General features: G+C 34.4%; 2 protein-coding genes, 2 non-coding genes and 2 pseudogenes across 4 annotated transcripts in view; 2 read left to right on the top strand and 4 right to left on the bottom strand.

The window, feature by feature from the left end:
* LOC113743131 (small nucleolar RNA R71) overlaps nt 1-26 on the top strand; it is a 107-nt gene extending 81 nt beyond the window's left edge. Inside the window, exon 1 of the small nucleolar RNA XR_003461016.1 lies at nt 1-26. This exon is cut by the window's left edge and continues 81 nt beyond it. This is a non-coding gene — a small nucleolar RNA (small nucleolar RNA R71).
* Nucleotides 27-6,918: 6,892 nt separating this feature from the next.
* On the bottom strand, nt 6,919-12,821 carry LOC113742815 (triose phosphate/phosphate translocator, non-green plastid, chloroplastic-like). The gene is made up of 9 exons (XM_027270805.2): nt 12,162-12,821; nt 11,260-11,382; nt 11,019-11,171; nt 10,617-10,702; nt 10,415-10,499; nt 10,008-10,127; nt 9,810-9,878; nt 7,495-7,624; nt 6,919-7,266 (listed from the first exon to the last, which is right to left on the bottom strand). Exons 1-9 carry the CDS (start codon nt 12,552-12,554, stop codon nt 7,190-7,192), a joined length of 1,236 nt encoding a protein of 411 aa, XP_027126606.1. The 5' UTR covers nt 12,555-12,821; the 3' UTR covers nt 6,919-7,189.
* Nucleotides 12,822-21,374: 8,553 nt separating this feature from the next.
* LOC113740786 (putative disease resistance protein At1g50180) lies at nt 21,375-23,257 on the bottom strand (annotated as a pseudogene).
* Nucleotides 23,258-44,529: 21,272 nt separating this feature from the next.
* On the top strand, nt 44,530-44,637 carry LOC113743110 (small nucleolar RNA R71). Its single transcript, XR_003460996.1, has one exon. It is a non-coding gene; the product is annotated as a small nucleolar RNA R71 (small nucleolar RNA).
* A 14,389-nt stretch (nt 44,638-59,026) lies between these two features.
* LOC113740784 (tRNA (guanine-N(7)-)-methyltransferase-like) lies at nt 59,027-61,449 on the bottom strand (annotated as a pseudogene).
* A 2,045-nt stretch (nt 61,450-63,494) lies between these two features.
* Nucleotides 63,495-66,770, bottom strand: LOC113741802 (putative disease resistance RPP13-like protein 3). Its single transcript, XM_027269438.2, has one exon. It carries the CDS (start codon nt 66,251-66,253, stop codon nt 63,596-63,598), a length of 2,658 nt encoding a protein of 885 aa, XP_027125239.2. The 5' UTR covers nt 66,254-66,770; the 3' UTR covers nt 63,495-63,595.
* Nucleotides 66,771-72,089: the final 5,319 nt, after the last annotated feature.

Genomic DNA, 72,089 nt, shown 5'->3' with positions numbered 1-72,089 from the left:
ATACCGCAGATCTCCTTCCTTAGACTTGCAGCTCGAGACGCAGGAAAATATTTGTCTAAAAATTTCTTTTTCAATTGGTCCCACGTAACAATACTACCTGGTGATAGGTAGTACAGCTAGTCTTTCGTAGAGTCCTTCAAAGAGGAGGGGAAGACCCTCATTTTTATCTGCTCTTCTGTGATTCTCGGGGGTTTCATGCTATTGCAAACTATATCAAACTCTTACAAGTGTTTATACGGCTCCTCACCTGGTAAACCATAGAAAGATGGTAAGAGATGAATTAGGTCAAATTTTAACTCAAAAGATGTGTTATCATTTAAACTTGGAAAAGTAATGCATAAAGGTTACTGATTTAAATTAGGCGCAGCCAACTCCCTTAGTGTTTGTGCATTTGCCATGGTGACTTCCTCTTGATCCGAGTCACTCGAAGTGTCACCAAACGAATCTGCTGGTTCAACTTCTGGCTCAGGTCTCTGAGATGCAGCACTGGAGTGCTCCTTTCTGAGCTGTCTGGTCTCTTTTCTTGTTCTACGTGCAATCTTCTCTACTTCAGGGTCGAAAATTAATTCGCCTGTACGAGAAGAACAAGGCATGCACTAGAAAAGTACCAAAAAATTAGAACACAAATGAACTTAAAAAGAAGCAAATAATTAACGCCAGCCCCCGGCAACAGCGCCAAAAATTGACAAGTGTCGACCCTGTATAATAATAAAAATAGAACCTAACTACCACTAAAAGCAGTCAATAATTAACCCTAGGTACTGGAACAGGGACTCTAGGTGTACAATGGGTTACTTGATTCATCTTGTTCCCGAAGAGTTTGCTTAATCCGATATACCAGAATTAATTAATTGACAAAAATTACTAAAAATTAGACAGTGACAAGCAGGATTGTCTCCCCAGGGACTGAAAATATTTGTCTCTTTGAAATTTCAATTGGTAAAAGGGGATTTTATCGGACTGAAACTAAAAACAATTAAGCAATTCAACTAAAAATAAGTAATTAACTAGCACGAATATAGCAGAAATTAAATCAAAAATAGATAAATTCTAACCAAGGATACAACTATTCAGACACAGTCCATTTATCCGATCATTGATACAAGAAAGGTTCACTTAATTTATTAATAGACTAGTTATAGTCGCCGACGAACTCTAACGACCAATTTTTCCTTAATTTATTAATAACCAAAGTACGACCATTGATTACCCCTAACCAGAAAATACTCCTAGGTACGACCGTAGGAATTAATTTTCCAATTGCATTAATAACTAAAAAAACCTAACCCCAATCAATAACACGCTACGAGGGTTATTTAAATTAGATTGCACGTTCCCCTAGTGTGTAAACACGCCAGTTGCCACTAATACTAATCAATCAAACAATTACGGATTTAATTGACTAATTTGGCAAGAGATTAATAAATCACATTGAACATCGGGCCCTTGACATCCAATTAATAAAATAATCCCATGAAAATTCAAGTAGACAACGTGCAAATATTAACAAATTGAGAAACGCATGAAAACTAATTAGATCTCACAGATTTTCGAGATTGCGCCGTCGAGTTGGTCCTTGACTAGATAGCAGGCTTAGCCACGCCGTATAAATAAATCTTCACACAAATTAATTGATTGCAAAGACATCACGTTTTTCACTAGAAAGCTAGAAGTAAAAGATATTCTTCCTGTTGGGAAATATTGTCGAACAGTAAGCGTGCCTGACAAAGAAAAAGAAAGAAAACTAAAAACTATGCTAAAGACTAAGCTCAAGAGCCGTCCTAGCCTTCTGTACGATTATACCTTTTCAAGGCCAAAAGAAAGATGACTAATGCTATCTCCAGTGGTCCCCATGAATTAGGAACAAGCATAACCAAAAGAAGAAAATTTCCTGCACCAACCCAGGCCTTCCGTCTTATTTTGTTTCCTATCACTAGTAGGACTCCTAGTCAGCCGCTATTAAGTATTAATCAGCCAGAAGCAAAAAGGAAATCCGTCTCCTTCTCAGCACCATGTGGGCCCGGTTTGTGAAGCCCTTAGAAGTCTCTATTTTCTCCAGAAAGTCCCTCTTATTTTGTGTTTTTTTGTTCCATTCCCTGAAATTGAGTTCAAATATCAAATATAAGTAGATATTAATAATTAAAACTATATTTGGCAAAGACAAAGGGGGAAATTAACAATAAAATTATTAACAATTAACACCCTATCAAACATCTCGTCTTATTCGTTAAAAAAAAAAAGCCTAGGTGGGATCAAAAAATATCTAAATCAATAAAGGAGCAATTGACCATTAAAAAAGATGGATATTCCAAAATATTTGATAGTTTTTATTTTATTATCTAGGTTTGGTAAAACAAGTTTCTATTTCTTTATGCAATTATTTATGCATTACTTTTGATTTCGTCCTCATGGTTATGCATAAGTAGGCTACTAATCCATCTGGTAAAGAAGTTTGGGGTGGGAAAATTGTCTCAAATTGTTAAGATGCTGAAATTTCAAATTCTTTTATATGATTTTTTTCTTGAAATTCATATAAAATTAAGAATATGCTAATAATACTTTTAATACTCCAGTCTACAAATTTTTCCCTTTTTGCTCTATCATTTCCTATAGTAGAAATCAAAGGCCAAAAGATGAAACAACTTTGATAATTAGGTTATTTAATACACTTGCTTAATTCCTTTACTTATTCATTGTCCTGTATGGAAGGATGCACACACTGAGGAGGAAGGCATGATCTTAATCAAGGCCCATGCTACAGGGAAAAACATTAGCATAAATTGCAAAAACATTGAAATGTTGAGAAAATGACACTTGCTAGTACCAAAAATTTTAGTTGCTTTCACTTTTTGTTTCTTGGTGCTTTGATTGTGCAGGTTTTGTGCATAATTATGTTGAAACATAGATAAGTTTAATTAGTCAGTCAAGACACTTGAAATAAGCCGTTAACTACAATTAAACAAAACCTTGTATTCAAGATTTTCTCAAAATCTTGAAGAAAATGGATTCATATTCACATACATGAGAATTATATAACAAGAAGAATAGTTTTTTATTTCTTTTTGGTGAAAATCAAAGCTGGGTTTCTTTCTATCAATAAGAGTATTCCAATTCCAATATTCCTGGAAAAGGTATCGTAATAAATGCAAGGAAGAGGTGTTTCTGTTAGGCATCAGCTCAAATAGACTCAAAATGCAATAAATAACATATGTACCACCTGGTTTTTACCTATTTAGGCAAGGCGGTTGGGAATGAAGTAAACACTACAGAATTTGGTTATCTTTGGTTATCTTCTTTTCTTTGTCGTGGAGTTGAACAGAAAATGTAGCAATCAACCAGCTAGCAATCAACAAGTTACCTTGCCAACCAATTCCTTGGAACCTCAAATTGAAAAAGGATTTTGCATCTCCGAGATTTTGAGCACCTTGATGACTTACTATTACCGGGATCATCTTTCAACCCTAATGTATGAATCCAATCTACTAAATATGCCTCTTGATTCCTTCTTTAATGGATCTTCCATGATCGATTATGGATTTTTTAGAGTTCAAGCCATTCGAAGAAAATGATAACAGGCAGCTTGTTGAGCTATACTAGTAATGAAACTCCAGTAGTGGTTGCAAATTCATCTGACTGTAACCTTATCCCCTTGAATCTCCTAAATTTCTTTGTCCAAAATGACAACTTTTCGTAATTTCCAATAATACCTTCTCTTCTTTGATGGAAAAACCAAGGGGAGGTCAAAACGTATCTAAATCAGCGAAGGAGCAGTGGACCCTTGAGGAGATAGGTAAACCATCCAAAAATTTGATGAGATTTTGATAGTTATTATATTATCAATTAGGTTTGCTAAAAATGTTTCTCTTGACTTTCTGAAATATATATGCATTAATTTTAAAGTCATTCTATATATGCATAAGCAGGAGACTATTCTATTTTGTAGAGAAATTTGGGGTGGAAAAATTGTTTCAGATTGCTAATTAAGATGCTGAAAGGGAGAGTTTAAGAGCAGTGTAGTGAAAGATGCAACGATCATTTGAGGCCAGATGTCAAGGTGTGTTGCTTAATTTATTTCTTAGTTAATTAATCTCCACTAAAAATATGTAAACATATGCAATCTGTCTTTCTTCCTTAATTTTGATGAATTAGAATTGAAAGATGTATATGTTCTCTTGTTACTAGATTTCCACCCTCATAAATTTATCTAGACTTTGAAATGAGTTTCTCTTTTTAACCTATATTTGTTTGGTATCAACTAGAAAACGAGGAAAAAATTACACTTAAAATCAAGCTGCAAAGGAGAATAATTTCATGTAATACATTATACGTTTAAGATCTCAGAAATAACCACTTCAAAACTATTACACTTGTAGACTTGTAGTTTATGTATTTCATATTTTCATTCCACTTACATGAAATTTAAATTTTTTAGGTATTTTAAGTTTTTAAAAGGATTATTTGGTCATATGACTGGTTACATGAAAAAAAAAAAAAAGCTATTGGTAATATATTGCTTAGATCAATGATACTTGGTTTAAACTATAAAAGTTTCAATTACTTTAAGGTTACGTTTGGATCGAGAGATTTGATGAAAGATTTGAAATTCTTTGAAACTCCTTTAGTTGTTTAGATTATTTAGGAGGCATTTAGATTTGTGAATCATCAATTATTCTAGTATTTAAATTGTATTTAGATAATTAGTAAATTATAAATTCAAATAACTTTTAAGCAAATCAAATTCCTAAAGCGATTTGATTGAATTTCAAAATCAAATCTTTCGCCAAATTTCTCAATCCAAATAAAGCCTTAAATTCTTTGCAAAGGCAAATCCAGAATGATCAACATGGGACTCGAAATTTCTTGTAACCTTTTCATGCCATAATTTGCTTGTGCATAAGCTCATATCTTCTAATATCATTCGAGTCCCACCCAGGACTATCAATGGAGCCGAGGTTGGCCCGATCACCCTGAGAAGTTTAGGTCCAAACCTTTTATATTAGTGAGTCGGCATCTATTTAGGCCTAACTAAATTTTGAAGTGAGTTGTGTTTTATTAGGTTTGACCTGATTAAATCTCGGACCAAACAGTTTTATATGCATTAAATATTATATGTATTATAATGTATATAATTTATAATTTATATATAAGCATCATATATAACTTATAAGTAGAGGTGCCAAAATGGGTGATTTGGACGGGTTTGGATTGATTAAAATAGGTAATGAGTATAAGTAAGTCAACTTATTTATACCCATTTAACTAAATGGGAATAAATGGATAAATCAAAAAATGAATTGAGTAATCCAATTACCCATTTATAACCCATTTATTTTAATTTTTTGTAAACTCATTTAAATTCATTTTTGCAAACTAAGTTATGAATTTATACCACCCTTTGCACACATTGTTAGTTTTAAATATTTACTTATAATGTTCAATAAGCCTAATTATCAATTTTTTTGCCATTCGTACTCTATGTCGCAAAATTACATACTATTTAATAATTAAACAATAAGAATATAAAAATTTGAACTAAGTACTATAAAAGTTAACATAAAAACTTAATTCAAAAATTTTGAACCTCTAGCATTTTTTTAGTGTGTAAATTTAAAATTTCATTTAGAAAAGGTAGGAAAAGAGGCTAAAACTTGTTATAAATTGGTAAAGCTAAAAAGTGAGCAAGTTAACAAACTAAGAAAAATTAAAATGATAAGATAAAACCAACAAATAATAATAATAATAATGAAACAAAAGTAGTTAACATCATGACAAAATGAAAAATTTTAAAAAAAAATGGGTGGGGCAAAGAGAGGATGTTTGGGGGAAGACAATTCTAAATGAGTTAATTGGATTTAATAGATTAATCAATAATAGCTATTTATTAAATGGGTATTATTGTGTAACCCATTTATACTCGTATACAAAAACTTAAAATATCCATATCTATCTATTCATGGGCAAGTATCTTTATTAGACAAATGTGGGCCACACATTATGAGCTTGAAGCTCCCTCCCCCCCCCCCCCCCCCCCCAATTTTTTTTTCTTTTTTTTTTCTGACCAAGCATAAATGAGAGATTTTGAAATCGAAACTTTTCACTTATACTTCCTTTCCTGAGCCACTCAACTCATCCCTCCTATCAAATCCAAATTTTTTTTTTTTTTTGGTAAGTGAGAGCTCTTGACCCAAAACCTCTTATGAAACTTGAGGTTGCCAAACTTGAAATTCTAGCCCACAATGCCCGTTTGACAACTCTAGTCCAACCATCCCACCCATTTGCCATGACTACTTTTTTAAAACCTTGCGACATCAATATAAATTCAATAAATGTGATGCCATTATATTCAACAATTGATGGGTCTTAAACTTTTATCTTATTTTTTCGTTGACGAAGATAAAAAAGTACAATAGTGAGGATATTAACTAATTGGAATTTAAGAGACGTTCATACTTTAATTCAAAATTATTCGAAGCATCTAAGAGTCTATGATAAAATGAAAAACAGTTTTGGTCTTAGCTGTCTATACTTTTCTTATTTAGTGTATTAAAAATGACAATCCAACAATATCTTTTTTTTTTTTGGCCTGCATTCTTGACTCTCTACTTTTTTTTTTCTCTTTTTTTTTTAAGTTTTCATCTTTCACCCAAACTGACAATATATACCCATGCATAACAACTAATCTGAATTTGAAATAAAAAATTTATATATATATCATGCATCTAATTCTAATAGTGCATACATGATCAATATAAATAAGATTAACTCAAAGAGTGAATGGAATCTTCTTTTGTTCTTTAACCTCAGTTTCCCTCTTCTTTTCTCTTCTTTTAACTCAAAAAGTAAATGGAATCATAGCAGCCATATTTTCTCATTCATGAGGAAAAGCCCAAAATGGTTTCGGAGTCATATTCACCAGAATGTTGAGAAGAACACTTCCTACATTTATAATATTACCAACTACATTTAGCGCAAAACACAACAAACTATGGTGAAATCAGAATAGTGCATTTGCAGCCGGGATGTATTTAGTTTTCCAGCAAAAGAATACACGAGTACCAGGAAGAAAATTAACGTAATGAAAAAGCTGCAAAATCGGATAAAGTTCCTGCCTAGACATCTGACCAATTTGTGCTATTGCTTTCTCATCTAAAGATAACGTTTACCGACAAAACTCTTTAAAGTGCACAGCTTAAGCTGTTTTTGGCTTGGGCTTAATGCGCTTCGCTCTTGAATACAGGAATACTCCAGCAAGAGCAATCCCAGTGCCTGCAAAATCAAGATGAAAGACTTGGTAAAATAAAATAATGGCCAGTCAAACCAAAGATTGAAATTATTATCTGTTTTGACTACGCGCTAGCACACAAAGGGACGTCACAGAGAGAGAGAGAGAGAGATATTGTGTGTGTGTGTGTGTGACTGTTTCTGTGCAAGGAGATACTCAGAGAAGTGAAAGATGTTCACTGCTACTGGACTTAAAAGAGTAGGTAACCATACCCAAAGAATTAATAGGTGAAACAGGTGTTCTAAAGAATAGAACAGATGAGACAATCACCACAACCCGCTTCACACAGTTGCCCACAGAATGAGTTACAGGAGATACGCGCTGCAATATCATGTAAGAAACCTGCAGAATAAACTCTTCTAAGCATCAATAAAATGAACTTTTGCGCCAGTTGATAAAATCAATGTAACCATAATACGAATGGAGAAAATATTTCATGTCCTCAGAAAAAGAATATCACCAGAAATCTCAGATGTCCAACTTTTAAGATTTTTTTAAGATTTCAGTCTGAGCTATATATACCACAGCTTTTTCAGATAAATGATGAGCATCTTATTCTACACCTGGCAACACTCAGGCTGCACATGCTCTTTCTTCCCCTCTCTCAGCATGTACATGTTCTAGGCCCAGTGAAACTTGGATTAGATTTCAATTCCTCTCAAATTGCTTCTGGATGTCTCTTCCCTTGCTATTTGGTTCCCTCTTTGCTATGTTTCTTTAATTGCAGCATAGTCCCAATGCTTAATTAGAGTTCATAAATGATACAGAATAACTAATATGCAGTCACAGGATTTTAATACACATTCATGCTTCCCAGCAACCAGCTTTTGTCTAGTTCAGCTTACCACTTATAGCCACAGAAAAGCATGTTAGTCCATTGGAGCTTGAGTATTTCGGTCACTAATCAGAAGGCACTAGCAATACAAACTTTGCAAAAAAGTCCATTCAATTTCACAAGCATGAACATTGGCAGCACATCGGTGCATTCTCACAAAAAACAAATATAATTTAGTCAATCCAAAAGGCCAGGTAAGAAAACAAGGGGACCAGCAGAAGTTAACCATTTTGTCATATACCATTCCTGATAGTCACTTCATCTCACAATTTAACTATTTCACTGGTTAGTGTTGCGATATATTCTTACAAAACTACATCAAACATCATAGGAACACTACAAACTTAGACACAGGTAAACCAAGCAAAGTGTGAAGGGTGGATTGACAAACTTCATTCCTACACTCTCTTGTGGTTGCATGGCAGACAAAATTTTGAAGAACTTTATAAAATTCTCTAGACATGCTTTTCAATCAAGTATTTATCTTTAGTGTAACCTTTTTAACTGTTTGTCCATCTAAAACAAATGCAATTCAACAAATAAAATACAAATGGAGAAGGTTATTGTTATTGTATGATACTAATGAAAAGTTTCAAGCAATTATGGAGATTTTGCAATATTTTCTTCCACAAGTTGTTAGCATGAGGCAAAGTTAACACCAGTAGAGTATGATTCCAAACACACAATAATTAGAAACATCTGCAGTACATAAAGTGAATCTCAAAATCTCAAGGTAAAAAGATCAACATCAGAGTAACCAAGGTTCCCCAACTCCAACTACTAGCGAAAATGTTCAATCATGGTTCAACATTTCCAAATATTGTGGCTAGAAATCCTACACAGTATTAGAAATAAATGCTTCTGTTTCAATAAAGGCCTTTCTGGTCAAAAGCCTTCTCCCATGTTTCAGTGGACTTACAGTCCAGGAAAAGACAGAAGCTTATGTTACACATGAAATATGGCACATCTGACCACATGTAGGAAAACAAGGGGCAGGTAAACACCAATTTCTGCTTTTGCTCGGTACCCAGAGATAACATTATTAACTGACTTATAGAACATCATCCAGAGCACTCATGACTAAAACAAATTATAAATGTTCCAAGACTGCTATTTGACCCAAAATTAGGAAGTACAACCAAAAACTAAGAAATGATGAGATGATGCCTTGGACACAAAGGATTCTCCTAGTATGTCTATTACGATCTTGTCTTCGCTTGGGTATGGGAACAATAAGAGACGTCTAGTTTGCAGTTCAATTAATTTTCTTTGAAGTTAATCTGCCAGTTTCAATAAATCAATGGCACCCGCAAACAGAACAAATGAGAATAAACAGATTGATCTTGATCCCAGAGTCAATCCAAAGAATATTTATCTTTCTCATGAATGATGAACAATACATACCAATCAGCGCAGATGCAAAATCACTTGGGGAAAGCAAATTGAGTGCTGCTAAAGATTCCCCCAAAAAAATAATAAAATAAATAAAAAGCGGGGAGATGGACCAAGCAGCGAGACATAAGATTAGCCATTTTTGAACTCATTACTCCCTTCAATGTATATAAAAATTCTGCATTTGGTTCTTTAGGTCCAATAGACTAAAACTCAGTAGTATCATTGCAATTCATGTTGCAGAAAGCTTATTAACATGAGACCTACTGGTTTAAAATGTACATAGAAGACAATTTATACCTGTTGATACGCATGGAAGCACAGAGCAGCTATGAGAGACCTAGTGTAAACCTGCCTGACATTCAATTCCTGCCAAGCAAACAAATCTTCTTGTCAGCATGGAGGAAATGCAATTGATTGTAACAGAGGAAAATATCTGTAAAGTGAAGAAAAAGCAATCACCAAGCATTTCCAGGAAGGGGGGGGGGGATTACTCACCGCAGATTGCAGGAAAGCAGGAGTGAATTTGATTCCTTCCGCGAAAATAGCAAACGGAGCCAACAAGAAAAAAGACATGATAGTAATTATAGAAAAGAGGGTGATATTATCCAATGATTCCTGCACAAGAAGATGCTGTTGGTTATTCTCTAATTTAACAAAAATTTGCACACAAACAACAGGAAATTCAAGCTCTGTTAACCACCTTTTGTTAGGAAACTTAAGGCAGGAAAAGAAAATGAAAGCACAAGTCACCACATCATGATATAAGTAGTAGTACAAAGGAAATTCTGTAATAAACACTAAAAGAATGCAGGGAAACAAAGAGAAAGCACCAGATTTCCAATTAATACAGACTTGACAATACGTCCAGTTATGAACATAAAGGACCTAGAGTAAAATCATACCTCCTTCTTAAGCATAAATTTCTTGCTAAGGACATTTCGAGATTGATTAGTCAAATTTGACGCCATTGCACTCCAAAAACCAGCCCTTTTAGCAAGTGAAACAAGAATTATGGATTAGATAACTTAAAAGAGCAGCACTTATAACAACGAAGGATGTAGAACAAAATGACATAAATAGAGCATATGCACCAACAGTTCTTACCAATTGAAGGATGCCTCAGTCATAGATGCCAGTGCTACTCCACCCATAATTGGCACAAGAGATGAGACTACCCATATGGTAGGCATCTGCATGAACAGGAAAAGTAAGTTAGCAAAAGTAACTAAAGTGGAACGAGTCCCAAATTCATGGTTCAATAGAAACAGTTATTCCGTAGTTCAGAAAACATCTATTCAAACTCCAGAAAAGATTGATTCAAAGTCTCCAACAGTATTTAAAACATAAAGACCACCGGAATGAGGGTGTTCAAAGAATTTATCATTCTAAGGCTGGCCAAAAGAAATTTCGTTAAAGAGTCATCCTAAAACAATTTCAGAAATCAACCAAATCAATACCACAGAAGAAACTGGGAAATTGACAAAAGGCCGTAAGAAAAAAGCAAACCTCTCCTAAGAACATGGCAGAGAGGGCAACTGAGAAGAACGGTTCCATAGCTTTGATAGTGTGAGTGAAAGAAACCGCGACTTTTCCAAGGCTCATGTTCGTGAAAAGGTTGCCCAACACGTGAACCACTGCCAATGGTAGGATAGCAGCAAGCTGCCAACATCAAAATCAGAACCCACATCAACATATTGACAACATAGAATAGTAAAAGGAATCAAATCCCACACCAGTATCATACTACCTGTCCAGCAGTGATCTTGGGCCGCTTGTATAGATTGAACAGCCACATAAAAATAACAAAGACCGTCCCAACTGCAAATTGAACCACAGTAACAGTTACTGGGTACGGATAAACTTTCAGGACCTACAAAAACAACAGCAACCTCAGAATCTGCAATCTATATATTCTCTTTTCCAGCAATTTAATAACAAGAGAGAGAGCGCAATCATCACGTATATAGAACACAATGCCATCGTACACTCGCTACAAAACAATCATTCGTACAAGCTACTTATAACTTATCATACACTCTTTGAGGTTGAGGCCCCAAAAATTAGAAATCCCCGCTTCTTAAATCCCATCCATCCCCTGCTAGGGGGAAAAATTATCAACTAGTATAAACGAAAAAGGTAATATAAATGCTACTAACTGAAGTAAAAATCCTAATAAATTCATTTAATATGAGAACTACAAACTTAATTTCACATCGGGATTAACATATTCTTATTGTCAGATGGGTAGATCATTCAAAATTAATTATATTCCAGTATCATTGCCCAATTTCATTAAAAAAAACAACATACATTATCTTTCCTTCAAGAATCAAATCAGATGTAGCCCAGTAGTTTAAAAAGTCATTGTTAGTAGTCTTAGAATCAGTATTTGATTTCAGCTACAGATTCTAAAATTTAAGAATTTAAAAGATAAGTGTTTTCCCAAATTAACTTCAATAAATCAGACCCTCATACAGAACTGCCCAGAAAATAAAATCTTGTGCAACTATGCATTTCAAAGTAACTTCAATGCATTCCAAAAGTATAGATCAAAGTAAACTAACAAAAATGGAATCATTTTCCATAAACGTAAATTTGCTTCAAAAAAAAAAATTAAAATGTCATAAACGAAAAAATAAACAAACCCACCTGTTTATTATAGATATTGAAGTAGATATTAAACAGATACCAAAGTCCAAAAAGAAGTCCCAGCACTAAAGTATCAACCAAAGCTTTTCCTTCGGGCTTTCCGGGGGCGCTCTCGGGCACAGAAGTGGCCCGAACCTTAACATTGTCATCAGATTCGGGCTCCGGAGGCGGGCCAGAAATCCATCCGGAACTTATCGGATTCACCGAGGAAGAGCATTTAATCGGCGTAATTAGCTTGCGGGACGAAACCGCCGGCGTTTTCAGCAGAGGGTTGAAATGGAGAGGAAGTTCAGTGCGAGGAGATAGAAGGAATCTGTGGTGGTGTGTGGAAATTGAATTCGGTTTATTGGGGAGGGAAATTGAAGGGGAGAATGAAATCGCTGTGCCCTGCATTTTTTGGAGGTTTCTTGGATGGAATCGAAGTAGAAGAAGTGAAGGGAGGAAAATAGGCAGGCAGATATGGGTTGGTGGGGGAAATGAGGTGAACGTTGGGGTATCCGCCGAGGAAGGAGGGGAGAGGAGGCGGCTTTGTTGTTGGTGGCAGTTTGGTGAGTGGGGACTAAGTGGAATGGGTGGGAGTTGGACTGCCTGAAAGAAAGGAGTATATACTGAAACGCTATAAAAGCCAGGATCGGCTTCTCGTGCCAGAATACTCGAGCCAATTGCAAATTGATATAACCAGTGCTTTTGGCGCACAACACACACTAAGGTGTGTTCTTATTGCAAGAAAATATATTATTATTATTTTTGTCATATCAAGTTACATGCCATATTAGATTTAGACATGTCTGTTTGTATATAAAATTTCTATAGTCACTACTTTAGGGAAAGTTATTGTATTTAAAAACATGATAGAAAAAAAAGTAGAGCCGTGAAAGGATTAGTGTGCGGAAGTTGTAATTAGATCTCAACGAGATAACTATATGTTGATTGTGAGAAGTTGTGTTCATAGAATGGATTGAAACCAATTTGTTCTTATAATTGAGGATTGATTAAGAATTTCAAAAAGTGTGGGTTTACACTTTACATCATACAAATGTTACTCTCTCTTTAAGTATCGTATAGATGTAGAGACTCTGATCGTAAACGTGAGCATATATACTCAAGTTTGAAAAACATTTTTTCTTTGCTAATTAAGCTCAAACTTGAATTCGAGTGAGCAAGAAACATGAATTTTGAGATCAACTGACGGCCATGGCAAGCGAACTTGAGAGCTTGTGTTCATGTTCTCAAGCTTAGCTTTATAGTTAATCAAAATTTATTTTTGATCAAACTACTCGTGAGTTCGAGTCAAATAACTTATTTTGATTATATCCATAATAAGATAATAATATGTAAAATCAAAGCAAATTGTGTTACTTATTTAAAGTTGTGTTCTAGTATTGATCTTATTTATCCAATCGAAAGTTAAATTCATATCGATCAACAATTGCAAGGTGCAATTGCTGCGATAACGGTGGGAGCCCTGGTTTGGCGTTGTGGAACGTACGTTAGGTATTGGAAACAGTAGTGTTCCCGTGTCTTAAATTTTTGGAAGAGGCAGTATCTTAAATTCATACTTTATACAAATTTTAGTACTTATGAATCAAATATCTGTATTTAGAAAGATGAGTCTGGATTTGTTTCAATCCTAAATGATTTTGTAAAATAAGAAAATTTTAGAACACTGTTTTGTAGATCTCACTCGACAATAAAACATTTCACATCTTGTTATTAACTTATTATGGTGATGTACTTTCTTTAAATTTTAAAAAATTGAGCCAATTTCGAACATTAATATTTAAAATTTTGGCACGGTTGAGGAAGGTTGTAAAAAAGAATGCGGATCTACGAGGGATATATTTTAGGAAGGAACAAACGTTTAAAGAATATTCATCTACAGTTCTAGTCAACCTAGGTAGTCTTCATAAATGTATACAAGAATTTAATCCACAATAATTGGCCACAATAATTGGGAGAATAACATTTGAGATAATGTAGACCATAGTTGTAACATTTAACTCGAACCTCAACTCAAAGAGGTGATCATTTCAACAGGTTGTTCGTCCAATTCTGGATTGATTAGCCCGACTAGTAACTATATTATATTATTTTGATTTTTTAAATTAGTGGTTCAACCAATGATTTTTAATTTTATTGATTGATTCATCGAGTCATTGACAGGTTAATGAATATATTCTCTATTCAATCTAACTGTTAACCCAACTTGATTAAGTGACCAATTCATCAAATTAACCGGTTGAATGATTGAATGGAGCCGATTTTATAACTATGACGTAGACATACAAATCTAGAATGTAATATTGAAGACAAAATGAGAATATCCAATGTAGATGCTAACATAACCCAAAAACACTAAACTTTTAATTTTTACAACGAATGCAGAAATCTGACTGCATATGGGCGCTCCATCTTTGAAGGATATGTCCAATAAATGATTTGCGATAAACGAATTTCAAATGTAGAGTTTTTATACCTAAACTTCGAACCGCAATTACTACTATGTCACTTCAGAAATTTTGCTGATAAACCTTTTATTTTTTTAAATAAATACTAAAATTATCACTTTCAATTTTGTTTCTTCTTAATACTCGTGCTTAGTCAAAGATGTTCAATTTGGCTCGAATGGGGTCCAGTTGAGTGACAGAGTTCTTGTTTTGCTTTGTTTTGTTTTCATTGGAGAACCATTGTACCTGGGCGGTTTTGCGTCTTTTGACGATTTGACTTAACCAGGCCAATGGCTCAGTGGTCACCATTAAGTCCCTCCTCACGCTGTAGGTGAGGGTTCAAATCTCATTTGCAACGAAAAAAATTTAAGGTTGTGTCATAACATTTTCTTGATCTAGTTGGATCTGTATATCTACTAGCTCCTACTACAGCCTCCTTAGGCTCCCCTTCCTCCCTAGATTAGTATAGAGTAAGTTATACAAATATATCGTTTCTGATAAAAAAAAAACTTACTTTTATATTGCCTTATTGTAACAAATTTCTTTTTGTTTTGCCCCCTTAACTCTTTTAAATAATAACATGCCTTCATTTTCAGAAAATTGAACTCACTCCTTTTTTTGCCCTTTCCTAGTTAACTCTTTACCTTTATTTATCTGTCTAAATTAAAAGTTTTAGCTTCTTTTTTTTTTTTCGATTTTTCTGAAAGAAGTTTTAGCTTTACTTGAACTAGTTTTTAGAAAATTCAAAAACTTGTCAAGAAAAAGGAAAGATTTAAGTATCCAATAAAATATCAATAATTCAAGATGGTAAGTTTGAAGTACACAACTTACTTTAAAAGTTCCATTTTCACGGGTTTAAAAACAGGTATTAAAACTGCTTCTTAATTTAAAAGTTTTGTAGAAGAAACGCAGCTCAAAAATAGGGAGGCTCCATTTGAGATTTATTTCTTTTATATAATTCTGTATGAGCAATTAATTTTGTATGTTATGGCCACTGCATAAAATGCTCAATCACTTTTACACAAATATTATGACAGTGATTTACACAAAGATGCTATCACTAGTTTTTCTTTTTGGAGTAAAACTAAGAGGAAAAGATTTCTTATTGGATGTATCCCTAAACTTTAGCTGTGGGTTAATCTTCCTTGAACGGAGAAGGTATGATGTAATTTTAGACAGACAAATCTGTCAACTGTGAGTGCTGTGTTAGTAGCTAGAAAGTAAAGTACCATCTTTAAAAAACACAAAATTTTTCCTCTTCAATCTTTATTTCCAAGCAATGTAGATGGACAGTTTGTCATTTCCTTTTCGCACATTTGAGTTTGTTGTCTTTTGTTTTACATCTTTATGTTTTCAGTAGTGTATAGGAAATAATGAACCCTCAGTTCCAGATAATCCAACAGTTTAGAAGGGATGAATTCCTTGATTTGTTTGCTACGGTTAATCCTTTATTCTCTTCTACATGGATTCCTTTTCTTCTTTTTTTCAGTTTTTAGACAGGATGGATGGTGGCCTTTGTTTCGTTCTATTTTTTTGTTAAATTAAACATTTCCATATGCTGACAATTTAGTGTCAGGACTTATAGGCCTTGAAGACACAAGTGTTCATGGATTATTAAGACTAGTATCAGCGTATCACCATGATATATTGAATGTAAATTGATATAGGTATAGACACCGTTAATTTTCCCAAAAAAAAAAAAAAATTAGCCATACAACTGCCATTCTTTGTTTAATAGGAGGAAGATTGAAAAAGCAGGTCTTGAAGTGTGACATTTCACCCAAAAAGAGGACTTAAGTAGGGTCCGAATTATATAAAATGGACAAAATAAAGAGTAAAATAGTGGCAAAGTAAGTACATTGAATGGAGAATATTTTAGTTATATATTTATTTTGATAAAAGAGGGAAATGATTTCATTGATTTATTGCATTGAAAATCAGCCTGCAGCACATACACCATAAGGAGCCTCCTCACCGGAGATGAAAAAGCAAGAAATATAAAACCAGAAATACACAATGAAGATGAAAAAGCAAGAAATATAAAACCAGAAATACACAATGAAGTTATTATAGTCCACGGGACCGGCGACCTCAAGATGGCAACCAGAAGGAATAAATAGAGAGAAATCGGTACAAGCAATGAAGATGGCAAACTTCACCTTGCTTTCTAATGTTACCATCATGATGGTTAACCAGCCGCTTGGAAAAGAACAGCTGCCCTTATGACTCGTGCGTGAGTTTCAATTCGTTCCGGCAAATTTTTTCTGCTCGATCTATGCCACGCTCTTCGACCCCTAAATATTCTGAGGTAAGGGGCAGCGGAGCCCTTGTGCTGGTCTCGCACATGCATCAAGCCTACTAACAAAACTTTCAGGCATGCATGTTCACAAGCTCAATCTTATCAAGAGTGGACATGTGCTTCAGCTCCTCCGGCGACTTGCTTAATGAGCTGCATTCCCTGATTCGCAGGTACTGGAGTTGTGGCAATGCAGCTTTTTCCACATTTATTTTATCCAAATAATCTAGGTCTCTGAGGTCAAGGAATTTCAAGTGGTGAAAGCCATATCCTAGAAATGGTTAGTTATTGTCCTCGGTAGGCATCTTTCATTTTGAGGTACGACAGCTGTCCCAACTTCTATAGTATTGGCATTGGGTCATCCCTGAGGAATGTCCATTTCAAAGACAAGCAACAGATATTTGAAGGGAAATCAGGAGGCTGCATTCTCAACAACCTAGATGGCTTAAGCTCTGTTACATGATGGAGCTTAGAAAGTCCAGCTAGAGATGGCAACTGCCCTGGTATTCCTCTGGCTCCATCAAAATGAAGATGTAACGTCGTTAGGCTCCAACCTCAGATAAACGCATGCAGAGTTGGGCTTCATTTGGATTGAGAGAAAAGGACAGGAAAGAAAGTATCCCGAGAGAAAGTCTTACCATTTGATTCCTTTGGGAGTTTTAATAAGGAAGGAAGAGAAATGAAATGAATGGATGGGACTTCTGTTAGAGTATCAGGCCAATTATTTGAAAAGGAAAAGACCAACAATTTAATAGAAAACAATATCTACCATGAACGATGAATAACACACAAGAATTAACGTGGTTCGGCTTAATCACCAAGCCTACATCCACGGAGAGAAAAACTTATTCTTACTATGAGAAAAACACCACAAGATTACAACTTGATTCCCAAGCCCCAACTCTTGTATAACCCTCTCACCCACTAAGAACTCTCTCACTCCTTTCTTGTATTTTTGTAGTATGCCAATCTACCTATTTATAGAGAACATTACTTGACCAAAAAACCAAATAACAATTAGAAACCAATACTAATTCTTAAACTCATATAGAGTAGGAAACAACATCTAATTCTAAACCAAATAGGACTTTACTTGACTACTACTTCAAGTAACTAAAATCTAAGTAGGAAACTAGTTACTTTCCACACCAAATAAGAATTCTACCCAAAAGAAATTAAGCCAATTTCCTAACAAATCTCCACCTTGGCGAAAATTTCTTTTAGCAAACACAGCAAACCATCCAAAAAAAACTCCATTTGCTTTTTCCCACCAAGTCCCTTGGTGCCTAGCTACACACCTGAATCAATACGGTCTTGTTTTCAATTGATTCAATCGGCAAATGAACGTGTGTAGCTAACCGAGTCCAACATCTAGTTGACTCGCGAGAGGGGCCTCAATTCACCCTCTCCTATAGCAGGTTTTTTCCTCTCACCACCATTTGTAATTTGAGAGCATTCTTGGATCCCCTTCCGCTCCCAATCCATTGAGGTATTCAAATGGTACAAATTACCATACTTCTTCCCCATTAACAAGACCGTCTCGTCATGTGTGATTTTTAAGACTCCACCTGCCGCGGAAAAAATGGTAACCCTCGGAGTCTAACTGGCTCAAAGAAATTAGATTCCTTCGTAGCTTTGGAATATAAGCCACACCACCCAAAGAACGAATCTCGCCATTCAACATTTTGATTTTCACCACTCCAATACCTTTGACTTGACAAGTAGATCCATCACCCAAGGACATAAAACCTGCCTTCTTTCTTTAGAGAGTATCAAAATAATCTAACCTGGAGCAAATATGTGAAACATATCCAGAATCTAAAATCCAACCATCACGAGAAGAAGTATTATTACCTTTGGAGATTGTGAGAATATCTCCACCTGATGCATATCCAGCAACATTATCATAGTCATTTTCATCATTTTTCTTTCGATGAGGGCAATATCTTTTGATATGGCCAAACTCATGACAACCAAAACACTAGATTCCACCCTTTCTCTTGGCCTTTGAACCACCTGCCTTAGATTCACCGCCAAATTATTTTCCTCTTTTATTCTCACCTCGAGCAATTAAAGCAGCTTCTAGTGTCACATCTTGGTTTGCCTTTCTTTGTTTTTCATGATCCAACAAAGAAGACTGCACATTCTCGAACTCTAAAGTGTCATTTCCATACAACAGAGTTGTCACGACACTTTCGTAAGAATCAGAGACTGAGATAAGAAGTAAAAGGGCCTTATCTTCTTCCTCAATATCCACGCCAACCTTTTGGAGTTGATCCAAAATTCCGTTGAACGTATTCATGTGATCCATGAGACTGCCACCCTCCTCCATCTTTAGTGCATAAAGTTGCCGCTTTAGATGCAACTTATTGGATAAGCTTTTAGCCAGATAAAGCTTTTCCAATTTTTTCCAGAGGTCTGCTGCAGAATCTTCCTCATCTATCACATTATTTATGATGTTGTCCGCCACATAAAGCCGAATCGTGCTCGCACACCTTGCGTCCAACTCTTCAAACTCATCATCATTCATGCTCTCTGGTTTCTTGTTCTTTCCATTCAACGCTTTTGCCAAACCTTGTTGAACTAGAATATCCTTCACTCTTCTTTGCCAAAGAGTGAAACTTGTAGTTCCATTAAACGGTTGAATTGGAAACTGTATAGTTCCAAATCCCATGGTATACTACCACCCACTCAATTTCAAATAATTAACCAAAACCCCAACGGAGCTCTGATACCACTTGTTAGGGTATCAGGCCAATTATTTGAAAAGGAAAAGACCAACAATTTAATAGAAAACAATATCTAGCATGAACGATGAACAACACACAAGAATTAACGTGGTTCGGCTTAATCACCAAGCCTACATCCACGAAGAGAAAAACTTGTTCTTACTATGAGAAAAACACCACAAGATTACAACTTGATTCCCAAGCCCCAACTCTTGTATAACCCTCTCACCCACTAAGAACTCTCTCACTCCTTTCTTGTATTTTTGTAATATGCCAATCTACCTATTTATAGAGAACTTTACTTGGCCAAAAAACCAAATAACAATTAGAAACCAATACTAATTTCTAAACTCATATAGAGTAGGAAACAACATCTAATTCTAAACCAAATAGGACTTTACTTGACTACTACTTCAAGTAACTAAAATCTAAGTAGGAAACTAGTTACTTTCCACACCAAATAAGAATTCTACCCAAAAGAAATTAAGCCAATTTCCTAACAACTTCCTCTAATTGGTGAAAATTTTTCCGCCTAAAATTGGGAAGAAAAGGACGGAAACTTGTTGAGCGTTAAAAGATATTTTTAATTTGATATTTTGTCCTTTAAAAGCTGATACAAAACTTCATTATTCCCGATCTATCCTAAAGTTGATTTGTAAAAGCACCGACACAAAGCTCTTTCAGTTCTATACTTTCAACTAGTTGAGTTCATTTGGCTTTCTTCTTTTCTTCACCCACAATTCAATAACAAAAGATATTTCTTTGACTCAATCTCTTCTTTCTTTCTTTGCTCAATCTTCTCTAGAGAATTGTGGAAAAAGCTTTTTTTTGTGTAGATTGTTATTGTTTATATTCTAAATTTTTTGTTCATTTTCTATCATAAAATTCTTGTCAATGAACTCTTGATTTTTATATTATTGATTTGTGATTATATTTTGTATGGTTATGGTACACGTAAGCTCCAGTAGTGATATATGAATATGAAATTTGAATGCATACAATCTTTTTGTTTTTTTTGCCTATGTAAGCTTCAAATTGTAAAATGATCCAGCAAGAACTTCCATTTCTCATGGATTCCAATTTCCATGTTGTAGATCAACAATCCAAACAGCTTCACAAAAACTGATGCCTCTAGGAGTTTTATCATCCATGGGATCAGCTCTTGAATCTGATCACCTGATCACAGACAACGAGCCTTTTGTAGATAGGGCTAATAATCATGAAACGTATAAAAAATGTGTCTTACACCATTTGGTAACTCAACTTATTATTATTCATCTTGTGGGAATGCATATGCAATTGTTTTAGAAATTTGTCTTGCCCAAATATTCAATTTATTGGAACAAAAAGGCTAATCTTTGGACTTTGATTTAAAAATTGAAAGGGCAAATACATAAAGTTATATTCTCATAAAATCCTTGCTTTTCATATCTCTCCAACTCTCAAATAAGAGAAAGATGTTTCTTTTCTTTTCTTTCATTGAACTCCCAAACGAAATGTGCATCTTTTCCCTTCTTTTCCTTTCTTTCCTAAGTTATCTTTTCTTTTCTTTTCTCTTCCTTGGTAAACTCCCAAACTAAGCCTTGGTCTATCTCTGAGCTAACATCTACTACAGTCCCTAGTTTCGGAAGACTTGTCAAAGTTACCATTTTATTGTGCGTAATGTGATCAAAGTGTGTGCGTGACTAGGTTTGGAGATTACTCAATCATTCTATCTTTAAGTGACATGTTACATCTTATATCAAAGTGAAAATCGATGCCGTAAACTTTCAAGCTTCCAAACGAAATCTGAAACTTCCACTTCCGAATCCAAGTTGACTATGTCAAGAGTATGCAAGTTTTGCAGGCAACATAAGGAATGAGGGAGCTTTTCAATCAATGTCTCTCTTAAACCAAGGTACCTCAGAATCAGAAGCCTGACTTCACCAATTTCTTTTGGCAAGCGATTAATGTTAACATTCTCAAGGTCTGCTACCTTAAGCTTTCTGGAACTTTTGAAGCTAAGATTAACCTTTCCTTGTAAGTGTGAAAGCTGCAAAAAAGTAAAGACGGGAGAGGAGGGGTTGAAGACCCAAAATATTTTTTATCCTAAGGGAGAGGATGAACAGCAAATGCGAAATATTCTTCATCCTGAGGGAGAGGATGAACAACAAGGTGCCTGGATTTGGCTGATATTTTATCATCTTTGATATCATGGATCTGAAAAAATTTTCATCATTTGCCTTTCTGATAGCAAGTTCTCGGAATAAATCATGGAGTCTACAGCTTCTAATCCAGTCATCAAAAGTCATTTCCGCCACTTGAACCATATTTCTGCTAGTAAGTTGTTCCACATCGTATGCTGCAGTTTTCTCCAAATTTTCTGCATTATTCCCTCTGCAATCCACATATGGATAACTTGCGAATGGAAATCATAGCCTTCTGGAAAACAAACCCAAATACAAAAGGCCAAATATCAGATTGGGAGGAAGGTCTGCATAAAATTCTAAAATTGCCCATGCTTCACTCTTTCTCCTTGATAGATATGTGCTAAAGTTGTTGAGAACATACTCCCATTCACTCTTCAATTTTTTCTTGCCCGGTAGCAGGCCACCAGTAACTGCGATGGCCAGTGGTAGACCAGCAGATATCCTTACAATATCTCTGCCTACTTCTTCCAAATACAGAGGACACCCACCATCAGCCCCAGGGCCTAAGGCCTTTCTGAGAAACAACTGCCATCTGTCTTCCTGCCCGAAAGTTTTCAACTCATATGGGATGCTAAGAGCTTCTGCGTGTAGAGCAACATCCCGATTGCTACTTGTAAGTAGCAATCTACTTGATGTACTAACATCAGGAAAGGCCCTAGATAGACAATCCCACGCTTCTTCCTTCCATACATCATCAAGTACCACAAGATAACACGTATCTTGTAGATCTTCATAGAGCCTTTGCTTTAAGTCCTGCTCTTGCATCCTTTCCAACTTTCAAGTAGCTCATTAGTTATCGGATTCGGTTGCTTTATGATTGTTCTCAGCGTCTCTTTGGGATTGTATCTTGAAGAGACGCATACCCAAGCACGGCAGTTGAATTTTGCACTGACGTCAGCATGGTTATAAACTTACCAATGCTTCCCATGCCAATGATTGACGTCACCAAGGATTTTGTTATCTTCTCGAAGCCTACAATGTCCTTGCCGTCACCAATTGGAGAGGATCGTTGGAGCCGTTGAAGCTCTTCTCTATGGGGACTCATCCCCTCTTCAGGATTTTTGATGTGGCTATCAGCAATCTCCTTGAGCCTCATCCGTAAGGTTACAATCTCTTTACCTATCTTGTAAAGGCTTCCAATGCACAAGGCCAATTTGGTGACAAATCCCTTGTCTTTTATGCTCTCCATTTTGCTGGCAAAGATCTCAATGACATCCTCCGCGTCGTAGGCAGTAGCTCTGATTTCAGAAACCCAGTTGCGTATCCTCTCATCTTCATCTTGCCTCTGATCAGCATCTTTCAGGAAACACCGCATCCGGACCAGATCATCTTTGAGTCTCTCAACTTGTCGTCGAACACCTTTCAGGAAAACAATTTTTTGAATCAGCAGATCACCAATTCTCTCAATGAAAAGAGAGATAACTGGATCAGCCATCTTGGTTAAGTGAGCTTTGCTTTCAACAAGTAGTAAAGAAGGAGAAGCTCTTGCCTGTTAGTTGCAGCGGCAAGCAAAACTCTAATCTCTGTTGTTTTAACTGATCTCAGAAGAGAGATTCTATTCACATGGTTCACTTTTCCCTTCCAGTTTCGATGCTTTTCTATAGAAATTGTCCATTTTGTAAAACAATCAATTGTTTGCAAAGGCGTTGGGGTCATATTGGTGTATGCAGGCATGCATATGGCTAGTTTTCTTTCGTAAGTTTCTTCTAAGTATCAACCAAGAAAGCTGAAGTAGCAAATTGGGTGAAGTCGCTAGATTTTGATGTTGAAACACTCCCTAATGCTGGTCTTCTTTTTCCAGGAAATTATTGCAGCCATACGGTCAAAACTCAAAAGCTAAACTCTTATCTCTTCACTTTATTTCAAAGCCACTGATATTTGCATCGTGCATGCCAAAGTGCAAGATAGAAGCTCCTCACGTGGTCGATTAGAAATGCATCACTTTCTATGATTTAATTCTTCGTTTTCCTTTTCTCAAAAATTTACCATGTATTTGTGATGGTTTGTCCTAGTTTCCTTGAATGATCGTCCTTAAAAACATTTCACTTATCACCTCTTACAAAATTATAGTGATGTTTTTATCTCCTTGGACCTTGGTGCATAGCATCAGATTTCAGTACAAGAATCTGAGGTCTTTATCATTTCTATATACCTAATCGAAGAAGATAAAAGTATTGATGAAAAAACATGAAGCAAGGGCGCAAGGAGTCTTAGCTTTTTTTATTTTTCTCTTTTCGTTTTTGGTTTCAATTTTTTTCTTTCTCAAACTTGATTGCCCGCTGTCCATTGAGATTATGGGCCACTAATATATCGCAAATTATCAGCCAACTGCATAGAAATGAATAATAAAAAAAATTTAAAAAGTCAAATCAAATTTAAAAAAAAAAGGCGCTAAGACATTATAGTATCACTGGTACCATACTTACATACTTGTAACATTTTCTAAACAATTGATCAAGTCATGTAATTGGAGGCCGATTGAGGAGTCGTTTAGGCATTTAAACGAACAGAAAAGGAGCAATAGGTGGAAAGAAGTAGCTGAACAAGTAAACTGCAATCTGTAGCTTGTGGCCAAACTAAAGGTCCATGCAAGGGACTCGAATAAAGTAGCGAATGACTTAGCCTTTTTTGGCTAAACAAGGAACTTCAATCGATTCTCTTTGAAACTCTCCTCAGATTTTGTAAAACAACTAGTACGACAATTTCCAATGAGAGTCGTCATAATATTTCTCTTCTTATTTATAAGAAAAGGTCCATGTGCCACACAAAAAAAGTAGCATTAGCATGGCAACGTTGGAGTGGAAATGGAGCCTCAACACCTAAAAAAGGGAGTGTTATGCAACTTAGAAGCACTTCATGGTCTAATTTGGGTCATTTTGAAATTCAAATATTGTGATTGGATCGTTACGCAGAAATTTATGGGAAAGTAAAAAAAAAAAAAACAGGATTAAATGCAAAAAACGCCCCACCAACTATTACACTAGTTGTACTTTGCACCTCAAATTATCTTAATAGGCACTTTACACCCTTAGTCAGCTAAAAAATAATAAGAAAATTAAATATATCCAAATAATTGATGAAATGATCAATTTATCCTTCTTTAAAAGTTTATAAGTGACAAAAATACATGTCGGTAGAAAATTTTTTTCACTTTAAATGGATTAATTTTCACTTTATAATAAAATTCTAATTGAAAATATATAACAATAAAATATATGATCACTTTGAATGAAAATTAAAACAAAAGAAGTACGAAAAAAAGAAGAAAGGGAATAAATTCAATTCAAGAATAGCAACCCTATTTTACAACATATTTCAAGTTAGTCTAGGTAAGAAGCTGCCATCAGGAAAAAGTAAATATTTTAGGTGCTTTATCAAAACTTCCATTTTTTTATACTAATACGTGGGTTTTAACTTTGGTTCAATATTGAATTTTTGTTGCAATTATTATGCTAAATTCATGATGGGTTTTAGATATAAGTTCAAGTTAATTTCAAAATATACATGTTTGACTGCAAGTATATAGGTCAAATAGTAATTTAGACCATATATCAGGTCGATCCCACGAAAAACAACTTTTACAAATACTAAGACCTTACTCACTTTATTATTTAGATTAACTATCAATAAAAGCAAGAGAAATTGCAATTACTTACAACTTAAGTTACCTAGCTAGTGAGTTTGCAAGATAACAATAGAGAAATTTCACTAAATACTTAACTCTGGGGATGTAGAGTCCACTTATGGCACAAAAGATACAAGTGAATAAATTTATCTCTTGTTACTACTCTTGTTCAACTAGAGATTCATTTCCAATGTTACCAAAACTCACTCTCATGATGAAATGGCCTAAACTAGACTAGTTTTTCCTATTCTTATGGTGAATAACTAATTCTACTCTTGTGTTCTTTATGAAATGCAAAGTTAATCCACTTAAGTGCACATCTATTCTCATGAGTCTACTAATTAAGCTCCATTTATGTTGTTCCATCATTATTACCAACTTTCATTGACTAATAACAACTAATGACTTACTATTGGTGATCAAGCAATAACAAGTGATTAAGTATGCATAAATGAATAAGTTAATCTAAGAGGTAGCAAATGTAAATCATATTCAACTCATATCAAGTAGTCACAAGTTTCATCTACTCCCTAAATTTAGAAATTTAGCTACTCATATGATATTGATAAGGTGTGAAATTGTCATTCAATTTATGATTATTTTTCCTTTTATTCTAGCTAAATATTATTTTAATTGATAGATTCTACTTATATTTGATTAATGGTGCTAATTGTAGGAAAAAGAGTAAAATGTGATTAAAAGTGGCAATTTTTTCAGTTAATTTGACAGTGGCACGTTCGGGATCGGTTTCTAAGTCTGAGTTGAATTCAAGGCAATTTTTGGAGGAAGATTTTGAAGACTTTAATTTTCATTATTAGTCTTAGTATTAGATTAGGAAACTTGGAATATTATCTTTAGTAGTTTCCTTTTATATTTTGGAGAACATATCTTATTATTAGTAGTTGAGGTTAAGTAGGAAACAAAGAATAAGGGAAGCCAGATTCCCGTTTGATTAATACCTCGGCCAGGGAACAATTTGGGGGGAGGACCGTGACTCTTTGTGAGGGAACAGCAGCCGCCTGGCTGTCTTTTCTTCTTAGTTAGTTTTCTTTGTCCAACACTTATGTGAAGGTTCTCAATGAACTCGCGCGGTCTCTTGTCAATGATGAACGGCTGGTTTTTTTTTTTTTCTAGTCAAGGAACAACGGAGAATTTAGTTCATCTAAAATTGTGATATCGAATTGATTATTTTTATTTCTTTTATTTATTGGTATTCGTATGTTCTCTGATTTAATTTCTTATGGTTATTATTTTGTTTAAATATCAAGGGTGCCCGATATTTAATTAATCTAATAACCTAAAACTAGTTAGGGCAGCTAAACCCATAATTATTTAATTGTTTTAAATTAGTAGTGACTGGCATGATTGGGTTTGTGTCAGGAGAACGTATGGGCCAACTTAAAATAACCCTCGTAGCATGTTATTTGGTTAGAACAAGACTTCTCTAATTCTTAAGGTAATTGAAAAATTGAACTCTGTGGTCGTATATATACCTAGAGTTATTTCTTGATTAGGGAAGTGATTAACGGTCGCACCTTGATTACCGATATAGTAAGGAGAAGTTAATTGTCATCACTTGTTTGGCAGTTATAACTTGTTTATCAGTGAATGAATGAAATTATTATTACATCCATGATTAATTGAGTGAACTATTTTCGAAGTTATTTATTTTTGCTAGAGTTTATTTATTATTGTTTCATTTTTAGTAAATTATTAGTTAGGCCTTTTTATTTGATTTGTTTAGTTATTCATACTTTTATAAAAATCCCCCCATATTTTGAATTTGAGGAGAAACGAATTTTCCCAGTATCTGTGGATTCGACCCTACTTACCACTATATACAAAAATTTATACTTTATTTAAGTAAGTATTTCTTATTGTACAGACTCGACACCTGTCAGATATATAACAAGAAAAAACATAGATTCATTGCATAAACATATATTGAATCACAAGTAAAAAGATAGATAAAGAAAGTTTAGCCAAAATGATGAACAAACTCCAAATGATCTTCTATTTCTTCAACAAAATGAATTGTACAATAAAGTCTCCAATTCATCTCACAAATTTCTCATTAGAAAGAACAAGAAAAGACTAACACTAAGCTCTAGAGTTAAAATCTGATAAAAACTCTTTCTAATGACTCTCCCTTTTTTCTTGTCTAATGATTCTTATATATATATAATATTAAAAGAGTCAAAAAGTGTCCAATAACAATATATAAAGCTTCCATTCCACTTCCCTAGGATTTCTTGAACATGTGCAGCCGAAATTCTGTGCTGGAATTGAATTGGAAAGTAATATCAAAATAGAGCAAGTTGTAGAACAGGCTGCAGAAAATTTGTGCACAATACGCGACCTACAATACGCAACCTTCACCCATGTATTCAAGGTCGCGTATTGTCTTTAGGTACATTTTCTTGCTTCTTTTCTGCTCCAATTCAATTGTAAGGCTCAAAACAAAATGTCTTCAGTTGGGTTCATGCATTGCTCCGAGAATGATTGCTTTGAATAACCAACTTCCTTTCCAAGCTATCGTTGAATTGAGCTCTAGTGGATTTGAAGTGTGTCCTACTTGATCCAACATTTGATAACTCTTCTCAATTCCTGCAAATATAACCAATATTTGCACATTGAGTTGCGCAAATGAAATTCACAAAATTTAGAAGTTTAGGGAGCAAGTTACATCGTAAATCATCCTAATTTGTACAAAAAATAAGCACAAAATACTACAAATAATAAACACTTATCAAATTTTTCCACACTTAAATCATTGCTTGTCCTCAAGTAATAAGAAAAATAACCCGACAATGATTTAGAGGTGAGATGAATCAAGTGGATTTGAAATTCAATCCTTCTCTCAACTCGACAAGCTTCCATTATGTAACCATTTATATTACCCTCAATATTCATCATATCGTATAAAAAAGAGATAATTATACCCAAAATTTAGTCTAACAAAGTCAATTTCTCTCTCTATTTCCCATCTACTCTCACAAATAACTAACGTATATAGTCACCTTAGAATTTCTTCCTTTGAAATGACATGCTAACTCATGAGATTCAAGAGGAAACTATTCACTTTATTTTTCTTTTATTCATTCTTAAAAGGGTGAAAGTGTCTTTTGACGTGAAAATCGACATTTGTAGATGAAGATCCCCGGTTACTGGACACTTCATTTATTTCTCCTTAATTCAAATACCTTTTTTTATACGGAAGCCGACATTTTTAAATAAAAACTCCTGGTTACTCAACACTAGAATGTTATTGGAGCTCTCCTTTTTTTTTTAACAATCCCCTCAAGAATGTAGATACAAGGAAGAAAATAGCTTAGCAATTGTATAAATCAATTACATGTAAAAGTAGATAGGATGAGAGATTTCATTTATCATGCAAAATTTTAGGCATAATTTTTCCTATTTTACAAGATATACTTTCTCACATGTAATAATAGTGATCATATAATAATTACTTCCAAGTCGAAGGAGCATTGAATTGTCAAGTTACTTAAATCATCTCTCTTAAATAGGAGGAAATTAAGCAAAAAGGGACTTAATTGTCATGCATTGGTGAACTTAATTGAAGTAGATTGCAAAATTTTGGGGTTAAAAGTTGAAATTTAGATAAAATTTTGACAGAATTTCCCTTTAAAACTGAATGAAACTCCCTACCAGCAATACCCAAGAAGCAACATTTTAAGCACAAGATGATTTTCCAATAACATGTCCAATCATTTAAACACAAAAGTAACTTCTAGAGACAATTCTCCCCCAGTACTTAACATACACATTGTCCTCAATGTGTAGGGAAAGAAAGTAAAAAAAAAAATAAGAACAATTACTCCTCAGTTTAAATGGTTGAGATCCAGTTCAGCCATGAGTCATGAGCCATCTACAATCGACAACCAAGTATCTATTAAAGCTGCCATAAGTTCTCAAGTGCAAAACGATAAGTGCAAGTTAAACATTCTACAAAGAAAAGATAAAAAGAAAACTACTAAAAATGAGAAAAATGGAAACAAAAACAAAGAGCATGAGGAGTCTGACTTGGTTTCAATCATCTTCATCTTTGTCACCATTGTGAGGTGGAAGTATGTCCAATTGATATTCAATCCACTCCAAGCAAGTGTCCATTCTTTCTAACCGATAGTCAATGTTGTCCAAGCGACTAAAGAGCCTTTACCAGTTAGATTGATGCGGCGCAGGAGGTGGAGTAACAGTGGAGGGTCTAGCTTCATCTTGGCCATGTCGGGCTTTCTGTCTTCATTCTCGAGTAGGCTAAGGAATGTGCTCAATAGCAATGCATATGGTACGAAATGAAGAAACTGATAACTTAGTTTTAGGGTGAACAAATACCTGACCACTCCATGTAAATTAACTCCCGCCCCCTCGAACACCAAAGATAGGAGACGGGGAAATGCAAGCTTGAAAGAAGTAGTTCGCCTTTTCGCCGTCGACCTCTTTAACTGATAATGATGTTTGGTAATGGGATGCGAGCGAAGGAAGATTCTCGATTGTGAAATATATAATCCAAGAAATAAATGTCACTCTTTTGAAACTCCGTATGGCCAGCTTTCTTTGGGATCACATTGTGTGCCATTATATAGATAATGAGGTGATAGCGAGTATTGAAGACGCTAGCGACCGTCAACTCTTTTCATGAAGACCAGAATGGTTGGTACTCGAGACCAAACCGAGACATGACATGTGATGGATCCCATTTCTTATTGAGAGTAACAAACCCCTTCTTCAGATCAACAACTGGGCTAGCATTGTTACACCTCAAAATGTGTGTAAGGAGACCACGAGTCAAGTAAATCCGACTACCGCGCACCCATGAGTCTATCAATTCTCCACTATAGATTGCCTTGTTAATAATATTGGTATAAAACTCGCGCACCAAGTCTGAATAGTAATGAGTCAGCAATGTGAGAATCGGCGCTCAACTAAGTTGGTTAAACGCCTCAGAGATCTGATAAACTGTCTTAATTTCCGGACCAACATGTTTCTCAAGGATAAATTTCAAATTAGCATGTGCTTCATGCCACTCTTGATTTTTTAGACTTGTAAATCTGGCACTATAAAAAACTGTACCCTCGGTATTACGAGAAGTGTTCCTTCATTGTCGCCTCCTCACAGGTTGGAGAGAAGGAAATATTTTCTTCATTTTCTTCGAATTCTTCACTCATTTCCATCTCTTCACTACTCGAAGAGGAGGATATGACTGTTTGTTTTCCTCTCGCCATAGTACTTAAGAAAGAAAGTTCAATAATCCTCTTATACAGGGCTAAAATAGCACATTGCACCCATTTTGACAAGAAATAACTCATATAACACACCTAAACTAAGAGCTTCCTTTATAATAACATTAGGCATGTTATGTGACGACCCCACCTCCCCCTAGGGCGTACCCCAGGGTTTAGCGAACCGTCTGCCCAACTCTCGTTAGCACTCACTCACTCACTTTAAATATAATAGGTTATAACCTCAAGGGAAAAAGAAATACCAGTTTCCAAACTTGAAACATATATGTACATTCATTTCTGTTTCAAACATTCATACAATCCCACATATATCAAAAGATGTGAGTTTCAGATACATTCAGTTCTAATTGAGCATTAGCGCGAGTACAATCGCAGAATTCAAAAACTATTAGACTACACTAGCCTGTATCAGTCTCACGCCTCGCTCATACCCCCTGTGAGAACCTCGAAAAAAAATATATATATATATATATATATATGTACATATTGCATTTGCATTCTTGACTTTTAATAAATTTTATTTTTATTTGTTTCTAAATAAGTATGTAAAAATAATTTTTATGTTACAAATAATTTAATTGTGTAAAATATTAAATTATTTGATTTTTTTTGCCAAGTTAAATTAATATTTCTTGATGTAGATTATTTTGTTGCCTTAATATTAATTCTTTGAACTCCGATAGCCAATTTTAAGTGTTAATAATGTTAAGTGTCAACGGGAGCCCTAGAATTAAGACGAAATCGATTTTAGGTCAAAACCCTTTATAATTACACTTAGGACGTTAAAATCTCGATAATTGAATTTTTGCGAGATTAGTATACTAGTAGGTTATCAAATTTCATTTGGGGTAAATTTTGGAATTAGATTACGAATGAGGACTTAAGTGGAAATTCGGACAAGATGCCAAAAGACCAAATTAGCCTTTCCTCCATCTCAAATTAACCATGCAGTCACGGAACTTCATTGGGCAAACTTCAAATCCAAGTACTTCCATTTTTGCCGGTTTCATTCTCCACTCCAACACTCTATCTTCTATACTGCCGGCTCATCCCCACTACACACACTCTACTACACCAACTCCAACTTACCACAACACTTTCATTTCCACTTCCTTCTTGTGCCGTGAATCGAGAGTGAAGAGAGAGTCGAGCTCTTCATCTTCTTCTGTCCGTAAGCTAGAGAGAAAAGAGAGAGACTTACCATTCTTCCTCCATTTCATCTATGAGCTGGTAAAGAGGACCGAGAGTCAACACTTCCTCCATTCTGTTTGTAAGCTTGAGCAAGGGAGAGAGAGAGTCGGTGAGCTGCATTTCTGTACTGTCCGAGAGAGAGAGAGAGAGAGAGAGAGAGGTAGTTTGTGCGAGTTATTTATCATCATCTCCTTCATCACTGCCGAGAGCTGTCCATTTCCTTCTTCGTCTTCAAACAGTTGTGATCAATTCCAACAAACCACACCACAGCCTGCAATAACCGAGCTCAGACTAGCCATACCCAAGTTCATTAACAAGCCGAGAAGAGAGAAAAATTTCAGCTTCTTATCGCGTGAGTTGAGCTTCAAGTTGAGGTAAATTCTGGACTTAGACCAGTTAATTATAGGTAGATGAAATTGTTTATGAGCATGCATGTGATGGTTGTGCATTTGGATGATGAATTAAGACACAGAAAAATCTGATTATGAAGGAAGTTGGAATTGCCGAGAGATTGAGCTGGGAAATGCAGGTTTAATTTGTTAATTTGAAGTGATCTGAGCCTAGATGTGTGTTTAGCTAACTAAAAACTAGATGATTATGCTTTGCATGAGGTTAATCAGCCTTGATTTAAGCAAGAAAATAGAAGTGGTACAGAATCTGCTTGCATGCAAGTCATCCGAGAAGAATTGGATAAAATTTTGGTTGGTTGATGACTTTTTGATGATGTCCGAACCTGATTTTGGATTAAAACTGATAGTTAATTAGTCATGCATGTTGCGGATTGAGCCGTGGATAAAAAAAAAATCTGAATTTCTAGAGTTGCTTGTGAGTTAAGCTGACCGTGACTTTCCTTTATGTTTTGGGTTGAATTTCTGGTTGATTTGTTGTAAGAAGTGATTGTTTGATGCCAAGAGCTAATGATTGATGAAACTCTTGGCCATTTGAGTAATCTTTACAAAAGTTAAATTTTTGGTGGAATTGTTTAAGTGATTTGGCCGAAATGCACTCGGAAAGTCCATGACTTGTGGTTTGGAATTGTTTTGATGTCTTGGACTTCCTTTGTTTAATTTTTGATTAGCATTGAACTTGTTGAGACCTAGGACTAATGATTGATGAAACCCTAGTGAAATTGATATTTGAATTGTGATTTTGCTATATTGGCAAATTGGAATATAATGTGCAAGTGAATTGGAATCGTGAAGTCCGTTTTGATCCTTTGAACTCGAGTACTTTTAAACCAAGCTTTGTTGAAACATTTTGTCCTAGTATCAAGCTATAGAAATTGAGTATAGTACGATAATGCTAAAATTCGAGTGTCGGGACTTTTAAAACCTTGCCCACTAGTTAATTCTTTCCTTTGCTTAAACTAGCCTTATTACTTTTAGAAAATAATTGCACTAACTTCTAAACTCTAGATTTTTCGTAAAATTGTCCCTGGCTAGTTGTTTTAAGGGAAAATTGTCAAAAACACGAGATTTTAGTAATTTTAAATGAAAGGCGTAGAAAACTTGCTCGGCAAGAAACCTTATTTGAAGTAAGTTGGTTCTGCTAGAAAGAAAGTACCTTTAAAGAAACCATATGAAATATTTTATCACTTTTACTAGTTTTAACTCTAAGAGAATTGTTGATTTTTTTTTGAGAAGATAAACTAGTTATATACCAGATAATCTTTCATAAATAAACCAAAAACTTGTATAGTAAAACTTATAGTTTTAAAACTTGGTCTTTTAGGGTTTAGCGAGGACGTGGACTTCGATTTCCAGCTTGACCTTTGAGCTTCACTTTTGGTGAGTGTCCTTGCTTGTTCTATGTTTATCTTGTTAAAGTGTTTTCTTGACTTGTTATGTGATAATTGAAAAGTGATTTTTCTGATCCATCGAAGTGGGCAGTGTGTACTTTATCGCACTAGTCCTTTCGAGTGGTGATTTGCTTGAAATGTTTCCTCGAATATCTTATTTGCACTAGTTAAGTACTGAGTGGGGGAATGTACCACACCTTAGGGTGGGAGGGTCTCTTATCCTAACTCAAGTACCAAAAACCCTGAAACCCCACCTAAGTACTGAGTGGGGGAATGTACCACACTTGAGGGTGGAAGGGCCTCTTATCCTAACTCAAGTACCAAAACCTTGCAACTGTTGACTGGAGCGTGGACTCGTCAACTAAACCACCAGGCAGGGGAATGTACCACACCTTAGGGTGGGAGGGCCTCTTATCCTGACTTGGTGACTACTTGTTGTGATGTCGTTGGGTGAATCCCTCGATTAGGCTATAAAAAGGTATACTCGAGTAATACCAAACCCTCTCGTGAGAAGAACGGGCTCGGTGGAAGTAAGTTGGTCGGAGTGTGTTGAAAAAAAAAAAAGGATCTACTTGGACTTTAGATAGTGAAAGTTGACGGAGGGTCAACTGCAGTTAATTTTGATCAAGTTCGTAGAGAATGGCTCCTGAGAGCCCCTGTATCCTACCCTGTGCTGTTATACGCTTTCCTACTTGTTGAATTTGGTTTGGAGTTATTCTTTGCTACTTGTTTTATGTGATTGCATGTTTGGGGCACCACTGAATTTTAGTTCACCCCACGTTACTTGTTTTCCTGGACAGGTTCTGGCATTCGAGAAACCTGAAGTCTGCCTTTATTTTTTTTTTTTATGAATGTTGTTTTGAATCAGACAATGTATCTTTTGTCTTGGGTTGCCACTTGAAGTTGGAAAAGTGCAAACCCTGAATTGTTATTTGAATTGTATGAATGTATTTGAATTTTATGAGTCTACTTTGTGGTTTGTAATGTATAAATGTACTTATGATTTTAGTAATTTGGTCGTTCTAAGGATTGGCTTGTTTCGGTGACGAAATTTGTAATAGTTTAAGTTATACTTCGGAAGTGTTTAGCCAGTTTCCTTGCGTGAGTCCTAGCGAGAGTTAGGCAGGCGACCCGCCAACCCTCTGGTTCGCTTTAGGGGAAAGTGGGGCCGTCACACCCCCTGTAAGGAAAATAAATGGCGTGGAATGAGCGAAAAGCCCAGTGAGATTTCAAATAGCAAGTTGACCATTATTGAAAAGAACAAATATCACGTAGCAAAATAGCGAGCATAACAAGTTCATGAAAGTGAGTAATAACACTTCAAATAGCAAATGTCAAAATAAGCGAGTGAAAACTCTTTTTGTATTTCAAAAGAACAATAACACTTCGAATAACAATCAATGTATAGGGATACAGATGACTCTCAGGAGCCAAATTCTCATTTTCTCACCAGAGCTTGATCAAGTATTAGTTAACACTCCGTCAACTTTCAAGTAAAGTAACTAGTCCAGTAGTACACCACTTAACTCCAATTTCCGTCCACCAACCAAACCCCTTACCGGATCCGAACTCCACAATAAACACTAGTGGTAATACTCGAGTATACCGATTAGTCGAGAAGATAACACTCCACTCGACAACACTAGATAGCCATGGTTCGTTATCTAATCGACCAAACCCTTGCCGGCTCGACTCGATTAACTAGCCAGTAGGGTTTGGATTCCCAAGAATTCGATGAGATAACATCTCCAATCGACTGAATCAAGATAAAAGTACGGAGACGAGAATGAGAGGTACCTCCCACTCGGATTGAGTGTGGTACATACTGCTGCTCCAACACTTACAAATCAAGCATAAGTATATCAAGTCAATTGCACCAATAAACACATATATATCACATTAGGGCAAGTGCGATAAAGTACACCATTGCCCGACCATACCAATCAAATATCATTCGATCACATTACTCAAGTATTGAAAACAAGTGTTCAGTTCCATCAGGTATTTGGAAGCACTCACCAAAGGTCTAGTGGCTCTCAAAAGTCACGTTCAGGTCTAACTCCTTGGTTGGAGTCCAAATCTGCGATAAAATATCATTTACGAATGTAAAACTCTCTAGAGTTAGAAACATAGGAGTTTTGTTTCAAGAAAATCAAGTAAATGCAACTCGTTTAAGTAGTATTCAAGATACTTATCAAATTTCAAAAAATTCATGCTCACTCGTTTAGTTATGATCAAGAAGTGGTTTCGACTTTAGAAGTTACACTTGGTATCAAAAATCGGGAAAATCGTATTTTGAAAGGGTCGCTACTTTCACTTTTCAAGAGCACGAGTTCCGGCAAAATTTTAACTTATATATCCTGACTAAAGAAAACTCGAATACCATAGGCGATCCAAATCCAACTTGACCTCAAATCGTCGCTCAAGTCACAGGTACATATGCCTAACTCTCGAGTGAAAATTTGGACAGCACGCCCTTTGTGTTTATCTATTTTCCAGCCATTTATGACTTCATTATTTTTCTCAATTCAGCCCCACAATCACACACAAGTAATGTTACCAACATAGGCCTCCAATAGGCTCCAACATCATTCAATTACAACACAAGTCGAATAAGATAATTGGAAATCAGTTTTGAAGACAAAATCTAAACAGCAGATTTGACATCTTATAGCATTTTGGTCACAACTGGAGCTAAATTTATCGGATTGGGGTACACTTTATACCATTTCGAAGCTAAGACAAAGGGTTACAACTTTTATGAAGACAACTCAACCCAGTTCATAGTTTATATAGGTCAAATTTGCAGATTCCAGAACCAAAAGTTCATGGTTAGTTTGGTTGTCAGCACTGGATTCAAACGGCAATAACTCAAGCTACACAATTCCGATTGAGACATTTTTAGATGCGTTGGAAAGATGAAACATAGGGCTAAAACTTTTGTGTTTTGGACAAATTCTGATTTGATACAGATCAAAGTGAAAAATGAAGCCAGAATTGTGTAATCTCAAAACTGTCCGAAAAACTATACATTTGGCAGTCAAGGGTATTTTTGTCATTTTATATGTTACAGTTCTCGGATTTAGTTGAAATTTTATAGATAACTATATAACATCATTTCCTACAACTTTCATGTTTTGAGCTAAGTCCAATTAGGCCTCCATCATGGCCGAATGAAGCTGGTCAGAACAGGGCAGATTCATCACTATCAATGCTGGGAATTTGAAGCTAAAGTTGGAAATTTCTTTAGATAAGTCAAACTAGCATATAATTCCTCAATATTACACATAGCTAAGTTATCAAATCATGACCAATCACTAAGTATCATATAAGAGCAGAGAATTTATCATAAAACTGAAATTTACCATAATACTATTTCAACCCATGAAATTTCCTCACAAAGCTACCAAAACTACAGCTTTAAACTACTAGTTTACAAATATATGAAGTGGAGGGAAGTTTCTTACCAAAGTACCTTGTAACCTCAATAAAGATGGTAGCTTAGAGCTTTCCTCTCCAAAATCACTCTACCAAAGCCTTTAAATCTCCTTAGTGAGCAAGTTTTATGGAGTAGTTTGCACAAACTTTGATTGGAACTCAAGATTCAAGCACAAGTTAAAGTTGGAATTGAAGGTTTCTCTCTTGTTTTTTCCTCCCCTAAAATTTCGGCCAAGCTCAAGAAAAATGGAAGAAAATGGAGCCAAGGAGAAGATAAAAGGAAAGACAAATGCTTGGTCAAAATTTCCTATGCATCCGACAAGTGTCACCACAAGAATAATTCTCATTTTTGCTTTCTTTTCTCTCTTTTTCTTGGTCCAATATTTCGGCTGCCTTGAAGATATTGTGGGGCTGATTTTAATCAATTAATAGCAAGGAGATTAAGGTAATAAATTAGTGTTCAAGTGGTGCACTCATTCGGTAGCAAACAGTGCACGTCGGTTCAAGCCGTTTTTCCTTAACTCGCGCGTTCTTGTGTTTTTACTTATGGTTCACTCACTTATTATTAACATTTCTAATCACACACTTTTCTTACCTAATGCTCATTCTTATCCACCAAATTTCGTACATACATCTCACCAAGTGATCACACTATCAAAATGCACCAAAGAAACACCAAAAACCCTAGTATGCACAAAAACCCTAACTTATGCCATTCCTTTAGAAAAATCATAACTTGAGCTATAAATATAAAAAATTCATAAACTTGGCCTATTAAAAACTAGATTTCAAATACTAATAATGTTTAGAAGATACCTCAAAAAGATTCAATTCATAAGTTGGTCCAAATTGAGCCATAAGCTACTACAACATTTCTATTGTAACTTGTGCAGGACGAAATTTTCAGCCAACTTTACCAATTTTCTGGAATTTTTAGGGATTGAATCAAACTCTAAATTTAATACAGTAGGAAGCCCTATGAGTCTAGTTTTAAATACAACAAACGGAACTCAATTCCGACTTTCCTGTACAAAGTTATAGCCAATTTCCCAAAGCTGTGCAGAGCCTCCTGCGAAAATTTCAAGATTTTCTAACAACTTGAGAATATGAAACTTTTCTTAATAAAATTCACTCTCTTGGCTCAAATTTGACCATTAAAGGAATCCAAAATCAAAGGTAAGTGAGTTCACATAAGGGTTATAAAGACACGTAAAATTGCGGGGTCTCACATGTTATAGAGTTATCATTCATGTATAAGGACTAACATTGGCTCAAATAACCCCAAGTACATATTCTAATGTCACAAGAAATTAATTAAATGGTCCAAAAATATCCAAAATTATGACATTAAGGACATGACATAAAAAATTGTTAAAAAGTACCTAAAATTGCTAACAATTACTAAAATTACCAATTTATTAAAATTATCAACAAACATGTTCCAATTGATGAAATTGGCAATAATCAAGTTTATAACGCATTAATTATCAATAATAATCCACATCTATACATAAATATGATTAAGCAAAAATTATCTTAATAATTCACAAATTTATCAAAATTACTCTCTATATACAATGTATCATCAACCAACTATTTATAACTATAATCAACAATCAAAAGGGTCCAAATAACACTACAAGCCATTTTTTTTTATTTTTTTTTCAAATATAGCAACTTTACAATTTAAACAACCACTAGAACAATAAATTGCTACATTTGAACATTTAAACATGCTTAAACAATCTCAATAAGCATATTGGAGGCCATAAACATCAATAAACATCATCAAGAATTCGAAATTAGAAGATGTCAAAAAACTCAGAAAATTAAAAAATACCAACTTCTAAAATATAAAGATTTGATGAAGAAACTTATCTCAATCACATAGAATGATTTTGTAGAAGAAGATTATGCAAAAAGCTCTACAAAAAACATTCCAATTAACCTTCAATTGCAAAATTAAAGAATTAAGATCCCCAACCCTCAATCTCTTAAAAATTAAATATTTGAATGTTTTTCTTGAATTTCAATCGGTTAGAAAGGCTCTAAGAGGGTTAAAAAGTGTTGGGTTGGTTATTTCTAGCAAGAAAATAGTAAATTGTGTGTGTGTGGGTGTATACGCGAGAAGAAAAAAATGCAGCCTGCGTTTTCCATTTTAAAACTAAGAAGGAATACGCGACTTCAGGAAAAGTCGTGTTTTGCTTATCTCGCGTTTTCTGTGTTATATTTGCAGAAAACTATACGCGAGTGTAAAGAATACGCGACTTGAAGTTGCATTTTTCTGAGTTCGCGTTTTTTTCTGTAAATTTTTGCAAAAAATTTTTAACTTTCTGGAATTACACATGCTACCCCAATTACTCAAAATACATTCTAGATCATTCTTTTGTCGAAATTATCAATACACGTACATGTAAAATGATCAAAACATGCATTTTATCCCTTTCTAACGAATAAAAAACTATATTTGCTAAAATCAAAGGGTTGAATTCTTTGATTAAAATTTCAAATGGTCATCTTTGCTTCCATTTTGAATTCCTACAAGACAAAAATAACAAACTAAGTTAAATACATACTTTAAACACAAAATCACATCAAATTGATCTATATAACAAAAATATTGGATTGCCTCCCAATTAGCGTTTTTGTTTATAGTCATTGACTGGACCCAAAAACATCGGCTCCTTAGGTTGAAGAAGAATCACCCAAAGGACATATAAGTCCCTTGGAGATGATTTCACCCATCAAGTAAGGTTTAATATTTGTCTATTAATCTTGAACCGCTCATTTCTTACATTGACCACCTCAACTACTCCATAAGGAAAAACTTGAGTGACTTCAAATGGTGCCGACCATCTCGTCTTAAGTTTTTTTGAAAACAATCTAAGGCGTGAGTTGTATAAAAGTACTTTTTGCCTCACCTAAAATTATTTAGGGATAACATGCTTATCATACCAATATTTGACTTTATCTTTATAAATTTTGGTATTCTCATAAACATGTAGATGGTGTTCCTCTAATTCGCTCAACTCAAGTAATCTTCTTCCATCTACAAGATTAAAATCCATATTAATTGTTTTAATAGTCCAATACGCTTTATGTTCAATCTGTACAGGTAAATGACAAGTCTTTCCATACACTAATCATACGACAACATCCCTAAAGGTGTTTTAAATGCTGTCCAATAAGCTCAAAATGCATCATTGAGTTTTTTGCCCGATTTTTTCTTGATTTGTTCACCATTTTCTCCAAAATGAACTTGATTTTCCGATTTGCTAACTCAACTTGTCCATTTACTTGAGGATAGTATGAGAGTGATATCTTGTGCCTACAACCATATTTAAACAATAAGAAATCAAATTGTTTATTATAAAAATACTTTCTTTCATCACTTACTATGGCTCTTGGGATACCGAATCTTCTAAAAATATTCTTCTTAAGAAACCGAAATACCACCTTAGTATCATTAGTAGGTGAGGCTATTATCTCTACTAATTTAGAAACATAGTTTATCGCTATTAAAATGTACTTATTATTAAAAAAACTAAAAAATGGTCTCATAAAATCCAGATCCCATATATCAAATAACTCAACTTCTAAGAAGGTAGTTAAGGGCATTTCATTTTTTCTAGAAATATTTTTAATTTTTTGACAAGCATCACAACTTTTAACATATTTCCTGACATTTCGATACATAGTCGGTCAATAAAATTCTGATTGCCACACTTTAAATACGATTTTTGAAGTACTAAAATGACCACCCACTTCTAAGTTATGACAATGATATAAAATATAACGTACCTCATTCTTGAGCATACATCTATGTATCATACCATTGGCACAAAGCTTATAAAACAACAGTTCTTCCCAAAAGTAACTTTTAACATCATGCAAGAATTTCTTTTTTGGGTGAAAATTTAAACCCTTTGGCATTACTCCACTTACCAAATAATTAGCAAAATCTGCATATCATAAAGAATTGGCAAATGCTAATACGAATTCATTTAAAAATTTTTCTTTGATTGGAACTTAATCATTGGTAGGAATATACTCTAGTTGCGATAAGTGATCAACCACAAGGTTCTCCGATCCCTTTTTATCCTTTATTTCCACGTCAAATTCCTGCAACAAGAAAATCTATCAAATTAAACAAGGTTTTACATCTTTCTTATGGAGCACGTATTTAAGAGCGGAATGGTTTGTATAAATGATAACTTTAGATCCTACTAGATAGGATCTAAATTGATCTAAAGCAAATATGGCCGCCAATAGCCCTTTTCCGTGGTTGCATAATTAAATTGTACCTCGTTTAACAATTTGCTTGCATAATAAATGATATGTATCCTTCCTTCCTTCCTTTGTCCTAAAACAACTCCAACTGCATAGTTGCTTGCATCACACATCAATTCAAATGATAGTGACCAATCAGATAAAATAGTTGATGTAGAAGTCAATTCCATCTTCGACCTATCAAAGGTAACTAAACACTTGTCATCAAAATGAAAAAGGGTATCTTTACATAATAAATCACACAATCACTTTGCTACTTTAGAAAAATCTTTAATAAAACATTTATAAAAATTAGCATGTCCAAGGAAGTTTCTTATCCCCTTGATATTGTTTGGAGGTGGCATTCACTCGATGACTTCTATTTTTGTCTTGTCCAGCTCAATTCCCTTAGAGGAAATTTTATGCTCTAAAATGATTCCTTTACGAACCATAAAATAGCATTTCTCTCAATTTAGTACAAGATTTGTATCCTCACATTTCTGCAAAATTAAATCTAAATTATGAAAAAAGTGGTCAAAATATGAACCAAATATTGAAAAATCATCCATAAATATCTCAATAATTTTCTTAATATAATCAAAAAATATGGCCATCATGCAACGTTGAAATGTAGTACGAGCATTGCATAAACCAAATGGCATCCTAAAAGCAAAGGTTCTATAGGGGCAAGTAAATATGATCTTCTCTTGATCCTCTGGAGTTATAACTATTTGGTTATAACCTGAAAAATCATCAAGAAAATAGTAAATTCATAACCAACTATTTGTTCTAATAATTGGTCAAGAAAGGGTAAGAAAAAGTGGTCTTTTCTAGTGACTGCATTTAATTTTCAATAACCAATACACACTCTCCACTTGACCATGAGTCGAGATGGAATCATTTCATCATTTTTGCCCATTACTATTGTGATTTCACCCTTCTTAGGGACAACATAAATTGGGCTAATCCAAATACTATCGGAGATAGGAAAGATTATAACTGCATCGAGCCATTTGAGAATTTCATTTTTTTGCCATTTCTTTCATATTTGAATTGAGCCTCATTTGCATTTCGACCATCGATTTATAATTGTCTTCTAATAGAATGCAATGCATACATATAAAAGGGCTTATACCCTTGATGTTCGAGATTGTCCACCCAATTGCTTTCTTATGCTTTATTAGAATTTTTAGCAATTTCATACATTGTTCCTCATTTAGTTGAATAGTTACAATTACCGGTAAAGTGCTATTTTCTCCAAAAAAAACCCATACCTTGGATGATTTAGAAGTGGTTTGAACTCCAATTTGGAGGTTCAATCTCCAAAGGTGGTGGGAGCAATTTTCCTTGATCAAGATTTTCACAAATATTACCTCTTTTATAAGGTGATTAAAAATTCAAATACTTAGTCAATTCTTCAATTTCTTCACAATCTCCCTCTTACATCCTTATACTCATTAAACAAAATTCAAGTAAATCGAAATCAAAGTTGACTTGACTCAACTCTTGGGTTAGCTTATCAATAGTGCCTATGAAATAAGCATGATCGATAAAAAAAAATATATTTTTTCATTTCAATAAAATTCAATTTCACCTCTTCTTCACCTATTTGAAACTTAAGTTTGCCATTTTTTTGACACCAATAATAGTACCTGCACTTGCTAAAAATGGTCTACCAAGAATAATTGGCATAGACATATTTTCTTTCATATCTAATACCACAAAATTCATAGGAATGATAAATTTTTGCACTTTAATCAACACATTTTTTCAAACTCCCAATGGATATTTAACAGACTGATTGGTTAACTGCAAAGTAATATTAGTTCATTTTAACTCATGCAAATCTAATTATCTAACTACCGTTAAAGGAATTAATGGTACACTAGCACCAAGGTCACATAATGCTTTTGAAAATTCAATGCTACCGATAGTGCATGGTATAGAAAAACTCCTCGGGTTTTTCAAATTTTGGCGACAGTTTGTTTTTGTAAGATGACACTGCATTCTTCCATTAATGCTATTGTTTCGTAATCCTTTAATTTCCTCTTTTGAATCACGATCTCCTTGAAAAATTTTGCATACGAAGGTACCTGCAAAATAGCATCGACAAAAGGGATATTAATATGTAATTGGTTAAAAATTTTAACAAACTTTTCAAAATCTTTATCAAACTTATTTGGCTTGAGTCTTTCAGGAAATGGAACTGCCGGAGGTATTGGAATGATAGTGGAGGGCGAATGTTGATTTTCTTTTGGTTTCTCTATACTACATTTCCCCACACTTTTTGGTCCACTCTGTCATCTTCTTGTTTCTCACTCTCACTTTTCCTCCTACTTTCAATCACTGGAGGACCCTCTAATTGTTTACCACTACGAAGAGTAATGGTTTTAACATGTTTTCTCAGATTCACCTCCGTTTTACTAGGCAATTCTTCTTGATTTTTGTTGCTGATTGAATTGATAATTTGATCAATTTGGACCTCTATATTTCTATAAATCTCGATCAATTGGTACAATCTCCCCTCTATTCGCTTAAATCTCTCTAAAGTGCCCTTGACAAGTTTCTCCACCACAATTTCCTAACCCGATTTAGTGTCTGCTTGTGTTTGTCTTCGTTGAAATCCTAGCGAGTTAGTCGGCTATTGAAGGTTATTTTGATCTTTTCATCCAAAATTTGGATAATCTCTTTACCTCGAATTATATATGTTCGAGTAGGGGTTATTTTGAACATTTCTATTGTAATTATTTATAAATTGAACTTACTCAAAATCAACAAACTCATTACTTTCATGGTCACCTCCACATATGGAACAACAAGCCACATGTACATTAGATGAAGAAGAAATCAGACTAACACCGGCTTGTCTACTTAGCAATTTCACCACATTGTTCATTTGGATACTTAGCATATTGAGAGTGTCCATTTCGATCATACCTGCTTGGTACCTAGAATTATCTTGCTCATTCGCCCATTGGTAATTATTTGTCGCTATCTTCTCTATCAAGTTTTGAATTTTTTGGGTGATTTTTCATTAAAACTCCACTTGCGGTTGCATCAATAGTAGTTTTAGTAGAAAAAGATAAATCATTATAAAAAGTCTGTATGATGAGCCAATCAAGAAGTCCATGGTGTGGACATTTTCGAAACAAATCTCTAAACCTTTCTCACGTTTCATATAATGATTCTCCCTCTTGTTGGCTAAAACTAGTTATATCTATTCTAAATTTGGCCATTTTACCCGGTGAAAAGTATTTATTCAAGAATGCCCTAAATAAATCATCTCAAATAGTAAAAGTGTTAGGAGCATGAGAGTGTAGTCAAATTTTGGCTTATCTCTCAAGGAAAATGGGAACAACCTTAGCCTTATAGCATCTTTACTAATTTCATTCATTTTAATACTATCACATATCTCTAAAAAGATGGCTAAGTGTGTATTTAGATCCTCTACAGCATTGCCTCCAAATTGAGATTGTTAAACCATTTAAATGAGTGATGGTTTAATCTCAAAATTATTAGCGTTTACTATTGGCCATACTATACTTGTTTGTGATCCTTATGTCCCCGGTAGAGCAAAATCTCTAAGAATTCATCTATTTGCTTCGTTTTTCGCCATTTCTTCTTCAAAAGGCAACTCTATAGTGATTCCCTCTATGTGTTGAAATTTCTCTTCCTTTTGTTGTGGTGTGTGCCTTCTTTGTTTATGTAGTGTTCTTTTAATTTTCGAATCAAAAGGTGCAACTACTCGTAAAACTCGGTACATATACTACAAACAAAAGGGAGAATTACAAAATTAATATTTTTACATTAAATAGCAACTAAAAAATCTATACAAATAAAGCACTAAAATTTTAATTATAATTAAAAGAAAATCCTAAATTAATAAAACTTGTTTGGTCCTAATATTGCAACTTCTTGGCAACGGCGCCAAAATCTTGATAGGTTCTAAATATGAGTACAAGTTTAATCTCAAAATATATCTATTTGACTGCAAGTATACAGATCAAATAATAGTTTAAAACATATATCAGATCGATCCCACGAGGAGCAACTTTTACAAGTACTAAGACCTTACTTATTTTATTAGTTAGACTAACTATCAATAAAAGTAAGAGAAATTACAATTATTTACAACTTAAGTTACCTAACTAGTGATAGTGCAAGATAACAATAGAGAAATTTCACTAAACACTTGACTCTATGGATGTAGAGTCCACTTATGGCATAAAATATATAAGTGAATAGATTTACCTCTTGTTAATACTCTTATTCAACTAGGGATTCATTTTCAATGTTACAAAACTCACTCTCATGATGAAATGACCTAGATTAGATTTGTTTTTCCTATTCTGATGAGGAATAATTAGATCTACTTTTGTGTTCTTCATGAAATGCAAAGTTAATCCACTTAAATGTACATCTATTCTCACGAGTCTACTACTTAAACTCCATTGTTGCTCCATTATTATTACCAACTTTCATTGACTAATGACAACTAATGGCTTGCTATTGGTGATCAAACAACAACAAGTGGTAAGCATGCATAAATGAATAATTTAATAAAAGAAATAGCAAGTGTAAATCATATTAAACTTATATCAAGTAGCCATAAGTTTCATCTACTCCCTAGATCTAGAAATTTAACTATTCATATGATATATAACAAGAAAGAACATAGTTTGATTGCATAAGGACATATTGAATCACAAGTAAAAAGATAGATAAAGAAAACTTAACCAAGATGATGAACAAGCTCCCAATGATCTTTTATTTCTTCATAAAAAATGAGTTGTACAATGAAGTCTCCAATTATTCTCACAAATTTTTTATTAGAAAGAACAAAAAAGACTAACACTAAACTCTAGAGTTAAAATCTGATAAAAACTCTTTCTAATGACTCTCCCTTTTTTCTTATCTAATGATTCTTACCCATATAAAGTTAAGAGAGTCAAAAAGTATCCAATGACAAGACATAAAGCTTCCATTCCACTTCCCTAGGGATTCTTGAACATGTGCAGTCGAAATTCTGTGCTGGAATTGAGATAGAAAGTAATGTGAAAACAGAGAAAGTTGCAGAAAATCTGTGCACAATACGCGACCTGCAATATGCGATCTTCACCCATGTATTCGAGGTCATGTATTGTCTTTAGGTACGTTTTCTTGCTTCTTTTCTACTCCAATTCAATTCTAAGGCTTAAAACAAGATGTCTTCAGTTGAATTCATGCATTGCTCCAAGAATGATTGTCTTGAATAACCAACTTCCTTTCCAAATTATCATTGAATCGAGCTCTAATGGATTTGAAATGTGTCCTACTTGATTCAACATTCGATAACTCTTTTCAATTCCTGCAAATATAACCAACATTTGCACATTAAGTTATGCAAATGAAATTTACAAAATTTAGGAAATTAGGGAGTAAGTTACATTTTAAATCTTCCTAATTTGTAATAAAAAAGCATAAAATACTACTAATAATAAACACTTATCGATTCATATGAAATTTTTTGGGTTCTACTCCAATTTTATTTTTGTGAAGATTTCAAGTGAAATTTTACTGATTAGGTGAAGTTATGGCATTATAATGCATTGAAAAAAATTATGAGATTTTAAAAATTACAATAGTAGTCACCCAATATTTTCATATTTTCCTCTCATTTTTATCCCAATAGTCTTAATTCTCATTCAAAGCGAAGCATTATAGTTTTATGTGTTAATAATTAGAATTATTGTTGTAAAATGAAAATTAGTCTATTTAAAGTAGCAATCTTTTCGAGCAAAATGGTATTTTTGCCTCTTAAATTTTTAATGGAGGATAAATTGGTCATTTCAAGAATTACTTGGATGAAATTAATTTCCGTGTCGTTTTTTAGTTGACCAAGGGTGTAAAGTGCCTATTAAAATATTTTAAGGTGTAAAGTATAACTAGTGTAATGGGTCATTGGGTTTTTTGCATTTAACCCAACAAAAAATGATCATTTTTATTTTACATTTATTCGAATGTATATGATGTGGACCATCCAACTCCCAGTTTTGCTTCTAACCGCATACCATCAATAGAGATGCCCATATATGTTTTTACAGTTCTAAGTTGGAATAAAATTAGGATTAATTTTTTATACATTAACAGTGTGATATTTTTCATACTAACAAGTTCAATTTTGAATGTATGTCATATGTACATGATTTAAATTTATGTTATATGGCATGATCTTTTTTTTTTTAGAGACAATATTTAAATACAATAGAAAGAATAACATTTCAAAAATGGTATGCCTTTTTTTTTTTAAGTGTTATTCCATTGCTAAAAGTAGGAAACATCGAGTTTCAGGCTACAATAATCTCAAGGTGCGACAAGAGGGCTATGCCCTCCCACCGTGGGTACGAACAAAAGGGGTACCCTTGCTATCCAACTGCAAAGTAGCTCTAACATCCCTCGGGAGTTGCTAAAATGACGTGCTGTAAAAGTCATCCTAGCGATCCATCGTTGCTAACTTATCGGCCGCGGAGTTCGCCTCTCTGAATATGTGCTTAGCTGTAGTATTGAAGCTCTGAAGCAGGGCCCGAATCTGCCGTATCAAGCGACACAGCGGCCATTTTGCCAATGCCCCTGAGTCTAGCAAGTGAACTAGTCCTGCCGAATCCACCTCCACCAATAGCTGCTGAATCCGAACTCCAGTACAGAAAAGTAACCCCTGCAGCAGTGCACTACTCTCAGCAGTCAGTACATCGACCTCCCCAAATTCTTTATAGAACGCAAAAATCAATCTGCCTTCATGGTCCCGCAGCAAGCCTCCCCCTGACACCCTCCCTCTAGTCACACTAGCATCCGTATTTAATTTGACCACTCCCTCTGGAGACGGCAACCACGAGATCACCAAGTGCCTCATCACCTGCGACCTCCAGGTAGCTAAGTGAGCCCATGGATCCCCCGAATCCCCCTTAAAATGCGCCATGGAGAGGACCTTCGCCCTTCCTAATTGCTCCACTGCACTCCCCACTGCCGAAATTATCCCCTGCGGGTCCCATCTGAGCCCCCTCAAAACGGGCCTTATTTTGGGCCTTCCATATGCACCATAACACTAAACATGGCGTAATCGTCCGTATATGGTTCGCCGAGACCGACACTGTAGAAGAAAACCAAGATAAGCACTCCGCCGAGACAGACTGTGAATTAGGTCGAAGGATACCAAACCGTCCGCGAAAGAAGGCCCAAACCCGCTCTGCCACTGGCCCACCCAGGAAAAGGTGTATCACGGATTCCTCCTGCAAAGAGCAACAGCTACATCGAGAAGCCATCGAGAAGCCCCGCCTTTGTAGATTCACCTCCACCGGGACCAGGTTAAGTAGCACTTTCCAAACTAGGATGGAGATTTTGAGAGGAAGGATTTCGTTCCATACATACCTATCAACCAGAGATAGATTCCTTCGTTGGCGGAGAGCCTCCCACCCATCCTTCACTGTGAAGTGCCCCGATGGAGACCCCACCCAAACCATCGCATCTTCCTAGTCCGGATACAAGGTAACCATCTGGACTTGGCGCACCAACCCCATCGGAAGCCACTCCTGTAGCAATCCGGTGTTCCATCCCCCATCTCTAAAGAATTCTGCCACTAGCATGTGCGGTGGGTCCTTCCTGCCTAGCACCTCAGCCAAGGGTACCTCAAGCAACCACCAATGGCATGATCTAAACCTACTATTGTAAAAAAAAAATTATATTAACAGGTGCATACAAAAGTTATCCATATAATTAGGGTAGACGTAGTATAATATTTTAGTTTACTAGTATTTTCTTTTTCTTCTTTTTACTTATTTTTTGTTTCATGAATAAATGGCCTGACTGTCTAAGAAGTGACAGAGTCAGATGGTCCGCACTTGAGTTTTTAGCCAAGTTTGTCTGCTACAAGTTTTTTTAAAAACTTTAGCTACAGTAACCTAAAAAAATCTCTTAAAGTTTTTAAACTATACACTTCAAAATATTCAAAAATTTACATACTTCAAAAATTTTTTTTAAAAACCTCTACAGTAAGCTACAGTAAAGTTTTAGACAAATACCTAAAAATTTCACTTGCCAAATGGGGCTCTTATTATTGGCATAGGACCGTTTGTCTGACAGCCAACGTGACTTATGATTATTATTTTAGGTTTTTCATTGTTATTTACTTTCCTTAAATATTATAGTATTTGTTGCCTGCCTACAATATAGAGTATGTTAATAGAGTTTTAACAATTGTTACAATCGATTCAATCAATTCCTTTCTAAGTATGCTCAAGGTTTCTCTAATTTTTCTTTTTAAGTTTACTAGAAAGATATTTGGTTGCCCCTTCCTTTGGGTCACTTTTGTGTTAGTATGCATTGGTTGTTTAAGGTATTACATTAACTGAATGTAATTCCCTGAAAGTCATATTCAATATAAATTTTCAAATTCAATAGATTTGATTTCCTAAAAATCACATCAAATAGAGATCCTTAATTTTAAATGAATTTGGTTTCCAAAAAATCATTTTTAGTATAGACTTTTAATTACCAAAAGGTCACATTCGGTACAAACATTTAATTTGGCTGAATATGATTCTAAAAAAAAATTTAGTACAAGCTCTTTTAATTTACCTGAATTTGACTTACTGAAAGTCATATTAGTTCTAAACTCTTATGTATATCGAATTTGAATTTCAGAATCTAACATTTAGACTGCAGTACAAATTCTTAATTTTAATTGAATTTAATTTCTAAGTACTTACATTTAGTACAAAATATTAAGCTTAATGGAAGTCAATTTTTGATAAATACTACTGATATTACTATTAAAGACAAAATTATCCTTTTGATAATTAATAATACTAGTAATTACATATTTTTCTAGCATTATCCCTTACGTTATGTGATTGCATATCCAAATAAAGTATAAAGGTTACTTTCACATTTAAGAAAAAGTTTGAGATATTTTTTGTTGAATACATCGTAATAATGAACACATTATTTTCATTTTAATTTTATTTTTCAAGTATTATGATTGTTAGTATAATCATACCCTAAAATTTCTGTTATAGTTAGACTATTGCTAGCATTAGAAATTGAGAAAATTGGCAAAACAGTTAATATGCATTTCTATAAAATTCCCCATTTATAAAACAATTGTTACTTTTGCTTTGTGATTAGCTTTACATGCACAGCTCTTTTTTCTTAGGCCCTATTTAGGATTGTGTTGAATTATAAAAACTCAACTCTTTAAGTTATAGAAAATTAGTTACCAAACACTGTAAAAATACTTTTAGTGTTTTTTTTTAAGAATCGTATCGCAACCCAAACGAGGCCTTGGTGTTATATTAAACCTATTTTTGCAAAATATAGTAAAGACTGTGAATCATTTTGTGACTTACATCACCGTTCGGTTAAGCGGCGAAAGTCGTAATTCTTTAGACATTTATTGCTTGGTTGAAAGCAAAAGAACATTTGTTCAGTTTTTCCAAAAGCAAAATTCCATTTGTTGCAAAAGAACATTTATTCTATTTTTCCAGAAGCGAATTCCATTTTCTTTTCCTTTTTCTCCAAAATGAAAATTCCATCTCATTGTTGACCTTAGACATCTCTTGTTTGATGTGGTAGTATTATAGTAGTTTTCGTGATACAATGAATGTGAGTTTAAAATGTTTATAGAAAAATAAAAAGATGACTGAAATACGTATCAATGATACACTCAATATTTTAAGTATTGAAGAACAATATATTGAGGACATCTTAACACATAAACCTCAATATATATTCAAGTTTTCATATGGAAGGAAACTGAGGGGCTGCTTGGTTAAAGGGTTTGGGAATCACAAAAAGGAATGAACCCCTTATTTGTTGCTTGGGTTAAGTCTATTAGAATGTAAATTTTGGAATCATTTCTAAAAAATCGGACTTAGTTCATTCCCGAGCAAATTGGGACGTTTTGGACAAAACCCTCAACTCATTCCCTCAAATAATATTTATGACGAACCTACCCTCTATTTCTCTCCATCACACGCTGCACCTTCTGTTCTTCTTCTTCTTTGTCAGATTTCATATCTTTTCTTCTTCATCATATAGTTTTCATCTCTTATCCAAAATTTCTTGAAAAAAAACTTGTCAAAGTAGATCTAAATGGAATAGGAATAGGCAAATATCTTCAGCGATAAAGAGGAGTAGATTTCAAGTTAGGGATAGGAATTCGGTAAGAACCAAGAACCGATTGGACAGCGAATTCTGGAGTTGAAGAGTCTTCTACTAGGGTGAATTCCTTGATCCCAGGTAAGTGGGTTACAAACTCCGTTGCCTCTGCAATTTTCTTCTCCGTATGCAAGCTTTTCTCTTCCTTCTTCTCTGTTTTTTCAGGCTACACATGGGCTAGCTAAAAATAAAGAAGGAAAGAAGGGAATCTGACACAATAACACTAACTGGACCAAAATGCTGTGCTCTGGACCCATCATCTTCTCACTTTTATTCCACTCACGCTACACAACATAAAGATTAAAAAAAAGTCTTCCTTCCATGAATTCATATTCTTTTGTCACAAAATGCAATGAAAAATTAATTAAGAAGGTTGCTTAGTACTTTACACATTATTTCCGCAACAAATAGATTATTATTGGTGAGAATAATATACGTTTTTAATTCATGTATTTTGTTGTAATACATGTATTTTAATTCATGCACTTTGACAAATACATTATTTTATTTCCTTTTTTTGGTGAGATAAATGTTAATGTAATTAGATTTGTCATTTTTATGTTTTTAATGTGTTTTCTTGAATTATGCATTCAATGGAAGCTCAGAAACAAAGGGTCAATCGATTCTTGATCTTTTGGTTATTTGATCCGTGAATACTGGTATAGATTGGGTGGGCTTCTGGTTGCCTTGTACCTATTTGTAAAATTGTCTGCCTGAATACCTTTCAGTTTCATAGTTATTCGTACATTAGAATTTCAAATTTAAACCATCAATTTCGTTTGTTTATGCTTATTTATATTTATATCTGTACAGCATTGTGTTTAAGAATGTATGATGCATGTCTAGGCCTTTTTAATAAGATCAATTGATGTTTAATGCATTTGAAGATTTTGATGTTGTAATCTAGTTTGGTGAATATTACCTTTGGTTGTCATATTATTATGTAGAGAAAGATGCCACATTTGTCTATTGAAAATATAAGACGCAAAAAATATCAAGGGCAAAGCCAAATTTTATCGGGAATGATAATGGTTGTTATTGCATTGTTTATGATGTGGTACCAGTTAATATTGTGAGAACCAAAAAAAAAAAAATTTCACATTTTCTCAGCATTATTTTATTCCTTTGCCTACATTTTATACTTTCCTTGGAAATATTAAACTTTCTATGCATTTCTACAAGCAAGTAAAGTTTTAAATTCATTTTCCTAGTATGAGTTAGTGTACGTTAAATTTGAAACGTATTATCAATGTGAGGACCCGTAAAATTCCTTATATTTTTCTTAAAATACCCTTTTATTTGGAAATTATTACTTTATAATGGCCCTACTACCCAATCACCCCATAATAAGTGCAAATGAATATAGAATTAAGGGTTTTTCCTTTTCATTTTCAAGTTAGTGCGAATTAGGGTTTTTATGCCTATTCGTGGTGTGACTATCCGGTACGGAGTGTGGATCAAATTTGATGATTAAGAGTGAGTTTTAGATGATATTAAGTGTGTGATTAGAAGTGGTAATAATAAGTTAGTGAATTATAAGTTAAAACCCTAGTATACGCGATTTCAGAAAAAACGGGTTGAACTGACGGATACCGTTTGTTATCGGGTAAACACACCACTTGACCCACACTTTATTACCTTAATTTTCTCATTTTATTTCAGCTAATTAACCCTCAAAATATCTCATACATCAGCCACAATATTTGACCAAGAAAACAAGAGAAAAGAAAAAAAAATTGACTTCCAATCACAAGGTGACACTTGTCACCTTTGATCCAAATTCATTTCTATCATTTTTAACCTTCTTGAAGCTTCATTGAGCCTTCATTTTCTGCCTACCAACTGAGAGAGAGAGGAAGAAAAGCCAAGAAAATGAAACCACAATCCATCTTGAGTTTGATCCACTTAAGTGAGAAAACAAGAAATCACAAGTTTTGACATTTCATCAATCTGATCATGTCTTTTCACCTTGATACATACTGAACTAGTATTTAGCCAAAACACAAAAGTTTTAGTGCTACGTCTTAGCTTTCCAACACCACTAGAATCACCTCGTTTGGACTTCGGTAGCCTGAGTTATGGTTGTTTACGCATAGTGCAGTTAACTAGCCCGAATGTGAGATTTTGGTTCTGTTATTTGAGATTTTGACTTGGATACACTACAAACTGGACTGAGTGGTCTTCATCAAAGTTGTAGACCTTTGTCTTAGCTTCGAAACAGCATAAATTTTACCCCAATCCGATAAGCGTAGCTTCGGTTGTGTTCGTTACGCAAAACAACGTCAAATCTGTCTTTTGTTTCTTGACTTAAACTTTATTTTCGCATATGTTCCTAGCTTGATTTTGTACTTGTATGACTTGGAGCCTATGGAATGGCTATTGAAATGAGATGATTTTGTGTGTGACTTTGGAATTGATTGAGGAAAATAATGAAGCCATAAATGGCTGGAAAATAGGTAAATACAAAGGGCGTGCTGCCCAAATTTACACTCGAGAATTAGGTAACGATTTGAGAGCGAATACCACGTAAACCATTTAGGGTATTTACGTCTTCTTTTATCAAGGTATATAAGTTAGTATTCGGCTGAAACTTGTACCCTTGAAAAAATGAAATTTACGACTAATAGAAATACGTTTTCTTTGCCACTTCAACTCAAATAGCGATTTTAAAGTTTTACAAGTGAGTCTAATTTTACAAATATTTTACTTATGTCCTTTGGTTTCAATGTACTCTTTTCACTACCAAAATCATATTTATACTTTGTACTAGTACGTAATCAAATTTTCTTTGAATCACTTTAAATCTTTGATAGTTGAAGCATAATGCGTTCTTTTGATTATATTAGGGTTCATCGGCGACTGACGGTATTATCCGGCAGGATATTTTGGATATTATTTTGCGTAAATAGGTGAGTGTTCCTTGTTTGTTATATTTTCATTGACTATGTGGCTTGTTCTTGATTATATGACTTGTTATGAATGAATGACAACATGTTAAATATTTTCACTGATTGCTTAAAATGAGTTTTCTAGACGAGTGTGTACTTTATCGTACTCGACCTAAATGAATGTGAAATTTTTAATGATTAAATAATTAAATGCTAGTTGCGCATGATGTAAGCCTTTTGGCTGAACTGGACCCTGCCCTTCGTTACCGATTGACTCGAGCCAGAAACGGACTCGGTCAGGCGATATGGTGACCCTGGGTGTGAACGTTTGGTATACTCGAGTATTACCTTATTGTCGGGTGGAGCCTGGCCAACGTCTAGGAGGGGGTGAATGAAATGAACGAACGAATGTCAATGCAAACGGGGGTTTTACTTACAAAAATATATTTTTAAATAATTGGAGGAATAAGGGGAATGACAGGAGAATGAACGAATGAATAGCTCCATGTGAGCCTGCGTCCTTTTAATGAATGTGTTGTTATTGCTTTCCCTTGTAAATGTTTCTTGAACTGGATTGATTATTTGATTATGTGTTCGGAACCTCAATGAACTTTTAGCTCATCCTTTTAGTTTTGTTTTCCTTAGTAGGGGAAGGCGAGCAAGGACGAGAGCTCGGTAGAGACTCGGCTAGACTAGTTTCTTTGATTTTGTAATGGTTCTCGCCCTATTGTTCGGCACGGGTTGGATGTATGGTGAATTGAGAACCTTTGTATATTCGATAGTTGTACTCCCTTTTAAGATAGTAATGTACATAAGTTTTGGATTGTTGTTATGTTTATTCTTGTGGGTTTATTCTGATTTTGTTTGAGGGTTGAAGTGAACGACTGAGTCCCGGCGAGAGCTGAGCAGGAGGTCCGCTGAACCCTTTGGTTTGCTTTAAGGAGAGGTGGGGCTGTCACAAATATTCATTCATCTCAAAAGTAGAAGGCGCCAAATAAAATCAAAAGAAGAAAAAGTCACTAAGTGCATGCAACACTTATTCAATTTGACTAGGGAGAGTGATGCTTATTGTATTAGCGAACTTCGTATGGATAGACGAACATTTGAGATATTATGTGAAATGATTAGAGACACTGGAGGTTTGAAAGCTACAAGAAACATGTTAATAGAAAAAATTGTTGCCATGTTTGTATATGTTTTGGCTCACCACAAGAAAAGTAGAACAATTTGTGGTCTATTTTGGAGAAGTTGAGAAACAGTGAGTCGTCAATTTAATCTTTGTCTCCTCGCAGTTTTGAAATTGCATACTATATTGCTTGAAAAGCCTGAGCCTATTACCGAAGATTGCACAGATGAGATATGGAAATGTTTTAAGGTAATTCATTAATTAAAATACAATCATTTAATAAAATGTATATTTTCATCCAAACTATCCAATATAGACATTTTAACTTATTTTATATTTTTTACTTTTGTTAAAATAGAATGGTTTAGGTGCCTTAGATGGGACATTAATAAATGTGACACCATCCACTGAACAAAAATCAAGATACCGAACGAGAAAAGGAAGTATTGCAACGAATGTATTAGGGGTTTGTTCTCCTAATATGCAATTTATCTATGTCTTGTCTGGTTGGGAAGGTTCGGTACATGATGATCGTGTGCTTCGAAATGCTATTTCTAGACCTAATGGTCTTAGAGTCCCACAAGGTAAACATATATTGCAGTATCCAATACCATTCAATCAAATTTTTTTCTAAAATAAGGTAGTTAGTTTAGTATTAATTTGTGCATAATTGAATTTTGAAGGTTGTTATTACTTGGTGGATGCTGGATATTGTAATGCTGATGGATTTCTTACCCCTTATCGAGGGCAAAGATATAACCTTAATGAATTCAATGGTTATCGACTACAGAGACCGGAGGAATATTTCAACATGAAACATTCTAAAGTTAGAAATATCATAGAAAGATGTTTTGGATTGCTAAAAGGAAGGTGGAAGATTCTAGCATCCCCTTCATTTTTTCCAATTCAAACACAAGTGTGAATAATTATGCCATGTTGTCTGCTGCACAACTTGATAAGGAAGTTCATGACTTTTGATCCACAAGAATTACTACAAAGTGAAGAAAATGAAAGTGAAGATGAAGACAGTGATGAAGAAGTAGACTATATATCCACTATTTTGCCAAGTGACCAATGTGCAAATTTTAGAAATAATTTAGCTCAAGAAATGTTTGACAATTGGAGGGCTGGACTTATTTAGCTATGAATGGATGTTTAGCTCTTAGACTCATTAAATTTGGATTGACATTTGATGTATTCTTGTAGTGAATTTGTGAATTAGATTGACACTTGATGTATGTTCTTTTAAATTTGGATTGACATTTAATTGTATGTTCTTTTATGTGCTTTGTTATATTATAAATTTCAGTTGTATGCTATTGTGTATCGAAAATAATTGATATACATTGGCTGACTTCTAATAAATGATAGGATGGAGAATGATGAAACTGTATGTGGAAGAGGGAGAAATAAATGTTTTTGGACTGATGAAGAGGTAAAAGTGCTCATAGAAACATTGCAAGAGTTGGCTTGTGATCCAATGTGAAAATCAGATGGAGGATTTAAAAATAATTATATGAGTGAATTGCTTAAAATTATCTTGCGTAAGCAACCTACTTTTACCAAACAAGTCAGCCCACATATTGAATCAAAATTTAAGTGGCTGAAAAATAGGTATCATGAAATTGTTGAAATGTGCAAACAAAGTGGTTGTAGTTGGAATGATGTTGAGAAAAAGATTTCTTGTGAAAAACAGTGGTATGATGATTGGTGCGAGGTAAGAAATTGATTACTTTTTACATTGTGATATGTCATTTTTCAACCTTTTATTAAGATTGTCATTTATCTTTCTATTCTATCTCTAGGCTCATAAGGATGCAAAAGGCCTTTGGGATGTCAAATTTCCATATTTAGGAGATCTTGAAATTGTATATGGAAGAGACAGAGCCACTAAAAATGTTGCTGAAGATTTTGTACAAGCTGTCCAAGATATGGAAGCTGTCCAAAATTTGGAGGAAGGAGGTGAAAGGGTTGATGCTATGTCAAACTCGGATAATGATATCGTAGAAGAAGATGAAGTAAATTCCATGGCGCAATCAATTCAACCAAGCTCAACAAGCACAAGAAATTCTAATAAACAAAAGAAACAATCACCTCCCATTACAAATGTGTCAAAAAAAATAAAGTCTGCATCAACAACAAGGGGTGATCTTGATGCATCATTGCAACTTCTCACCAGTAAATTTGGAGATTTCGTGGAGGGAATTCAAGCTAATTTCACAATTATGGCAACAGCCATGTCAAATGAGGATAAACGTGAGCAATTGGTCTCCGATAGAAGAGATCAAGTTGTTGCTGAGTTATTGAAACTTGCTTTACCGAGTGGAGATGTAATGAATGCAGCCGACATACTTTCGGAGCAGATTTTCAAGCTTCATGTGTTCTACAATCTTCCTGCAGAAATGAGACGACAATATGTAATTAACCTCCTTTATCCTCCATCTACTCGCTGAAGTAAAATTATTGCTAGTTGGAAAGTAATGTTAGATGGCAATTTCTTTTTGTTATGGTGATTGTTAGATGGTTATATGATTAGTCTTTTGGAGATTGTGGATATTGAGTGGCACTCTTGACTGGATTAGACAATTGGTTTGTATTTTGCATGGTTAGCTTTTGTGATTTGAGTCTCCTTCTTTTGTTCATATATGTAAGGAGAGATCTATTTCAAATCATTATCTAATGTAGGAATCACAAATGACTTGTTAATGGAGTAAATTCCCAAAACCTGCCAGTTTAATTTTAATTTTCATAAATTTTAATTTTAAATTCCCAAAATGTTATTTTAATTTTCGTAAATTTGTTTAAATATGAAAAATTGGTTAAATAGCACATTAAATACAAAACTTGCCAGTTTCCTATAAAGAGTTGACATGTTATAGGCAATTTCTTTTTTTTTTTTTACTTTCACATAATTAATTTATGTTAAATACAAAACATACTAGTTTTCCTTTGACCACTATTTAACCAGTTTTTCCTATAAAGAACTGGTATGTTTTCCATAAAGAGTTGGTACAAAACATACTACAAAACCTGCCAGTTTCCCATAAAGAGCTGGTATCTTATGAGCTATTTCTTTTTTTATTTTTAACTTTCACATATTTAATTTAGGGAAAAGAGTCCCAATGCCCCTCCAACTCTTTCCGAGGTAAAGTTTTAGCCCTCCAATAATTAACAATAAAGGTTTGGCCCTCGATCTAATAAAATAGCATATTCGTGGCCCTTCTGTCAAATCCAACAGTTAAAATTAACAGGAAACATTATCTCGTGAGATGCGCGACCAAATATCAAGGATATTATAGTTTCTAAATGGTTTACCAAGCACCTCCGCCCCACCGACCTCTCCACCACCCTGCCACCTGTGTCACCGCCACTGCTGCCGTTGCTCTTGCTTCTCCTCACGATAAGCCTGATTGATCATTCAATAGGACCAGTTCTGCGTCTATATACTGCTTGGTATGTTTGTCCACCATTTCATGCAACCTTCTGTCTTTCCTCAGTGGCAGTACTCAAAAGCTTTACAACTGGATCATCTTCCTGCTCTTGCACGGTAAGGGTTCGAACAAGGGGTGCCCCTCCAAACAAGATTTCATCCACTCCCCCAGTTCTTCCACATCAGCAATGGTGTAAATAATTCCACCAACTGCAAGAGCATAAGCATACTCATCCATCAAGTAAGGACTAATAACACGACGGCGATGATTTTTTTCTTTAAAGTGAGGGTTTGGGAAAAGAAAAAACATCTTTTTAAGCTGCCCCTTCTCAAAGTAATTGGGAATGTACTTCATTGAATTAGTGTGAACCACTGAAATATTCTGATACTGCCCAGGATTACTAGTCGTCAGTGCTAAAATCCTTTCCTTTACGTACTCTGTCACCTTATCCCTGAGTTCCATTCCAATCATAAGGGTTTTAGGAAAAAGCGTCGAAAGGCTAATTAAAAGCCCTCCAAAACCACAACCTATGTCCGCAAACTCAATCTTTTTGGAATCATTAGATAACTGAGGATAATGACTGGAATAATCAAATTGAGAAGGGGCAACAGGAACAGGGAAATGGGAATCACTCAATGGATTGCTATGTGCCAGAGAACGATAAAATCGTTTCCAAGGCAGCCCAGTACTCTTGCTTCTCCTTCACCGAAATGATATAGAGGTTCTTTGCCCCATTGTTATCGGCGCAGTTCACCATTGCCGCCACCGGAAGACCCAACGACATCTTGAACTTGTTCCCTAGGAAAGAGACCATAATGCCCTTGATATTTGGTCGCGCGTCGCACGAGATGATGCTTCCCGTCAATTTTAACTGCTGAATTTGACAGAAGGGTCATAAATATACTATTTTATTAGATCGAGGGCCAAACCTTTATTGTTAATTATTGGAGGGCTAAAACTTTATCTGGGAAAGAGTTGGAGGGCTATTGGGACTCTTTTCCCTTTAATTTATGTTAAATACAAAACATATTAGTATTCCTTTGACTGCTATTTAACCAATTTTTCCTATAAAGAGCTGGTGTGTTTCTCATAAAGAACTGACACAAAACATACTACAAAACCTGTTAGTTTCCCATAAAGAGTTGGTATCTTATGCGCTATTTCTTTTTTTTTTTTGACTTCCACATCTTTAATTTATGTTAAATATAAAACATACTAGTTTTCCTTTGGCCGCTATTTAACCAATTTTTCCTATAAAGAGTTGGTATGTTTCCCATAAAGAGTTGGTACAAAACATACTACAAAACCTGCCAGTTTCTCATAAAGAGTTGGTATGTTATGCGCTATTTAACCAATTTTTCATATTTAAACAAATTTATAAAAATTAAAATAACGTATTTGAAAGTTGCGTTTTTATTTGGAAGAACACATTCCTTGGATGCATTTTTCACCCTTTGGGAAGAGACTAAAAATCGTTACCCTTTGGGAAGTTAGTTAAAAACTCCCTCTTTTTGGGAATTTACTCCTTGTTAATGCAGCCACTATATTTATTTTCTGGTATTAATTTTTTTAAAATTTATGATTTTCTTATGTTTTATCAAAAAGTTAATAACTATTGTAGTTACAATTATAGAGATGTTAATTTGTTGTATGTGTAATTCTTTTATTTTATAAGAATTGTTATATCAGGGGTAAATTTGGAATTTAATTGCATTTAATTCCGAAACACTCATCAAACCAAGCATCAGGAATTGGAATGATACTAATTTCAATGTGTGAACCAAGCTAGATATTGGAATGAAAAGTTTAATTCCAAAACCAGAATCTATGATTCCATTTCTATTTCCGATTCCAATCTGTGAAACAAGCAGCCCCTAAGTCCCTCCCCGAGCATAAGTCCCCCAACATAAACCTCAAGAAGGAAACTAAGTCCCTCCCCGAGCATAAGTCAGGGGGTTGAACCCCCTTGACAGCATTTCCTCTCCTTTCGAGTCTCTCAATAAATTAGATAGGTCTATCGCTCTTTCCTTTTCTCTAGTATAGGACCATTTGTAATAATGTCGTAGCGGTGGACTTACTTAAAAAAAAAAAAAAGGTATCCTTTTATAATGCGTTAATGTCATTACTATGTAAATAAGTAAAGATTTCCTAGAACCACCCTTATAGCGTTATAGTTATTATTTAATCTCCCTAGCCGATAGGACCAAATTTCAGTACACCAATCTACTTCAAACTATTTATAACTGATGTTTAGTACAATTTCAGCTAATGTTCCTGTTTCCTTAATTGACTATGGTAAAATTACTGCTATAAATTCATGGAGCAAAGGGCCGAGGAATACCATTTTCTCCACTTTTGCACAATTTTTCTTTCTTCAACTTGATTGTGTTGCAAATTATCAGTCATTTCCCAGGAACAACTAGCAAACCAAAGAAAGAAAGAAGGAAAGCATTTGTGGTTTAATGATTCAAATAATGTTAGTATAACACGAGAGAGTCTAGATTTATGAAATATCTGTTTGGATAGAGTAGAGCATTATTCCAAATAATTATTTGAAATAATTATTGTAGCACTTTTTGTGATGTGATGTATATGAGATAAAAATGTCATATTTAGTTTGGAATTTTTTTGCTTTTTTCTAATTATAAAATGAGGTATAAATTTAGACTTGTTCGTGTAAAGAATTTTTTAAAACTACAATATTTGCATACTTATAATCAATTTTTCTCAACAATTTATCGAGTCACGTGATTGTAGGTAGAAAGAAGATTTAATTAGGCAATTCAATGAACATAACACACAATACATTTTGTCATCTTTTTCCACAAAATTCAGGGTCTTCCCACTTAAATTAATTGCATGAATGATGATTTTGAAAAGAAAAAGAATATCAGTGTTCCATTTTATTTTATGCAAGAGATTAAAAAAATAATTATTCTATGGTAAAAATCATATCTTGTAATATGAACATCTCAAGAACCTTGGGGTCTTTTCTTATAACTATGTAGCAGGGCACTTTTGTTAACCCTACTATTTTAGTGGTTAATTTGACTAGTTGGACTGAAATAGGAGGCAAAGTGAGAAGAAATAAACATTAGGCGGTGAACTGCAACTTTAACCAAAGGGAGTTTCTATAATTAACCCTTCTTTTAAAACTGTTCTTTTCACTCTAATTCTCCAATAGTTCACAAAAAACTATATAAGTTTTCTTTATAAGCAGAATTACGCTTGCTTTTTTTTGAGACGTATATACATTTCCTTCAAGGCGATACATGTTATAGAATCAACTAACTAGTAATCACGAAGAATTAAAAGGGAGTGTCAAACTTTTAAACTGCGTACAATCTTGGACTATCCATTACACATGAGATTTGCACTGATTTTTGTAAAAATGAAATTACTACGAACACATTCGAAAAAATAACATCACATGTACCTTTCATAATAAATAGCCTACAATTATTCCCGTATTCAGAAATTTTCCCCTCAGTAATGTTTTTCCCTTCAATGTTTACCCCAAACAACTTAAATGAATAGCTTTTTATTTGATTTTCACATGCTTAAGTTTATTTTTTAACATCTTATATGTATGGTGAGTAGTATTTAGGAAGCAATTAATCCTCACTTTCAGACGGACCAACACTTTATATGGGATGAATTCCTTCTTTTTTTTTCCGAAACGGTAAAAGTTTTTATTTCTACTAATAGAGAAATTACACTATTCGAGCAAAGGCACTATTCGAGCAAAGGCTCAAGTTTTTCTGAACAAAAGTGTACTGAAACACTGAGGATCGAAGAATTCCTCATCAAAATGTAAATGCATTGCCTGCTGACTCAGTTTATGACTGAGACAATTAATGCTATCATTAGCGGATTGAAACTCAAATGAGCATATCGTAAACATTAAGCTAAGATCCGTTATGTCTTGTATGTGGGCTGCTAATATGGGATGAATTCCTTGATCTGTTTGTTACAACCATTCTTTTCTTCTCTTCCCGTACATAAATAGAGGTTTTTATTTTCTTATTCTCTTTTTCAGTTTGGACAGCATGGGAAAAATTAGAATCAACCAAATACCTCTAGATATTTTTATTGAATTAGACATTTCCAAATCCCAAGAGTTTAATATCAGGGTTTCTGAGACCCACCTAAGATATAAACTGTTTTGTTTATTTAATTATTTACTTGTATTAATATGCTATATGCAATGTAAATTGATAGAGAGATACAAATCATATAAGGTACAGCTGTAGGCACTGTTAGTTATCCAAAAAATCATTAATAACAGAGAGTCATTCTTTGTTTAAAAGTGGGATAATTAGAAAAGGTAGTATTGAAGTGTGAGATTTCAAATAAAAAAAATGGACTTAAAAAGCTTGTTTGAATTATATGACGAAAACAAAGAGTGAAATTGTGGCAAAGCAAGTTTACTGAATTGGGGAAAACAAAAGTTATGTTGAATCTGAAACATTCATTTTATTTATATATTTTGATAAAAACTTGAAATAATTCTATTAATCACTATACGACATAGCTTGCATTCTATGCATGATTACGAATACCACCACCTTTCCTTCGGCAAGTCAAATATTCTGAAGTTAGGGACATTGGATACTGTGTCCGCATCAATCCTACTGATAAAATCTTCTGGCACGTCCACAAGCTCATGCTTATCAAGAGTAGATATGTGCTTCAGCTCTTCCGGCAACTTCCGTAATCTGCTGCAGCTCCTGATTCTCAGGCACTGGAGCTGTGGCAATGCACCTTTCTCCACCTTTATTTCATCCAAATCATATAGGCGGCTGAGCTCAAGGAATTTCAATAGGTGAAACCCATGCCTAAATATGACTAGCTGTGGTCCCCCATATGCAACTTTCATTTTGAGGAACGACAGTTGTCCCAACTTCTCTAGTACTGGCATTGGGTCAACCATGAGGAATGTTTCTTCCAAAGACAAGCGAGAGAGATTAGGAGGGAAATCAGGAGGCAGCATTCTCAAACGCATCCCGGATAGCTTAAGCTCTGTTACATGATGGAGTTTAGAAAGTCCACCTAGAGATGGCCACTCGCTTCCTAAAGCACGGTAAAGATGAAATGTCTTTAGGCTTCCAACCTCAGATAAGTGCAAGCAGAGTTTGTCTATCTCTGACCTATCATCTACTCTCATCACCAGTTCCTGAAGACTTGTCAAAGTCATCATATTATTGCGCATAATGTGATCAAAGTGTATGCCTGACACAGTCTGAAGATTCCTCAATCCTTCAATCTTAAGAGGCACATTACACCTTATATCACGTGCATATAGATGCCGTAAACTTTCAAGCTTCCAAATGAAATTTGAAACTATCACTAAGTTAACGGTCCGTATGTCAAGAGTTTGTAGGTATCGCAAGCAACCGAAGGAATGAGGGAGCTTTCCAATCCGTGTCTCTCTTAAATTGAGATACCTCAGAAGCCTGACTTTACTAATTTCTTTTGGCATATAATCCATCATAACATTCTCAAGGTCCAGTGTCCTAAGCTTTCTTAAACTTTTGAAGCCAAAACTAATGTTTTCCCTGTAATCGTGGACATTGAAAAAAAGTAGAGACCGGAGAGGAGGGGTTGAAGACCCAAAATAATTTTTATCCCCTGGGAGAATATGAACAGCAAGATACCTGGATTTGGCTGATATTTTATCATCTCTGGTGTCGTGGATCTGAAAAAAATTTTCATCCTCTGCCTTTTTTATTGCAAGCTCTCGCAATAAATCATGGACTCTACAGCTTTTAATCCTCTCATCAACAGTCATTTCTGCCACCTGGACCATATTTTTGCTACAAAGTTGTTCCACATCATCATATGCTGCAGTTTCCTCCAATTTTTTTGCGCTTCTTTTCTGCATTATTCCCTCTGCAACCCACATATGGATCAACTTGCGCACAGAAATCACGGAGTCTTCGGGAAACAAACCCAAATACAAAAAGCAAAATTTCAGATTGGCAGGAAGATCTGCATAACTTAATTCCAGAATTGCTGATACTCCACTCTGGCTCCTTGAGAGGTTTGTGTTGAAGCTGTTGAGAACTTTCTCCCACTCACTCTTCAACCTTCTCTTTGTCAGAAGCAGACCACCTATAACCGTGATGGCTAGTGGCAGACCAGCACATCTCCTTTCAATCTCTCTGCCTACTTCTTCCAAATCCGGAGGACATCCAGCGTTATCCCCATGGCCTAAGGCCTTTCTGAGGAACAACTGCCAGCTATCTTCCTGCCCCAAAGTTTTCAGCTCATGTGGTTTGCTAAGTGCATCTGCGTGTTGGGCAGCATCCCTTTTGCGACTTGTAAGTAGCTGTCTACTTGATGTATTAACATCAGGAAAGGCCCTAGCAAGACAATCCCACGCTTCTTCCTCCCATACATCATCAATTACCACAAGATAACATTTGTCTTGTAGATCTTGATAGAGCCTTCGTTCCAAGTCTTCCTCTTCCATCCTTTCCAGCATTTCAAGTAGCTTGTTATCCATTGCATTCAATTGCTTTATGATTGATCTCAGCATCTCTTTGTGATCGTAGCTTGAAGAGACGCAGACCCAAGCACGGCAGTTGAATCTTTTCTTGACATCAGCATGGTTATAAACTTTTTTGGCTAGAGTTGTCTTACCAGCACCTCCCATGCCAACGATTGAAACCACACGGCGGTTTTCGTCCTCTTTCAAAAGTTCTGCCACGAGCGATTTTGTAATCTCTTCGAAGCCCACTATATCCTTGTCCTCGCTGAAAGGAGAGGTTCGGCGAAGCCTTCGAAATTCTTTTCCGGGTGAACTCATTCCCTCTCCAAGATTTTTGATAGCATACTTTTCGCGGCTATCAGCTATGTCATTGAGCCCTATCTGTAAGGACTCAATCTCTTTACCGATCTTGTTGAGGCTCACAATCCGCCGGGGATAATATGCCAATCCCTTATCCTTTATGCTTTCAATTTTGCTGGCAAAGATCTCAATGATATCCTCCGCATCGTAAGCCACAGCTCTAATTTCAGAAACCCAGTTGCGAATCCTCTCATCTTCATCTTGCCTTTGATCTGCATCTTTCAGGAAACACCGCATCCGGACCAGATCATTTTTGAGTCTTTCAACTTGTCGTCGAACATCTTTCAGGAAAACAGATTTTTTAATCAGCAGATCACCAATTCTCTCAATAACAAGAGAGATAACAGGGTCAGCCATCTTGGGTAAGTGAGCTTTGCTTTCAACAACCGGTAAAGGAGGAGGAGCTCTTGCCTGTTAGGTGCAGCTGCAAAGTGCAAAGCTCTAATCTCTGTTGTTTTTTAACTGATCTCAGAAGAGGAGTGGTTGGATTCTCGCGGTTCATTTTCTCTTCCAGTTTTGTCATTAATTCATTGACTTGTACAAGAAAAATTATTCCAGTCAAAAAGAAAGCAGTTCGATTCACATGGTGATACAACCACCAATGTGGTTATACACTTTGGCATTACAAGTCTCCAGTGAAAACCAAACCATATGAATTCTAGGAATCTTTCGGACAAATTCGTGCTTCCAAAACCAGGTAGGAGGAAAATAGAATCACTTTTAGTCTAAAAGGTAACAGAATTCGTTAATTAAGAGTTTAAAAAAAAAAAAAAGCAACCAATACGAAATTACGATAAATAACCCAAACCACAACGCATGAATTGCCTTGCAAAAATTATTCATTATACGCCTTACACTTTAATAAAGATAAATGTGTCCATGCCTTAAAAATCTAAAATTAACTGTTGACTAATGCTGTAGCTCAGATGCATGTAACATGTAATAATTGCTTAAGTAACTATAGACTACTCTGCGACTAAATACGTTAACTTCTCTTCCTTAATATGCAAGTGTTCCTTAAGAAATTAACTACGCAAGTCATGACCATGACACTTTTATAGGTCCACCGTTTTGCATACTACAGTAAAGTCTTGGTCGGCCATAACCACGGCACTCTTATAGGTGGAAAAAGAACAAAATAGTAGGAGTACTACAAGATTCCTCTCTTATCAAGTCAATTTTCCATCATTTACCTCTGCTTCCTCTTTTTGGAGCAGAGTGGAAAACTGACCTCATTAATACCCCACACTATTGGCGAAATATATGCCTTTTTATCTTTGAGGATAAAACAGACGAAATATATGGCTTGTAGTGTCTGTAGCAAGGTTTGTAAAATCGGGATTCTACGTAGGATCGATTTTAATTTCACAGGATCGGATCGGAGAATCGTAAGATCCTACTAAAAGCTCCTAATTGCAATTAAAGGTTGCAATTCTTTGATAAATTACAAATATACCACAAATATTTTCATTTACTTGCAAAATGGAGCTTCGTATTTCACAAATTTACAAAAAAATTGTAGGATCGTACGATCCTACCGATCCTACGATCCTACGATCCTACACGATCCTGCTACGATTTTATGCGATCCTACAGAGATTAATATGATTTGCGACTCTGAATACGATCCGGATCGATTTTGGTTATCCGGATCGTACGATCCGGATCGCGATTTTGACAACTATGGTCTGTAGTGACAATGCCTAGATCTCACAAAAGCCCTTTGCAGTACATTGGCATAAAATATGCCACACAACCACGACACCTTAACATACACAATTAACTATATATTAGCACTGATAATTAATCCCTTACCTTTTGGCAAAAAATACTTTTTATCTCTCACTTTTAAAATGCTGCAAACTAGTTCCTCACATTTTAAAAACGAAGCAAATTAATCCCAGATTGACAATTTAATATAGATTTTAGATATAAAATTGGAACATCACTATAAAAAGACATTAAGTCACTGTAAAAAGGAAAAAATTAAAAATTATAACATAATACCAAGAAAAAGTTAAAATTTTTTGAGACAATGACATTGGTCAACATAAAAAGGAAAAAAAATTAAAAATAATAATGAAAAAAAACCCCCTAAGTTACAAAATTTTATAATTCAAAAATTGTTTAAACTTTTTTGAGTGAATTGTTTTTGATGTTATAACTTTTAAATTTTTCTTCTTTTAGACTACTCGACGACTAAAGACATTAAATTTTCTTCCTTAATATGCAAGTGTTCTTTACGTGTGAGCAAAAATAATAGTATATAAGTATTGATTAATATAAGGCGCATTAAAAGTCTAGCCGATTGTATGCATTATTCATTAAAAGGTATCGTGAAATTGATTGATACTTGGTCACTATGGTGTGCAATGAATTAAGTTTGTAATCAATTAAAGACTTAGATAATTGCTTAGTTTTTTATCACTAGATGGCACATGAATTCTATAAGAAACCAAAAAAAAGGAAGTAACCAAGAAAAAGAGAGTTAATTATGTTTGTATCACCAAAATGAGTAAAAACATTGTATGTTTAATCAATAAAAATTATGGCTAATTTTATATGTAAAGGATGAGTTGAACATTGTTTTTAATACGTAAAGGGGAGTAAAGGATTAATTAGTTATAGGAGGCTTCCCCAAATGAAAGGAATTTGATTTTATCTCGTGTAGTGAAATCTATATTTAATGAATAAGAAAGAGTATAGAGTAGATTCTTATTCTATTACTAAATAGTAGTCAGTATCTACATTATAGAAGGTTATAGGAGGTTAATTAGTTATCGATCATTAAATATTATTCAAATTTTATATTTAAGAAATCAGAGGGAGTAGGGGGATTATCCTTTCACTGCTAGATAACATAGCAAATTTGAGTGGCAGATTGAATAAAAGGGAGTAAGGGATTAATTTAGTTATTGATCACCAAATAATATAGTGAAATTTATATTTAACTTGGGAGTATATATGGAATTGACTCTCTCTCAAATCACTAAATAACCTAGCGGAATCTGCATTCAATCCACGGAAGGTTGTGTAGTAGGCTAATAAGTTATCGAAAACTCTGTGATTTTTAATTCTTTAATTTTGATGATTAGCACACATAAAAGTGGACTAATATTATGTTTGAGTAAACGTATCAAAAAATGAGAAGACGCATTGAATACGAAGAATTACACCAAGGAAGTCAGAACGAAGTATATGAAGAATGAAAATGAAGTAGGTAGGGTCTAATAATAAAATTTTGCATGTACTAATTCATTGTGTTGAATTCAAGCTTGATATTAGAGGCTTATAAAACACAGTTATAAGTATTTTTCAAAATTAAAGCTACAATAATTTGAAAAAAAACAATTTTTTTGGAAGATATTTTTCAATGGACTCCCGGTGGATTCAAAGTGTGCCGAGGTGAATGTCTGAGCATAACACCTCAGGCGACGGACATCAATTAGGTCTATTTTGCTATTTCTATGTGTATAAATCAGCTTGACAAAATTTAATTGAAAGTTGGTTAGTTTACTTCTATAACAACTCTGTTGTTTCTAAAATAATGGTTTTCTTTTTTGTTCTTTTTTCTTTTTAATTGGAGGAGTTGTTAGTCAAGCATCGAGAAGCAATGCTCGAAGGTTCATCGAACCTTATCGTGTTTTTTAATTTTAATTCTTTAATATATTATTACTCCCTTCGTCCCACTTTGATAGTTATGATTCTTTTTTCACACAGTTTAATAAAAAATAGTTAATTTTGTTGGAACAATCAATTTAGGTAGCTATTTTCCTAAAATACCCTCACATTAATTAGAGTACAACTTTATGGAAACTTGAATTGATGGTAAAAAAAGAATCAACTCTCATTAAATGGGGTAGGTTTCTAGTAACAACAACTTACATTGAATAAGGGTATTTTAGGAAAATTAAAAGACAACTACATTATTCAATTGGAAAGTGGACTACAATTTGAGACAGATGAAAAAGGAAAAGAAGACTATCAAAGTGGGACGAAGGGAGTATTATAAAATTACTCTTATACCTAAAAGAGTTGTTGAATTTACGAAATATTTCAAGTCATATAAAAATTTTTAAAGGACAATAATGTCTTTTTACTAAAAAATTGTCAAGAAAATAAAAATTTCTAACTCGAACTCGATAAGGCTTGCATTAACTCGAGTTCATGCGAATCAAACTCAAGTTCTGTGAGCAAGCATCGAGCTCCGATAATATTACTCGCTCGAACTCGAGAATTCTTCCTGCATATCGAGTCGAGCTCGAGTATAGCTCGACTCGATTCGATTATATCCCTAGTTTTGAGTTGCATTCTTATCAATTACCACCTTGATTGCTGCGTTTGTGTGTTGGCAGAAATTTATTGGCGGGTGGTGATGATACTGCTAATAGTATAGTCTCTTTCTTGGTGTGGGCAGGAAACAATCAATTTTCCACGGAACAAAACCAAGACACGTATATAGGCGGAAAAAGAACTATGGTGCAAGACCCCATTCTCAACAAGTCAATTTTCCATCATTTGCCTCTGCTTTTTCTTTTTGGAGCAAAGTGCAAAACTGACCTCATTAATACCCCACATTATTGACGAAATTTGTGGCATGCAGCGTCGCTGGTCACAATGCCTAGATCTCATAAAATCCGTTTGCAGTAAAATCAACACAAAATTTGGCGAGCTTAAATCACATATGATATCAAATGTTTGGATATCAATTTTTTTCAATAATATTTCACTTACGTAAATATATTTTTTAACTCATCTTTTTATTTCACATATATCACATCATAAAAAGTATTACAATAATTATTTCAAATAATACTCTATCCACTTAATGTAAAATTCAAATTACTCTTTTCAATTACAAATTCATTGTCAAACATAATCAATAAGAAATAATCAAGAGAACATGTAGCCAAAGTATTACAAAGAGTGATATTTAATACCATAAAGTCTTAACAACTAACCTTATGCTGACGAAATATTTATGATGTTAAAGTTTGTTCTCTGTAATATTTTGATTACAAATTTTTTGATTATTTGTTGTTAATCATGCATATAACTAAAAAGAGTAATTGATTTTATATTAAGTGAAAAACATAGAATGGTATACTATTTTTTGATGCTATATATGATTTGATTCCTAATAATAAACAGTAAATTTTAGTGTTTTTCTTTAATGTATGAGTTGGTATTAAATTATTTAAATAATTTAAAAGATGAGCGGCAATGATAAAATCATATTATTTTCTCTCTTAATATTACTTTTTTATTATTGATTGGGTCTAAGTGTTACAAGATAATTAACCTCAAGAGAGATTAGTGTAATTTTTAAAATATGAAGGGAGACCAATGAAATGATCAAAAATCTCATGAAGGTTTCTAAAATTATTCCTACAGAAAACAACCGAGTAACAAGGTAACGTGAGACGGGGTCCACAAATTAGTTTCTAAAAGAATGTAATGCCACTGGTTTAAAATAAGAGACGCATGGGTACGTAGACATGGCCACCATTTTAGAATCATCAGTTTTTGTTTAAAAATTGACGGTTTTGATTCTTCTTAAAGGTGAAACAAATTGATCCTTATAGGGAAAGTTACAATTACGTTTTTTGAATCTACGATTTTAGTTACGATTCTAGTTCTTTTTGTTATGTTTAAAGTGATTGTAAGAAAATACAATAATGAATGTAAGAACCAAAAAACCTTATTATATTATCACGTGCAAGAAAAAAGAAAAAATTATGCAGATTTTATGAAAAAAATCTCATTGTTGATTAAATTAGATTCATCTTAGATTTAGATTAGTTATCGTGTATAGACTTATTAATGGAATAGGATAATGGGTTCTTGGATTAAAATTAGAATTGTTAGTATTAGATGTTGGCTATTGATATTGAACTATAAACTGGTCAAATATGTTTAGGTAGCAAATATTTTTGTAGATGATTTAACAGGCCATAAATTGCCGATTTTGATTTTGGTTCTGATTCAAAATTTTGATGAATCTAAATCTCAACCTTTGGCCACAATTATCGTTCTAATTTCGGTTTCCAAAATCTGATTTCGATTTCAGTTCTACAAATCGTCTCATTAGTTCTGATCTGATTTCGATTTAAATCTGAACCGTAGCCACTCCTAAGATGGGCTGTAACCTATTTGCCAGCTTAATAAAAAGGGATACTTTTAGAAACCTCCC

Source organism: Coffea arabica, chromosome 4e (genome assembly GCF_036785885.1).
Source record: "Coffea arabica cultivar ET-39 chromosome 4e, Coffea Arabica ET-39 HiFi, whole genome shotgun sequence".
Classification (NCBI taxonomy): Eukaryota; Viridiplantae; Streptophyta; class Magnoliopsida; order Gentianales; family Rubiaceae; genus Coffea; species Coffea arabica.
This window is presented reverse-complemented; position numbering and strand designations above follow the sequence as displayed.

What these genes read in the sequence shown, in the direction of transcription:
- LOC113742815 (XM_027270805.2), bottom strand. Translation starts at nt 12,554, where the DNA reads ATGCAGGGCACAGCGATTTCATTCTCCCCTTCAATTTCCCTCCCCAAT. An exon ending in AATTTATGCTTAAGAAGGAG is followed by an intron (nt 10,128 to 10,414) that starts GTATGATTTTAC and finishes CTTCTTGTGCAG; the next exon opens with GAATCATTGGATAATATCAC. An exon ending in GCTTCCATGCGTATCAACAG is followed by an intron (nt 7,625 to 9,809) that starts GTATAAATTGTC and finishes TTTATTCTGCAG; the next exon opens with GTTTCTTACATGATATTGCA.
- LOC113741802 (XM_027269438.2), bottom strand. Translation starts at nt 66,253, where the DNA reads ATGGCTGACCCTGTTATCTCTCTTGTTATTGAGAGAATTGGTGATCTG.